At 41.2% G+C, this 69269-nt stretch overlaps 5 protein-coding genes across 5 annotated transcripts; 2 read left to right on the forward strand and 3 right to left on the reverse strand.

Moving 5' to 3' along the window:
• Positions 1–15391: 15391 nt before the first annotated feature.
• Positions 15392–23293, forward strand: LOC127760020 (stress-response A/B barrel domain-containing protein HS1-like). The gene is made up of 2 exons (XM_052284229.1): positions 15392–15651; positions 22857–23293. The coding sequence occupies exons 1-2, from the start codon at positions 15494–15496 to the stop codon at positions 23047–23049; spliced, it is 351 nt and encodes a 116-aa protein (XP_052140189.1). The 5' UTR covers positions 15392–15493; the 3' UTR covers positions 23050–23293.
• Positions 23294–29621: 6328 nt separating this feature from the next.
• Positions 29622–32147, forward strand: LOC127764160 (stress-response A/B barrel domain-containing protein HS1-like). The gene is made up of 2 exons (XM_052288997.1): positions 29622–29944; positions 31813–32147. The coding sequence occupies exons 1-2, from the start codon at positions 29796–29798 to the stop codon at positions 32003–32005; spliced, it is 342 nt and encodes a 113-aa protein (XP_052144957.1). The 5' UTR covers positions 29622–29795; the 3' UTR covers positions 32006–32147.
• A 2975-nt stretch (positions 32148–35122) lies between these two features.
• LOC127762914 (uncharacterized) lies at positions 35123–41320 on the reverse strand. Its single transcript, XM_052287451.1, has 4 exons — positions 40272–41320; positions 38370–38478; positions 37169–37304; positions 35123–36280 (listed from the first exon to the last, which is right to left on the reverse strand). Exons 1-4 carry the CDS (start codon positions 41318–41320, stop codon positions 36162–36164), a joined length of 1413 nt encoding a protein of 470 aa, XP_052143411.1. The 3' UTR covers positions 35123–36161.
• A 2722-nt stretch (positions 41321–44042) lies between these two features.
• On the reverse strand, positions 44043–56905 carry LOC127775150 (ABC transporter G family member 37-like). Its single transcript, XM_052301501.1, has 23 exons — positions 56775–56905; positions 56566–56689; positions 56249–56340; positions 55374–55458; positions 54738–54897; positions 54193–54269; positions 51964–52014; positions 51282–51372; positions 50489–50790; positions 50140–50412; positions 49402–49715; positions 48568–48728; positions 48375–48478; positions 48145–48290; positions 47839–48028; positions 47412–47744; positions 46492–46782; positions 46334–46417; positions 46095–46228; positions 45018–45245; positions 44736–44907; positions 44389–44643; positions 44043–44300 (listed from the first exon to the last, which is right to left on the reverse strand). The coding sequence occupies exons 1-23, from the start codon at positions 56903–56905 to the stop codon at positions 44043–44045; spliced, it is 4056 nt and encodes a 1351-aa protein (XP_052157461.1).
• Positions 56906–57479: 574 nt separating this feature from the next.
• LOC127760204 (uncharacterized) lies at positions 57480–60718 on the reverse strand. Its single transcript, XM_052284424.1, has 3 exons — positions 60658–60718; positions 60230–60557; positions 57480–58937 (listed from the first exon to the last, which is right to left on the reverse strand). The coding sequence occupies exons 1-3, from the start codon at positions 60659–60661 to the stop codon at positions 58868–58870; spliced, it is 402 nt and encodes a 133-aa protein (XP_052140384.1). The 5' UTR covers positions 60662–60718; the 3' UTR covers positions 57480–58867.
• Positions 60719–69269: the final 8551 nt, after the last annotated feature.

The raw sequence follows: 69269 nt of genomic DNA on the forward strand, positions 1-69269 counted from the left end.
ACCCATGCCCTCCGTGGTTGGGCTTTTGCCTCGCGGCCTTTGACCATGTGTCTGTCCGGAAGGGTCCACCTTTGTCGAAGCTCGTAACCAACGTGCCACGGCTTTCGCCCTATGGCTTTCGCCCGCGTTGTCTCTTCGGCTTTCATCGTTTGTCTCCGGCCCACTCCTTTGCTCAAGTCTTCGGATTCGGTAGGCCAGGCCAGAGGTCCTCGTGGTATACCTCCAACACACACACACACACACACACACATATATATATATATATATAATATAATATAATATATAATATATATGTGTGTGTGTGTGTGTGTATATAGTAAAAGTAAATTTGTTTGATGCTCCATTCTACACCCCCCTTCCCAACCGAGATTGCTAAGGGGCGATCGATCGCCCCTAGCGATCAGCCCGTCCCCCTCCCCTCCCTCTAACTAGTTTCCTTTTTTTGGCACCACATTACTTTCCTATTTTAGTAAATTTATGCACCTAAAGTCTATACACCTCAAGTTTACACATCTAAAGTTTAGAGACCCAAAGTTTATAAGTCAAAAGTTTATATATCCAATTCAAATTTGAATTTGAATTCAAATATTTTTTATATATAGTTTTTCTATACATCTAAAGTTTATACACCTAAAGTTTATATACCCAAAGTTTATAAGTCAAAAGTTTACATACCCGTTTCAAATTCGAATTTGAATTCAAATATTAGTATATAGACCCAAAGTTTATAAGTCAAAAGTTTACATACCCGTTTCAAATTTGAATTTGAATTCAAATATTAGTTTATAGACCCAAAGTTTATAAGTCAAAATTTTACATACCCGTTCAAATCTGAATTTGAATTCAAACATTAGTTTATAGACTCAAAGTTTATAAGTCAAAAGTTTACATACCCGTTCAAATTAGAATTTGAATTCAAATATTAGTTTAGAGACCCAAAGTTTATAAGTCAAAAGTTTACGTACCCTTTCAAATTTGAATTTGAATTCAAATATTTTTTATATATAGTATTTCTATACATAATTTTTTCCAACTTTGTTTTTTTATTTTTTAAATTTTAAGGTGTGCTGTAGTAGGAAGAGAAGAAGGGAGGAGGAAGGCGGAGAGAAGGGAGCGAAGGGGGAGGGGCGGGCGGGTGCCCATTAGCCTTTCCCCCTCCCTCCCTGCGCTCCCTCCCGCCGACCCCACCCCTCCCAACGTGCGCGCGCCTCCCTCCTCCCCACGCGCCTCCGCCCTTCCTCCCTCACTGCGCTCCCTCCCGCTGACCCCACCCCTCCCCACGCGCGCGCCTCCCTCCTCCCCACGCGCCTCCGCCCTTCCTCGTGATCTCTCCCACGAGCGCGCCTCCCCCCTTCCTCTCGATCTCCCCATCCTCCGGTTCTCCTTCACTATTTTTTTTCTTCTCTCGATTTCTTCCCCTTCCACCCCCCTTCCTTCCCTAATCCGGTTTTTTTTCCTCCCTTCTCTTACTTTTCCTCCTTAAAAAAATTAAATTTTTTCCCTCCATACTCTTACTTTTCCTCCTTTTTAGAAAAATTAAAAAATAAATTAGTGAATTCATGACTTGAACTCATGATCTCATGATTCATGGCAATGTCACACCCTAAAAATCCGAAATGTATAAATTGTTGTTTAATGGGAATTATTAGAAATGATTTTAAAAGTCTAGAAGAGATCTAATTTTAAATAATAAATTCCAATATAAAAGTGGGCTAGATAAAACTTTATTAAATACTTCATTTGATTCTCTGGTTCCTAGATTTTTCTGGGATTTATTTGAGCCAAGGAAGTATTTTTAATAAATAGAATTGCATTTCGTGAATAATTTAAAAAGAAAAAGGTTTTAAAATCTACCTTTAGGCTTTGGGCCGAAAGTCGGCCCAAAACCTCTCTCTCTCTCCTTGGCCTGCTAGAGCACCCCGGCCCAGTCAGCCCGCCAGCCAAGCCGCCCGCTCGCGCTCTCTCTCCCGCTGACAGGTGGGGCCCACTTGTCGGGGTCGTCGTCCTCCTCGCGCCAGCCGTGCCCTAGCCGCGCCGTGCGCAAGCCGCCGCCGCCCTTCCAAGATTCGGCCGCCCCTTTCCGTCTCCGGTCGAATCAATAGAGGGGAAATGATCCCCGGGATCCCCTCTATCTTTTCTCTTTTGGAATCATCGTCTAATTTCCTTTGGAAATCGCCGGATTCGATCTCGAATCGGATTCGTTTTTCTTCCGGAACCCTAAACTTCTCTTCTCGCCGCCGGCCGCCGTGGGCCTCCATCGCCGCCCTCTAGCCCCTATTTAAGGACCCCCGGAACCTCCTCTCTCCGCCGCCACCCTCGCCTCAGCTCGCCGCCGCCTGTAGCGCCGCCTCCGCGTTCGCCTTTGCGCCGCCGTCGCCGCCACGAGTTCAGCCGAGCACCGCCGCCGCTTCGGTCATCGTCGTCGCTCGGGAAGGCCGCCGTCGGGATCGCCAAGTCATCGCCGTCCTCGTCCCGTCCTCCGTTTCCGCCGAAGATCGCTGGAGCACCGCCGTCGTCGTCAACCCGATCGTCACCTCCGCTTCGACCTAGCACCGTCGCCGTCCATTGACCGTCCGCCGTCGTCTGTGTCATCGATGAGTTCGCCGCGTCGCCCGCTAGACGTAGATGCCCTCCGTTTGCGCCGCCGCGCCGTCATTCGCCGGTGAGCACGCGTGGCCGAGCCGCCGCCGGTGGTGACATCATCGCCGACGTCATCGTCGACGTCAGCTGTGGACCGGCGGTAGATCGATTTGATCTCGGCCGTCCGTTCCGTAGACCGTCGCCGTGCACCCGGTCCACCGTGAGCCCGAGCCCGCTGACGCAATAATTCATTTTTCCTTTTCAAAAATAATTCTATATTGCGTCATAATTCAATTAAAATCTATATAAATGATTTAATCCGATTTAATCTTTAAAAATTCATAACTAATTCATCTTAGCTCGGATTTAGTTGGTTCAAGTCTCTAAATTTTTCTAAAATTGAGATCTACATGTTAAAAATATCCACATGTACTGTTCATGATTGTTTATGTGCTGTTTTGGTGATTTTGCCCTTTTATGCTTAGATTCCGACGTTCCCGGAGAGTCCGATTTCGCAGGAGAAGAATTTGAAGAGTTCCAAGGCCAGCAAGGCAAGTCACACAGATCCCAAACAACCCTTTGAGCATGTCGATCCCGTTTAAAGCTATTGTTTCTATTCAACTACTGCATTTATTTTTGAATGTCATTGGGTGGGAATAACCAATTGCCTTTGTTATAGCCCTTTGATGTTGATTATCTATTCCTTGTCACTTGGTTAATAATTGGATTAGCTAGAACATTATATGGTTTTAGCTAAAGTGAATTGGATGCTTAGCCATGCTTAGAGACACTAGCTCATATAATTGGGATAACTTATGATTCACTATTATTTAATGATGACTTAATGATAGCTCATGATGATTAATATTGTTTAATTAATACCTTACTTTTTTATTAAATTCTGAAATATTTATTAAATGCTATTTATGCAAATGAGACTATATTATGCCATCCTTTGCTATCCCTTGCACTTGCATATTTGCTCCGTGGCTTGCTGAGTATGTCATATACTCACCTTGCAATCATTCATCAGAGGAGGAGTTCTACAGTGATGCCGAAGGTGTGGATGATTAGGCGTAGCCCTAGTCGAGCTGCTTGTGGAATGGAGTCGTCTGCACCGTTTATCTTATTTTCCGTTGCTTAGATCTTTATGTTTGAGAGGAACTATCTACCTCTGTAATGACATTATGTTCGCTTATTAATTAGAGTAATAATTATACTCTATTATCAATTTGTTATTGTGTGCCTCGGCTGATTCCTGGACGAGGGTTTACACATATGTAAGCGTTTGGAATTTTGGATAGAAATTCCGGGCGTGACAAGTTGGTATCAGAGCCTGCTTGACCCTAGGTTATACCAAATGGTTACCCATAGAAGCCCTCTAAATATTGAAAAAATAGAACTGTTCTCTTTTCTTTCTCTTTTAATTAAACCAAGCTAATGGCACATGCAGTTTATAGTCCCTTTAATTGTTCTCATTCAAAATTTATTTATTATTCCTGTGTTGTTAGTACTGTACATCTATTACTGTACTAATGGCCCATTTACCAGCAAAAGTTTTTAACATTACTTTATTCAATCATGTTGCAACATAACTTAGCATGTTGACTTTATAACTCTCTTTTATTTTATTTCTTTTGAAACCTGTTATTCAAAAGTGCAAAATTTGTGATCCCGTTTCTAACTATTTCAACTTATCTTGCAAGATTGGTTTACTTTATTTATTTACCTTTTACTTTGATTTTCTAACTTTATCCAAATTAACCTGAAAACTTGTGCTATTAATTGGACAAATGTCTTAACTCCCTCCTTTCACTTGTCTTTAGATGCCGCGCTTCAAGCCTGAGTACTTGTTCGGTACTGAGGGATTTGTCCAGGAGTTGTGTACGATGTCCTTCGCCATAGGATTTGGGACTGCTCCTTTGTATGCCCAGATTCCTCATGATCGTGATGAAGAGAAGTGCCATGTCAAACTCACCTTGAACAGTAATCGTGAAGATATCCCATCGGTGATGTTCGAGGCTAGAGGGGGAAGCTACATTCATGCTTGTCAGGAGGTGGCAAGGATCGCCATAGGAGAGCTCCGCGAAAGCTACAATGATAAGTTGGCCGACACTGAGTATCGCTACCATCCTCGTCAACACCAGGGAAGTGACCATGGCAGCTACCTTGAACCAGTAGGGATTAAGAATGATGCTACCACCAGGCATTTGGTTGAGATGCTGTGGGCCATGGATGAGACCCGCGCTGAGATTGTGTTAGCAGCTCAAGATCGCGAAGACCAGAATCGTGGTAAGATTTGCAAGCTGGAGGACAAGGTGGATAGTTTGGAGAAAGAACTAGCCGCGTTGAAGGGAGAAGCACCACCACAGAAAGCCAGGGTTTGTCTTACCGCAAGGAAGAGAGCTCTATTTGTTCCTCGCTACCAGTTGGCGCCAAAGGTTCGTGTGGTGGAAAAAGAAGCTGCCCCAGCCCCAGCGGATCCTCCGGTCGTCAACGTAAGTGATGATGAAGGAGAAGAATCGAAGCGCACCCATTCAAAGGTCGAGTGGGGAGCTACTCAAGATGATGGGGACGAGCCAAACGAGCCTTCAATCATCTCTGATGCACGGAAGACCTAGAACGCCTTGTTAAGTCGTTGCCTTAGATCCTTGTGTTAGTTTGCTTGTTTAAGTTTGGCTGTGTGTGTGTGTCTTGCATGTGGTTTACATCATTGGTGGGATGTAAATGCATGCGTTTGTTTGCTTTCGAGTGTTAGGAGGTTGGTGAGTTAAGTGGTGTGAGTCTTCAGATATATGTAATAATGAAACTCAGTTAAGATCAATAAAAGTCAAGTTAGTGAAAATTAAATTCTCTGTCCTAAGTAGTTTTTCCCCTGTTTCTCTTCTTGTGCTCCTATCTATGCCAGATGGTGCTTACTCGCAGCAATGGGAATGGCCCCAACAACACCAACAACAACAACAATGGAGAGAATCCCACATTTGCCCAAGTCCTGGCTCAACAGGCACAGCTTATGAACATGATGATGCAGCAACTCCAGAACCAGCAGAACCAGGGAAACAACCATGCATCTCCCCAGAACAAGCTAGCAGAATTTCTCCGTGTGAGACCGCCCACTTTTTCTAGTACTACCAATCCAGTCGAGGCTGGTGATTGACTGCACGCCATAGAAAAGAAGTTGGACCTGCTTCAGTGCACTGATCAAGAGAAAGTCTCCTTTGCTTCACATCAGCTGCATGGCCCTGCCTCTGAGTGGTGGGATCATTTCCGACTCAACAGGACTACTGCCGACCCAATCACTTGGCTTGAGTTCACTGCTGCTTTTCGGAAGACGCACATACCCTCGGGAGTGGTGTCTCTCAAGAAGAAGGAATTCAGGGCGCTCACTCAGGGATCTCGCTCTGTCACTGAATACTTGCATGAATTCAATCGTCTGGCTCGCTATGCTCCGGAAGATGTACGTACAGATGAAGAGCGTCAAGAGAAGTTCTTGGAAGGACTGAATGATGAGCTTTCTTACCCATTAATGATTGGGGATTATCATGATTTCCAGAAGTTGGTGGATAAGGCTATTCGCTAGGAGGACAAGTACAACCGTATGGAGCAGAAGAAACGCAGGATTGCTCACTTGAAAGCTCAGCAGGGGAATAGTCAAAGGCCGCGTCATGCTATGGGACCTCAGGCAGTGTCACAGGGAGGATCTTCGTCTGTTGTTCGTCCGCAACGTCAATTCTTCAACAACAATGCTAGCAACAACAACCGCAACCAAGCTCCACGTCCTGTTGCAACTCCAACTCAGCATCAGTCTACCAAGAGGGAGCAAGGAAACAAGCCAGGAGTGTGTTTCAACTATGGGGAACCAGGTCATTATTCTGACAAGTGTCCGAAGCCCCGCCGCGTGAAGGTTGTTCCTGCCCAGAACAACTCCTCCGCACTAGCGTCAAAGGCTCGTGTCAATCATGTTGCTGCTGCAGAGGCCCAAGGTGCTCCAGATGTGATTTTGGGTACGTTCCCTGTTAACTCAGTTCCTACAACAGTGCTTTTCGATTCTGGTGCTTCACATTCCTTTTTATCTATGAGTTTTGCGGGAAATCATGGGATGGAGGTAGAAGATCTTAGACGTCCTTTGATGGTTAGTACCCCGAGTAACCAAACACTCTCATCACAACGTAGCCCTTCTGTCAGAATAGAGATTCAAGGTGTACCATTTCTAGCCAACCTTATTCTGTTAGAATCCAAAGACCTTGATGTCATCCTAGGGATGGACTGGTTAGCCAGATATAAAGGTGTGATAGACTGTGCCAATAGAAAAGTAACTCTCACCAGTAATGATGGTCAAGTTGTAATTGTTCATGCATTGCCTTCTGAACCTTTAAGATCAAGTCTGAACCAAATAACTTTGGAAGAGATTCCCATAGTATGGGAGTACCCGGATGTGTTCCCGGATGATTTACCTGGCAAGCCGCCTAAAAGAGATATAGAATTCAGAATAAATCTGGTATCAGGAACAACTCCGATCCATAAGAGACCTTATAGAATAGCAGCCAATGAATTAGCAGAGGTCATTAGACCAAGTTCGTCTCCATGGGGAGCTCCAGTTATCTTTGTGGAAAAGAGAGACCATACTCAGAGGATGTGTGTGGACTATCCTGCACTAAATGATGTGACTATCAAGAATAAGTACCCTCTGCCTAGAATTGATGACTTGTTTGACCAGCTTAAAGGTGCCACCGTTTTCTCCAAGATCGATCTTCGATCAGGGTATCACCAGTTGAGGATCAAAGAGAAAGATATACCTAAGACGGCTTTTACCACTCGGTATGGGTTGTTTGAATGTACTGTTATGTCTTTCGGACTTACCAATGCCCCCGCTTTCTTCATGAACTTGATGAATAAGGTGTTTATGGAATACCTGGACAAGTTCGTGGTGGTCCTTATTGGTGACATTCTTATCTACTCCCGAACCAAAGAAGAGCATGAAGAACATCTTCGCCTTGCACTAGAGAAGCTACGAGAACATCAACTGTATACCAAGTTTAGTAAATCTGAATTTTGGTTGTCTGAAGTAAAGTTCCTTGGTCACGTCATCTCAGTCGGAGGATTTGCCGTTAATCCTAGTAATGTGGAATCCGTAACCAACTGGAAACAACCGAAGATAGTTTCAGAGATTCGTAGTTTCCTGGGTCTTGCAGGCTATTATCGGAGGTTTATAGAGAATTTTTCCAAGATTGCTAAGCCCATGACACGACTGCTTCAAAAAGACGTGAAGTACAAGTGGTCAGAAGAATGTGAGCAGAGTTTTCAAGAGTTGAAAAATCGCTTAATATCAGCACCCATTTTGATTTTGCCTGATCCAAAGAAGGGTTTCCAAGTGTATTGCGATGCATCTAAGCTTAGGTTAGGTTGTGTTCTGATGCAAGATGGGAAGGTGGTTGCCTATGCATCTCGTCAGTTACGTCCGCATGAGAAGAACTACCCTACTCATGATCTTGAGTTAGCCTCAGTGGTTCATGCGTTGAAGATTTGGCGTCACTATCTCTTTAGTACTCGTACAGAGGTGTATACGGATCACAAGAGTTTGAAGTATATCTTCACCCAGCCGGATCTGAACATGAGACAACGGAGATGGTTGGAATTAATTAAGGATTATGACATGGGAATTCATTATCACCCCAGAAAGGCTAATGTTGTAGCAGACGCTCTCAGCAGGAAAGGCTATTGCAATGCTACAGAAGGACGACAGTTGCCATGGGAATTATGCAAGGAATTTGAAAGATTGAATTTGGGAATTGTCAGTAGAGGTTTCATTGCAGCGTTAGAAGCAAAGCCCACTCTCATTGATCAGGTTAGAGAAGCTCAAGTCAATGATCTTGATATTCAAGAGATCTAGAAGAACATGAAAAGAGGAAAGGCTATCGGGTATTTGGAAGATGAGCAAGGAACCGTATGGTTGGGCGAGAGAATGTGTGTCTCAGAGAACAAAGATTTGAAAGATGCAATTCTGAAGGAAGCTCATGACACTTTATACTCCATTCACCCTGGTAGTACCAAGATGTACCAAGATCTCAAGGAAAAATTTTGGTGGGCAAGTATGAAGCGTGAGATAGCAGAGTATGTAGCTGTGTGTGATGTTTGTCAGCGAGTCAAAGCAGAACATCAGAAACTCGCAGGTTTGCTGCAGCCTTTGAAGATACCAGAATGGAAGTGGGAGGAAATCGGTATGGATTTCATCACTGGTCTACCCAGAACGTCATCGGGCCATGACTCTATTTGGGTGATAGTCGACAGACTTACCAAAGTGGCTCATTTCATCCCGGTGAGGACGACATATTCCGGAAGTCGCTTGGCAGAATTGTATATGGCAAGGATTGTGTGTTTGCATGGTGTTCCTAAGAAAATAGTATCCGATCGAGGTAGCCAGTTTACTTCAAAGTTTTGGAAGAAACTTCAGGAAGAGATGGGTTCCAAGCTGAACTTCAGTATCACTTATCATCCGCAGACCGACGGACAAACTGAAAGGGTAAATCAGATTTTAGAAGACATGTTGAGAGCTTGTGCTTTAGACTTCGGTGGAAGTTGGGATAAGAATCTGCCTTACGCGGAATTCTCGTACAACAACAGTTATCAAGCTAGTCTTCAAATGGCTCCTTATGAAGCGCTGTATGGTCGGAAGTGCCGCACTCCGCTTTTGTGGGATCAAACGGGAGAACGTCAGGTTTTCGGGACTGATATTCTGAGGGAAGCAGAAGAGAAGGTAAAGATCATTCAAGAAAGATTGCGTATAGCTCAGTCTCGTCATAAGAGTTATGCCGACAATCGCCGCAGGGATTTAAGTTTTGAGGAAGGAGATCATGTGTATCTTCGTGTCACGCCTCTTCGAGGGGTTCATCGTTTTCACACTAAAGGAAAATTGGCACCGCGCTTTGTGGGATCTTATAAGATTGTCAGTAGAAGGGGTGAGGTTGCTTATCAGTTGGAGTTACCTCAATCCTTGGCAGGTGTTCATAATGTGTTCCATGTGTCACAATTGAAAAAGTATTTAAGGGTACCCACTGAAGAAGCTAATCTGGAGCAGATTGAAATCCAAGAGGATCTGACATATGTTGAGAAACCAATCCGTATCTTGGAGACAGATGAGAGAAGAACCAGGAATGGAGTTATCCGTTTCTGTAAGGTCCAATGGAGTAATGACTTGGAAGAAGAATCTACCTGGGAACGAGAATATGAATTAAAGTCAGCTCATCCGCATCTTTTCGCCAGTTCTTCCGAATCTCGAGGACAAGATAATGTTTAAGGGGAGTAGGTTTGTCACACCCTAAAAATCCCAAATGTATAAATTGTTGTTTAATTGGAATTATTAGAAATGATTTTAAAACTCTGGCAGAGAAGATCTAATTTTAAATAATAAATTCCAATATAAAAGTGGGCTAGATAAAATTTTATTAAATACTTCACTTGATTCTCTAGTTCCTAGATTTTTCTCGGATTTATTTGAGCCAAGGAAGTATTTTTAATAAATGGAATTGCATTTCATGAATAATTTAAAAAGAAAAAGGTTTTAAAATCTTCCTTTAGGCTTTGGGCCGAAAGTACCTCTCTCTCTCTCTCCTCGGCCTGCTAGAGCACCCCGACCCAGTCAGCCCGCCAGCCGAGCCGCCCGCTCGCGCTCTCTCTCCCGCTGACAGGTGGGACCCACCTGTCGGGGTCGTCGTCCTCCTCGCGTCAGCCGTGCCCTAGCCGCGCCGCGCGCAAGCCGCCGCCGCCCTTCCAAGATTCAGCCGCCCCTTTCCGTCTCTGGTCGAATCAATAGAGGGGAAATGATCCCCGGGATCCCCTCTATCTTTTCTCTTTTGGAATCGTCGTCTAATTTCCTTTGGAAATCGCCGGATTCGATCTCGAATCGGATTCGTTTTTCTTCCCGAACCCTAAACTTCTCTTCTCACCGCCGGCCGCCGTGGGCCTCCATCGCCGCCCTGTAGCCCCTATTTAAGGACCCCCGGGACCTCCTCACTGTGCCGCCGCCTCCACGTTCGCCTTTGCGCCGCCGTCGCCGCCGTGAGTTCAGCCGAGCACCGCCGCCGCTTTGGTCGTCGTCGTCGCTCGGGAAGGCCGCCGTCGGGATCGCCAAGTCGTCGCCGTCCTCATCCCGTCCTCGGTTTCCACCGAAGATCGCCGGAGCACCGCCGTCGTCGTCAACCCGATCGTCACCGCCGCTTCGACCTCGCCGCCGTCGCCATCCGTTGACCGTCCGCCGTCATCTGTGTCATCGGTGAGTTCGGCGCGTCGCCCGCGACGCGTAGATGCCCTCCGTTTGCGCCGCGGCGCCGTCGTTCGCCGGTGAGCATGCGTGGCGAGCCGCCGCCGGTGGTGACGTCATCGCCGACGTCATCGTCGACGTCAGCTGTGGACCGGCGGTAGATCGATTTGATCTCGGCCGTCCGTTCCGTAGACCGTCGACGTGCACTCGGTCCACCGTGAGCCCGAGCCCGCTGACGCAATAATTCCTTTTTCCTTTTCAAAAATAATTCTATATTGCGTCATAATTCAATTAAAATCTATATAAATGATTTAATCCGATTTAATCTTTAAAAATTCATAACTAATTCATCTTAGCTCGGATTTAGTTGGTTCAAGTCTCTAAATTTTTCTAAAATTGAGATCTACATGTTAAAAATATCCACATGTACTGTTCATGATTGTTTATGTGCTGTTTTGGTGATTTTGCTCTTTTATGCTTAGATTCCGACGTTCCCGGAGAGTCCGATTTCGCAGGAGAAGAATTTGAAGAGTTCCAAGGCCAGCAAGGCAAGTCACACAGATCCCAAACAACCCTTTGAGCATGTTGATCCCGTTTAAAGCTATTGTTTCTATTCAACTACTGCATTTATTTTTGAATGTCATTTGGTGGGAATAACCAATTGCCGTTGTTATAGCCCTTTGATGTTGATTATCTATTCCTTGTCACTTGGTTAATAATTGGATTAGCTAGAACATTATATGGTTTTAGCTAAAGTGAATAGGATGCTTAGCCATGCTTAGAGACATTAGCTCATATAATTGGGATAACTTATGATTCACTATTATTTAATGATGACTTACTGATAGCTCATGATGATTAATCGTGGTTGGTTAATTAATTAATTTTCCAATTAAAACTTGATAATGGTGGGTTGTGAGCACATGGTTTTGATGGTCGTGCTCATGACAATTAAGGACCGGTTCACGATTTTCAGTTATGAAACATTAACCGTGCCAACCACAAGCCAGCGTGGGCAACGGTTTTACTTTTTGTATAGTATGGTTCATTGTAGAGCACCAGACTGTGAAGTGGCGGAGATAAGCCCACGGGGGTCGCTGAGTAGTTCATGCCTTGTTTACAAGGGGTAATTATGTTCCGGGAACGGTGCATTGCTTTGAATTGTGTTATACAGAGGGTATTGTCACAATCTCTATTCGGGTACTTGTTAAGTATCGCGACGCATGGTTGACATGATGTTGAGGTTGTGTCTTGTGGGTACAGTGGTACACATCTGGCCAGAGTAAAACTATTCGAATAGCCGTGCCCGCGGTTATGGGCGGGTCTAACAATGTCTTTCGTGATTAGTTTCACACCTCTCACCATAATAAATGATGTTGTAATTGGTAATAATTTGTTTAGCTCCTGGTTTGGAATGGTATATTCCTGGTTTGGAGATAGAACTGTGCAGCCGGGAATGGTTGTTCAGAATGGTTGGGCCTATGCAACGGGTATGTTGTATGGCGTTGGATTAATATTGTTTAATTAATACCTTACTGTTTTATTAAATTCTGAAATATTTATTAAATGCTATTTATGCAAATGAGACTATATTATGCCATCCTTTGCTATCCCTTGCACTTGCATATTTGCTGCGTGGCTTGCTGAGTCTGTCATATACTCACCTTGCAATCATTCATCAGAGGAGGAGTTCTACAGTGATGCCGAAGGTGTGGATGATTAGGCGTAGCCCTGGTCGAGCTGCTTGTGGGATGGAGTCGTCTGCGCCGTTTATCTTATTTTCAGCTACTTAGATCTTTATTGTTTGAGAGGAACTATCTACCTCTGTAATGACATTATATTCGCTTATTAATTAGAGTAATAATTGTACACTATTATCAATTTGTTATTGTGTGCCTCGGCTGATTCCTAGACGAGGGTTTACACACATGTAAGCGTTTGGAATTTTGGATAGAAATTCCGGGCGTGACAGGCAAGCTCTCCTAACCAATTCACCATATGATATTATATGAATAGAGAACATTATTTGTATGCTTTGTATGACTGCTCAAATTGTGTGAAACAAAATCAGTTATGTTACTGTTGGAATCATACCTTGTTACTATATTTCGGTAGTAACATTATCGCAGAAGTGCAGTAACACGATACGTTGCTGCGAAATTTATAGGTTGTTATTGCATTTTTTTGCAGTAACATCATGGTGAAATTCTAATAACAGAGAACAAATGGTAGTAACGATACTACTACAGTACCACTACTTGTGCATTGCTAAATTTTTAAATCTCAATCTTGCTAAATATATATATATAGCAAATCTATTCTACACTCCTCCCCCTCCCATGGGCCAATTCCACCTTCCCCACCCTTCCTAGGGCCCAAATCCCCCCTCCCACCTCAGTTAAAGGCTGGTCAAAGCCACCTCCCGCCGGTTGTTGGTATTTCTTAACGACATTACTAGAAATATAATTCCCAGCAATAGCGTAGAAATACTCCTGGTATATTATGGTTACAGAGTTCATCCGCAAGCGCACGGATATACCATTGTAGCATTTCACCCGAGAGTATTCCAAGGGTATCGTATTTATTTAATCCCGTGAAAAGATCATAATAGAGAGAACCTGACTAATAATTTATATGTTACTTGTAATAATCATAGTCCAAGCAGGGGTTAAGATAAATCAAAGGGTAGAGTGACACACAAGCAAGGGAATACTCATTCTCATATGAAAGTATCTAAGCTAAGTGGATAGAAAATAGAAAGAGAATCTATATACATGGTATACATACATCCTAGTTATATGACATACTAGCTAATACCCTCTATCCGATGCCTTCTTGGCCCAAACTCGGTAGGTGGCCTCCTCTGTTGCTCCTTTGTGCAGACTTGTGAATTTTGGCCCAATTCATCGTGTCAATTTTGAGTTCTTTGCCCATTCATGCATAAGTCTGATTCTCGACATCGTCCGATTGATTTATCGTCTAATTTGATGTCGATTCTCCTCCACTTTATGGTTATTCTTAGTGAACCAAATACTAGTGGAATATTATTATTCTAACATGGATACGTATTGCAAGCATAACTAGTTCTCCTCTATTTTGGTAATATTGACGGTCGAAACTGATCACTAACGAACGTCAACACTGGTCAAACCCGCCCATTGACAACCTCCCCTACCCACCACTATGTTGTTCACGTCTCACAGGAATTCCGCAGTAACCTAACGGTCATCGTGTAGTAACAAGATAACTTTCTCACAGTAACAACATCGAAAAATAGTCATGATGGATCTAGTTTTGTTAAGCACTTTTTTACGAACATCATGGTGCAGACGGATTAAAAAAAATACTATATAACGTGAGAGATATTACTCTCTAAAGATTGAGATTTACTTTTTTTTTAGTTCTTGTCTTGCTGGAACAGCGTAGTAACGCGACGGTCAATGTACAGTAACACGACTACTTTCCACAGTAACAACGTTATAAAATAATCATGATGGATCTAATCATTATGGTGAAAACGGTTCTAAAAATAATATGCGATGTGAGAGATATTATTGTTTAAAGATTAGAATTCTAAAAGTTTACTTGTACTAAGCTTGCTACTATGTATCTTTGAATAGACAAAGAGAAGTACTTTTTTGCACTTGTATTTTGCACAAGATTGAGATTTAAAAATTTAGCTATGCACAAGCAGTGGTACTGTAGTAGTACCGTTACTACCATATGTTCTCTGTTACTGCAATTTTATGATGATGTTACTGTAAAGAGTGCAATAACAACCTATAAATTTCGCAGCAACGACCTATACATTTCATAGTAACGTATCGTGTTACTGCACTTCTGCGATAATGTTACTACCAAATCATAGTAACAAGATATGATTCCTACATTAACATAACGAGTTTGTGTTTACAAAATTTGAATAGCTATATAGAGAAAGCAAATAATGAACTCAAATCAAATAGCGTCATAGAGGTGAATTGGTTAGGAGAGTTTGTTCTGAACCATGAGATCATGGATTGTAGCCTTGAATTCATCGATATATTTTTAATTTTTCTATAAAATAGAAGGAAAAATGGCAGATGAGAGAGAAAAAAACGAATAAAAGAAAAAAAAGTAGAGGAGCGCGCCAGGAAGAGAAAAAGCAAAAAAAAAAAAGGAGGAAGGAGGAGGCACATGCAAATAACAAAAACAAAAAAAATATCTTTAGTCCCAGATTCGTAGCTCCGATTTGCTACCCGGGACTAAAGGGGTTGTAAACTAGGGCTACAAAGGGTTTGTGCAGCAGTGGACTAAAGGAGTTGTAAACCGGGGCTACAAAGGGTTTGTGTAACAGTGTTCCACGAATAAGCGAAACGATGGAGCCGTATATTAGCTATAGATAATATGATAATTTTGTATCAGTGACTAGACCATAAACTTGCTCTTACCAAGGTGCCCATTTTGTGGGGATACACAATACTACTACACACCAACCCCAACGGCCCAACCACTTTCTAGGTTGTAGCCACCCACTTTCTAGGTTGTAGCCACCCACTGCTTCTACTTCTAAGTTCTAAACCATGGCAAGCAGAAGATCGAGTCGAGTCGAGAACAGAGGGAAGAGGGAGAGCGCGCAGAGAAGCTAGAGAGACTGCAGCAAGAAGCCACAGGGCGATGGCAGCGGAGACCCCGGCGGCAGGGAGGAGTGGCGTGCTGAAGCACATTGTGCTGGCGCGGTTCAAGGAGGAGGTGACGCCGGAGCGACTGGACCACCTCATCCGTGGCTTCGGCGGCCTCGTAAACCTCGTCCCTTCCATGAAGGCCTTCAACTGGTTCGTATCCTTGCCTTCCAATTCCCACCCGCGTCCGCGTGCTTCTCCTCGTTCACCTGCTTGCCGCTTCAGCGGTTGCGCCCCCTTCGTTCGGTGGCTCTGCGGGTGTCCCGTGTCTGTCGCCTCTGTGACGCGCGGCAGGTGCGCTCGACGAATTGCATGCCTGCTTCGGGTTCAGTTAGCTCGCTAATAATCTCATACAGGGCCGCTGGTTCAGGAGCACGGCGAGTTGTAAAATACTGAACGTATATCATATATCGTATTGCGCCATCCATAGTCTTTTCAGCTAGTAAGTGCACCGCTGTTTATTGCACAGTGCAGGTGGTCAGCTATCCACTATATATTTAGAGACTTGTGAGACACTACTTAAAAAAACATTTTTGTATGCGGCCAAAAATAATTTTTCCAGGCGGAGGGGGGGACCACCTGTAGACCAACGACTTTCGCAGACGGTGCAATGGCCCGCCTGCGAAAATCCTATGGACGAACAAAAAATAAAACGTGCCCCGCCGGCCACGCACCTCGCCGCCGCCGCCGTCCCCCGGCCTCCCTCTGGCCGGATCTGGGAGGGGAGGGGAGCCGCGCCAGGAGCCGTCGTCGTCGCCGCCCCGCGTCGTGGCCGGCCACACGCCTCGCCGCCGCCGCCCTCCCCCGGCCTCCCTCCGGCCGGATCTAGGAGGGGAGGGGAGGGAAACCGCGCCGGGAGCCGCCGCCTCCGTCCCGCGCCCCGCCAGCCATGCGCCTCGCCGCCGCCGCCCTCCCTCGGCCTCCCTCTGGTCAGATATGGGAGGGGAGGGGAGGAGAGCTGTGTCGGGAGCCGCCGCCGCCCGCCATCCCGCGGCCACGCGCCTCGCCATCGCCGCCCTCCCCTGGCCTCCCTCCAGCCGGACTGGGAGGGGAGGGGAGGGGATGGGAGCCGCGCCGGGAGCCGCCGCCGCAGCCCCGCGCGTCGTCGTCACCGTCCCACACCCCGCCGGCCACGTGCCTCGCCATCGGAGCCCTCCCCCGGCCTCCCTCCGGCCGGATCTGGGGGGGGGGCCGTGTCGGGAGAAGCCGACGTTGCCGCCATGCCGCCGTTGTCGCCACGTCCACGCCGCCGCAGTCGCCGTCCGTGCTGCCGCGGTCGCTCCCCCTCCGGCGGGGAGGGAGGGAGGGGAGGGGAGCGGAGGGGGATGGCCCAGTGGGAGAAGTGTTGAGGGAGCGAGAGAGAGTTGAGAGGGAAATGAGTAGTGGGGAGGGGTAGAGGAGAAGATAAGTACTTAATATTTTTTTTGGTATGTACGATTTTTGCAGGCGGACCACATAAGGTTCGTCTGCAAAAATAGATTTTCGCAGGCGCCGCTTAAGTAGTCCGCCTGCGAAAATGCGCCACTTAAGTGGTCAGCGAACTTCACCCCAATTTATATTTTCGTAGACAGTCATTTGGTTCTAAGAATCATGTCCGCCTGCGAAAAAAAGACCTCCACATATTTTCGTAGACGGTCATTTGATTCCAAGGATCATGTCCGCCTGCGAAAAAAGGACCTCCACGTCGGGAAAAATGATTTTTCTAATAGTGAGATCTTGTTAATGTAGTGTAACAAAACAGCATGGCATCATGGATATGAGTTATGTCGCCACTAGGACAATTGGCTTCCTGTGGATCTTTAATATGTTCATGACCCATGAGATTGTTTTTGCACTGTGTAAAAGAAATGGAAAATATCCTATGATCAGGGGCCTCCTGTTTCCCAATGGAAACCATATTTTGTTACACAAACAGGTTTGTAGAATAAGAAAGAGAAGAAACCTTCCTTCCTAGGCCAGGGGAGTCCAGAGTTGCTATGAGAACATTATGATAGTTATAAGTGCATCTACAGGTCCCAAGAAACAATATTGGTGCACACACATTCACACCGTCCAGGTTTCACATTGTGGAGCATAGTCTCTTTAATGTATTTACTTTTTACAATGTTTTGCCTCAATCCTTTCCCAATTCAGTAGCTTCCATCATTTGCATATGAGACTTAGACTTAGGCCTTGTTTAGTTCGCAAAAAGAAAATTTTTGAGTATCACATCGGACGTTTGACTGGATGTCGAAAGAGGTTTTCGGACACTAATGAAAAATCTAATTTGATAACTCACCTGAAAACCGCGAAATGAATTTATTAAGCCTAATTAATCCGTGTTAAGTACATGTGGGTTACTGTAGCACTTATGGCTAATCCTGGACTAATTAGGCTCAAAAGTTTCGTCTCGCGATTTCCATGCAAACTGTGCAATTAGTTTTTCATTTTATCTATATTTAATGCTTTATGCATGTGTCCAAAGATTCGATGTGACGTTCTTGGGAAAAATAATTTTGGGAACTAAATAAGGCCTTAGCTTATCAATCTTAGAGATTTTAAAACATAATCCCCCCTTCTACTTCAGAGTGCACGCTTGACCTGGGGACACGTAGTAAATACTAACAAGGAGGGTGCTCGTCCCTGCGTGGGCAGCTCAGGGGCAAAACCCTAGCCACCATTGCCAGCCCGCCCTTCCCCCTCCCTCTGTCTTGCTGCCGAGCAACCATGCGACCAGGATTGTGGTGGCGGGGCCTAATCCCGACAACACATCGACTCTAACGTGGAGGAGGAGGCGCAACGCGTAGCAAGGTGACAACGCACCCCGACAAGGTGGCAGCGCGTCATGGTGAGGGAAGCCGCAGATCCTATGCTACCATGACCGGATGTAGCGCCCACACGGCCAGATATGGCGCCTCCATGTCAGGCCTGGCCTGGGGTCGAGCGGACGCAGGAGGCCAACATGGCTGGAGATGGCCAGGGCAACAACAACGGGGTGGCACGGTCACCGGAGACGGGAGAGACAGACATGGCTGATGGCACGACATCGGGAAAGTCCAGCGTGGCCAACGACATGTCAGTAGGAGAGGCAAGCGGCGGAGGTTGGTGGGCATGGTAGTTGGCGATGTCCAACTACATCGACGACGAACACTGATGGCGGGCAACGGTGATGGCTGGGATGTTGAGCACGACGTCATTGCTAGCCAACGTCACCCCTATTTCCTCTCCATGGAGCTCCTCCCTGCTATGGCCAATCCTTCCGGTCATGGGGAGCTTTGTTGGTGAGACAATGGTGGCGGTGGCTGTGGAAGAGAATGCTCTAGCTTCGCAGGAGATGGCGTTGGCCTGTGCTGCAGACCCGACGAAGGTGGGTCCGAGCTTCCTAGAGGTGAGCTCAGTGGTAGAGCCAGGATAAAATTACAGTAGGGGCTAAACTAAAGTGACCAATAAAAATTAAAACATGTCTCATATAAATTGGCTATATTTCTAATACAAAGTATAAATATATGAATTAGAATTTTAGGGGTATAATAAGGGCTCTAATGATCCATTAGGGGGTAGGGGGTCTAAAGACCCCCCATCCCCCACGCTATCTCCGCCACTGGGTGAGCCGTAGGCTAGGAGAGGGATGAGTGGATCTTCGTCCTCAACTCCTCTTTGTGAGGATGACAGGGAGCTCGCGTCAACGATCTTACGTGGAGTTAGTTTTGGGAGGGCATTGCCACCACCTTGTAGGTCTTGCGACGATCGGTCACTTAGCAGCAGCTGGCTCAGTGCCCGTTCCTTTACCTGGGTTGTGTGAGGAGCTGCTAGTAGGTGGTGATGTTGGTGTTTGTTTTTTTTTTCTGGCTAGGGTTGTAACCTTTTAATTTTTCCCGCTATATAAATATGAAACTTCACACTATCTCGTTTTGAAAGAAAAAAGAGTGCATACTTGACCCGTTTGACCAAATGATTTTTTTTCAATCACCTTACCACAGAAAAGCTCATCTGGATTTATCCATTTTTCTTTAACCCTTTTTATGGTAAATGGGAGTGCATACAGGTGTAAGCATTAACACTAACTAGGGAGGAAGCCCGCGCAGATGCACGGTCAATTTATTTATTCTTTACTAAAAGAATGTTAAAAAGATGTTATCTTACCATATTTTATTTAAAAACCATAGATTATCTTATCTCTACCCTCAAATTGACCGTAGACTTTGATACATTAAATTGTAAGAATGTCTCTCATATTAAAAAAAATTGTTGTGTCCTGGTTATATATAAACTTTTTATCACAAATACTTATTATTTCTCTTGAAAGAGCTGGGTGCCTTTTTAATAGATAGAATTGAAAAAACAAACGTAATATATCATTAATACAATAACAAATCATCTCAATTTCATACCGAAGTGCACATATCTCACTTGTGTCTAATGCATAAATATTTTTTAAGTACCACTTCTAACAATTAATAATTAATAAGAGAAAACCATTAAAATTATATATAAATACCCATCTAATGTGTTAAGTTGGCCATAGCTACTAAGGCTTTATTCTCTAATGCCTTGAAATATGGGTCCCGCATCGACGTAGCCATGCCCCTCAAGACTAGCATCGATCACAATTTTAACACCTAGCTTATTGTCTACACACTTATAAAAAAATGTATTAGTAAGTAGGCTAGTTGAGTTCTACTATCAAGAGTGAAATGAATCATAGAGGGCTCGATGGACTCCTCATTTGGGTAGGTATAAACATAATAAACACACTTATAAAAAAATATATTAGTAAGTAGGCTAGTTGAGTTCTACTATCAAGAGTGAAATGAATCATAGAGGGCTCGATGGACTCATCATTTGGGTAGGTACAAACATAATAAAGTTATAGTTTTAAATTTGAGGATTAGGACGGAAAGATTAATACTTCCTCCGTTTCATATTATAAGACTTTCTAGCATTGCCCACATTCACATATATGTTAATAAATTTAGACATATATGTGTGCGTAAATTCATTAACATCTATATATATATGAATGTGGACAATGTTAGAAAGTCTTATAACCTAAAACAGATGTAGTATTTTTTAATCATACGTGCGTACGTATGTTTTTCCAGGTGTTTTTTTTGGATGAATAGTACTTATTTTTCTGTGGTACGTACACGGGGAATTAATATGGAGGAATTATTTTAACACATCTAATCTAATGTTTAAAAATAATGGGTCACGTGACGGCTTAGGAGCGTTTCTACGATGTTCAATGGCCTTTTAGTATATAATAATATTCTTACCTTAATGATTGGTGGATAGCAGTGCATACATATAATTTTAAGTGTAACATAGAATTGACACATAAAGCAAGACATATATGAGTCGAGTACACTGGACCTTATACACCATATATACTCAGATTAACCTAAGCTTAAACTCCAAAGATTGAAGAGGAAAAGATCAACATATGCACCTCCTATTCCTCTTAGTTAAGACATATTGGTCTGGTTCATTTAATCATTTTTTTATAGTCATTTAAATACTAAAGATATAATTATATCAAAATATTTATCTGGACATATCTAGATTTACATTATTGTGATAATTCATATTTTAAAATGGAGATAATATTTTTTAGTGATAATCACAATTAGAGTATTCTAGTTTGGGATATTGTAGACTGCTTAAAATATTAAAGTTATGATGACGTCAATTTTTCATGAAATATTTTAGTAACATTACTTTATTTTGTGAAAATAATATTATTTTAACACATCAATATTTTAGAACGGTGGTTTTTTTAGTGCTAATCAGAACTAATTATTATATTTTATTGTGTGATATTATAGAGCTAATCTAATTATGCATGATTGTGAAGTGATATATGTTGATATGATCTACATTATCTATGTTCTACACAATATTTCTTTTATTATTGGGATGGCATGCGAAAGGTTCGGATATGATTTAAAATAATAGAGGAAATTATTTTGGAATGTTACTCATGATTTAAGTGTTTTTATTTTTGTCATATCTATCATATTTAATTTCTTATGAGTTAAAAAATTTAGTAGCTTTTATTGGTATTTGAATGGTTAATCAAGCACCATGAATACGATAATGAAGAATGATAAAATAGACTTATGTGCAATATAAAGGTTTTGATTATTTCTCTATACGGAAATTATTTAAAAACATTATTTTTAATTGTAAAAAACTTTAAAGAAAGAAAGAGATGAGGAGATTGGATAGGAGGGGGAGGTATAAGTATGTACGTACATACCATAGGAAGAGGGTGGGTTGTTGGGGAGAGGGGAGGGAGGAGGATTATGGTTTTTTTTCTCTAAAAATAAATCTCATAGATGAAAATAGTGGGTCTTCGAAAAGGAAATCTAATAGATGAAAATAGTGGGCCTACCGATTTATTAGAGAGCCACATGGCAGCTTAGGAACATTTGTAGGAGTCCCACATGGCGGCTTGAGAGCGTTTGTAGAAAGTTTAATGGACTTTTAGGAGGGAGGAGGATTATGTTTTTTTTCTAAAAATAAATCTCATAGATGAAAATAGTGGGTCTTCTAAAAGGAAATCTAATAGATGAAAATAGTGGGCCTACCGATTTATTAGAGTGCCACATGGCAGCTTAGAAGCGTTTGTAGGAGTCTCACGTGGTGGCTTGAGAGCGTTTGTAAGAAGTTTAATGGACTTTTAGTATATAATAAATAGATAATAGATAAATTTCCCTTGTTGGATAAAGAACTAAGAGAGAATCTACTCCATGTTTTCGAGTTTGCACTAGTTCAATAATTTACCATAGACTTTCTCCCTTCCCATGATATACCGCTTTACTACAGAATTCATCAATTTCTTCTACAATATGCCATTAGACCATTTATTTGTCAAAAATGCCCAAACATACGTTCCCGTACATATAGTGAACAATTGATTGACCAGCTATGGTTTCCTTGCACGACATATTAGCAGATGATTTATTTACATTAAAAACAACAACACAAAAAATATTATGTGTAGCATGTAACATATAAAATATTTTATAAAAAAAATAGCAATGCAAAAATTTTAAAACTTCTATGTTGTGAAACGAGGCTATACATAATATTTTGTAATTACTTATTTTTAATGTGATAAATCAATTGTCATATGTGCATTTTGGGCATTTTTTTAAAAAGAAACATTGATAAACTCAGTGATTTATAAAATGAAAATGTCAATGGTAAATTGTTGAACCAATGCAATCTCGGTGGCATAGAGTAGATTTTCTCCTAAAGTTCTGATATCCCAAATGTGTGACATTTGTGAATTCATTTTCCCTGGTGCAAATTTAGCTACATTGATGATCTATTTCTCAAACCATCAGTTTCTAAATGTGCGGTTTAATTTGCAGGGGAACTGACGTGAGCATAGAGAACATGCACCATGGATTCACACACGTATTCGAGTGCACTTTTGAAAGCACAGAAGGAGTCAAGGAGTACATTGAACACCCAGCACATCTTGAATTTGCAAAGGAAATCTTGCTTGCAATGGAGAAGACACTCATAATCGACTACATGCCAACTGCTGTAAATAACAGCTGAGCATAACAGTTTGGGTGCTTAAGCTTCTTTTGTCGTTGGTTGCACTTCAGAATATCTGCGGCAAAATTTTATTTTAAGACATGCGAATTGAACTTTTATGCTGAATAAATTTGTCATGTATGTTTTCACTTATCGATTACAATGGTTCAATTTGGTGCTACGTATGTCAAACAGTTTGCTTTTTTTTGTTTTTCCAAACAAGTTTGCTCCAAATATCCGTATTAAGTAATGATGGAGAAGAAGATGGCACGCACGCACGGCACCGGTGTATTTATCTATGTTATCTTTTGGATGAGCTTAAGATTTTCAGACGGTTGATGAGTAGTCAGTTGAAAAGAATTTGGAAAATCTGGATCTTCATTTCTGGCTACCGGCTTCCGGTTCGTTTTTTAGATTATATCTTTACCTATTAAAAAATTAAAAATGATTCCGTACTCATCGTATTTTTGTCCGTCGTCTCTTCGTTCCAGCAAACCTTGTCATATATGTGCTTAGCGTTTTGAAGATATTTCCTTTTTTTTTCTCCACCTCCAATACGTTTTCTACACATATAGACCTAAAAGTGTAAAAGGGCCCAACGTCTATCACAAGCTGTCTCTCTATTTTGGGCTGTCTCAGTGTAAAATATAGCCTATCTTCTGAATTATTTCAGATTTATTTGTGTTTATTTCATTAATTTTGTAACATGCAAATGCAAAACATACTGAATTTTGTATGGGCAGCTTGGATGCATGTTCATTTATTTTGTGAAGGATTCATCTACATATAATTCTTTTTAACATCATTTTTTAACATATGATTTTGTTGGGCTATTTAGGATTAGGTGATTTATATATTACTAAAAACTGAAGTTGTTTCCGCCGATGGTTTTGGGACATCATCCGGATTTGAGTTAATTTTTAAATTCATTCGCTTTTAAAAGTACAAGGGTTTGGAATTGGATATCATCTCAAAATAAAATTCCCATATACTTTTTTTTAAAAAAATATCAAATAATAATACGATTAAAACAGTCTTCACCCGTTACAACGCACGGAATTCTTTCTAGTTACTACATAAATTAAAGCCTACTAGATGAGAAGATGCTAATATAAATTGAAAATGCTGAAGTTTTTCAATTCGGATCCTCTCTGTTGTGGAGGAAAAAATTCAAAGGTTTGCTACAGTACCCGGCATTTGGAGTGCTGTGGATCATCCTGTCGACGTTTGATGTTGCGATTCCGGTATTTGCATAGTATGGGGATCATTGGTACTAGGGAATACACGAGACTGAGGTAAAAGAGACGGAGACAAGGATTTTTATACAGGTTCAGGCCCCTGAGTTGTCAGGTAATAACCCTACATCCTGTTGGCCGAAGCCGGTATTGCTCTTATTCACCATAATTACACCAGTACAATATTTGGGGTAGCCTATCTAACTATTGTCAACATGGCGGTCTGTAGTTCTGACTCGTAGTCGACAACAGGGTAGTCTTCCTCCTCGAATCCGTGCCCGGCGAGATCAGAGATAACGCTTTCGTCTCTCCTGACAGTATCCGGAGACACTGTAGGGGACTAGCCGTGCTTATCCCTGAAGTCGATATCCGGCATCTTGTCTTGGTGTATGTTGGTTTGTATGTTGATCTTCTGTCTTCTATGGTGGGTGTTGATTGAGGTGGTCGTGTCCGTCTATGTTCATTGTCCCCCCTCTCCTCCTAAGGGGCCTTGTATTTATACCCATAGGTATCCCCTTGTCCAAGTAGAACTAGGAAAACCAATATGGATACAATCCGAGTAGTCCTTGTCGTTTCCATGTAGAACTCTGGTTGTCTTTCCTTATCCGGAACTCCTCCTATATCCGCAGGTTGTTTCCGTATAGGACATGGTATGTGGTGGGTCCTGCCGAGATTTAGTCGACTACTATTAGCTATGTGGTATCCATAACCCTGACAGTAGCCCCCGACTTCAATGCAAATGAACGAACTCATATTCTCAACCGCAGACCCTGGAGTAACTGTTATCGAGCTCACGTGAACGTTCTCGGTGAGTTCAGAGATAACGTTAGACTTCCTTTATCAGCCTCGTGCGGGCACCTAAAGGGTCTGTCTGAGTCCATCTCCGACGTAATCCAAGAAAGTACAGAGCATACGACTAAGTCTCCCGTCTTGCTGTAATCGAGAATTTGGATTGAAGTCAAGAAATTTTATCTCGGCGGGTACACCATTTCTTCATTCCGTATTCCTTGTCGAGATCCACCAACCGTTCTTGAGTGATCGAGAAAGCGCAGAATCTGCGACGGAGCCTTGTCAACATTTGTCGTACTCGCCTTAGTCGATCTTGGTGTAGAACCATAGAGACATGCGGTCTTCGATAATGTCGAATAGAATTTTCCTGAAATCAATACTCAGAAAAGAATATTAGATAGAAATAGCCCCTGATCGAAAGCTCAAAAGGTGACATGTTATAATATGTATGGAAAACTGAAGATGAATTAAACTTACAGACCAATGTTTTGTATATGAGCGTGTACTCTTTTACCGACTTCGATCAGTCAGTTTGTTAAGTTATACACTCTCCCTAGCCCCCAGCCTTGTCGTCGGAGAATCGTTCTCGGATGATAAGGCTCTTGGACCTTTGACCTGCCTCGGTTGAACAACCACTGATCCTAGCCCCCAGCCGTGAGGTTGGAAAATCAATTTCCGATTACACGGCTTGGTTAATACGCACAGCAAGAACTCTTACACGACCAGATCTTACATGGTCTTTCGTCTCTGAAGGATCCGACAAAGCCTTATCCGCTCTAGGCGTCCCCAGCCGAAGTTCCCTTAGGTTCCTCAGAGGCTTTGTAAAGACGGCGTAAAGGGACATTAGGATAGGTTTCAACGCTAGGTGTCTTTTGTGGTAAGGGATCTCTAGGTAAAACACTTGTTGAAGTAGAGGTAATGGGAGAATCGCTACACCTCTGGTCAAGAACCGGGTAGTAGTCATAACTCAACCACTAGAAGTAAATGTACGAGAGATCGCTATGATTGACTGGTTGAGAACCAGTGAGTAGGTGTCTCTCGATCATTTGAAGTCGTGGTGCGAGGACCGCTGCATTATTGTTGTAGTCGTACCTCGACCATCTAAGGTTGCGGTGCGAGAGATTACTACGCACTGGTTCGAGGACCAGCGAACGTGTAGAATTATCTCTCGGACACCAATGGAGGTTGCGGTACGAGAGATTGCTACGCACTGGTTCGAGGACCAGCGAGCGAGTAGAATCATCTCTCGAACACCAATGAAGGTTGCGGTGCGGGAGATTGCTACGTACTGGTTTGAGAACCAGCGAGCGAGTAGAATCATCTCTCGAACACCAATGGAGGTTGCGGTGCGGGAGATTGCTACGTACTGGTTCGAGAACCACATTGCTATGTACTGGTTCGAGAACCAGCGAGCGAGTAGAATCATCTCTCGAACACCAATGGAGGTTGTGGTGCGGGAGATTGCTACGTACTGGTTCAAGAACCAGCGAGCGAGTAGAATCATCTCTCGAACACGAATAGAAGTGCTAGAGTTGGTTTATTACATGTGTATCTCATGTGGCCAGCATGACTCACATACCCAACTTATAGCATATCCGGATATCCGTTCGCAATCATGTCGGGTGATCAAGCAGACGACATTCGCGAGGAACTATCTGTTAACAACCTTTTATCGAGTAGTCCAGCCATGGCCGGTGCTATGAGATAGGTCGTTAGTCTTCATTGGTAGGTTGGGCGCGACGACTCTGCATTTGTCGAGATCGTTCTCGATAATGCGGTGTACTTGACCACAACCCACTCGAGTGCTCAATTGTTCCTAAAAAATATTTTCTAGAAGGCAAGACATATAGCAGAGAATATCGAGTATGTATTCAAAAAACTGCATGGATCTTCTAGTATTATCAGGATATAACGAGCAGATGTAAATATCAGGTATTATGTAGACCGTAAATAGGCATGATTTATATATAGGAAAATAAAACGAGCCCCCAATATTAAACCGTAGTCAGCTAATGTCGGAAACACTCGTATAATAGATATTGTATAAAAAACATGCTCTAGGTAGACATAATAAATTATTGATTCAAGAATGTTGTATGATCTGAATAGATACGATAAATTACATATAAAATATTGTGTACCTGTGTAGATATATGCCGAATATATCTACGGAATTAGTAGATTAATTTAAAAATTAATCTTACTAATTACCTTGGGAAACATGGAGTATGTGTCATGAAAACACATATAAGAGCTCTGTACGGCCAATATACATGCACTTGCGCACATGGGTGTTGGCTCAATACAGGGACATGCAGAGTAACGTCAGGCTGTCGACCAGTAGATCGTGGCTAGAAATCTTGTCCTAGTTAGAACACGGTAGTACTAATCCAGCGGTAGATTTTTGGCTCCTCGACGTGCTTGATTGGTTGGTAGGGATCGGTGTCGGGTTTGACTTGGACTCAGCCGACTGATACCTCGCACCAGTTGATCTCCCACACGTCGAGGGATTAATGTTGGATCATGCCAACACCATGGTCCTCCGCCGCAGCAACACGTCGAAGCTTGGTTGATCTCGAGAGATCAAATAATTGGCGACGATGGTTCCAATCTCGTCGGGAGACATATTCCGGTCAGGTCAGATCTCCCCATAGCCGAAGTCGTCGACTAGCTTGTTGTTGGAGAATCCATCTTTTGAACCCATCTCGTCGAAATCCTGAAGCACCAAAATTCCCCTACCTGACGCGCCACTGTCAACGTTTGATGTCGCGATTCCGGTATTTGCATAGTATGGGGATCGTTAGTACTAGGATATACGTGAGACTGAGGTAAAAGAGACGGAGACGAGGATTTTTATATAGGTTCGGGCCCCTAAGTTGTCAGGTAATAACCCTACATCCTGTTGGCCGAAGCCGGTATTGCTCTTATTCACCATAATCACACCAGTACAATATTTGGGGTAGCCTATCTAACTGTTGTCGACATGGCGGTCTGTAGTTCTGACTCGTAGTTGACAACAGGGTAGTCTTCCTCCTCGAATCCGTGCCCAGCGAGATCAGAGATAACGCTTTCGTCTCTCCTGACAGTATCCGGAGACACTGTAGGGGACTAGCCGTGCTTATCCCTGAAGTCGATATCCGGCGTCTTGTCCTGGCGTATGTTGGCTTGTATATTGATCTTCTGTCTTCTATGGTGGATGTTGATTGAGGTGGTCGTGTCCGTCTATGTTCATTGCCCCCCTCTCCTCCTAGGGGGCCTTGTATTTATACCCATAGGTGTCCCCTTATCCAAGTAGAACTAGGGAAACCAATATGGATACAATCGGAGTAGTCCTTGTCATTTCCATGTAGAACTCTGGTTGTCTTTTCTTATCCAGAACTCCTCCTATATCAGCAGGTTGTTTCTGTATTGGACATGGTATGTGGTGGGTCCTGCCGATATTTAGTCGACTACTATTAGGTATGTGGTATCCATAACCCTGACACATCCCTTCGAGGGCGGACGGATCCGATCGTCACTACAGTAAAGCTGGCAAAGTTGTGTACTCCTTCTGTACTCATAAAGGAAGTCGTTTTGGCATCGACACAGTCTCCAAAACACAACTTTAACTTCTTGTTTTTATAAAAATATTTATTGAAAAGTGATATATGTATACTTTTATGAAAGTATTTTTCAAGACAAATCTATTCATATAATTTTTATATTTTTAAACTCAATAGCTTGATAGTTATTCATGATTTATATTATGAAGGTTTGACTTAAACATTGTCCTAAACGATTTCCTTTACGAGCACGGAGATAGTACAATACTTCCATCCTGTATCTACAGTAAATAATCACTGTAGCGTTACTGTTTTGTGTACTTCTTCCGTCCTAAAATATAGCAACTTTTAGCTATGAATCTGATCATATAGTTGTCTAGATTCATAGCTAAAAATGCTTATATTTTGGTACGGGTGTAGTATCTCTGTAGTGATGCATTGGATCCAGATCCGAATCCAAAGTTTTTGAGTTGTAAAAAAGAAGGCAAAATTGATTTTCCCCAAAATTGATTTATTGCGCCATATTTTTCACCAAAAAATAGTCCGTATGTATTTACATTGTAAGTCTCTAAATTACATATGTAATTTTAGTGTATTTAGAATGTAAGTTCCAAAATTACATATGTAAATCTTAAAATTATGTATGTAAATCCTAAAATTACATATGTAAGTGGTGTGTAAATGGGATGTAAGCTATTGTGTAAATTTGTATAGGAGTATCTAATCATCATGCAACATAAATCGTTGAATAAAACAGTCAGATTCGGTAATCTTTGAATAAAACGATTAGAAAAAACAGCAAAGCGTGTGTGCTGATGCCCTGCGAGCACGAATCCACACACGATGCCCTGCGAGCACGAATCTTCATGCCAATCTTAAGGCTGAAAATTCGACTGTGTTTATGATAAAAATCTATCGCCATAATTATAGACAATAAAAAAAGAAAGACCTTAAAATGGCTCGTCACTATCCGCACGACGTCCCCACCATTGGGATGGGTGCCTATTTCTTGGAGACCGTTGACTCCTCTCTCTCTATTTCCAACCGCTTCTACTACTCCACTATTTGCCAAGCCAATCGGGAGATCGAGCAGAGCTGCAGAGAGCAGAGGGAGATCGGAGATCGAGAGCGCGCGGGGGGAGCTAGAGCTAGGTAGCGAGGGAGGCTGCTGCAGCAGCGAGAAGCCCAAGCCCCTAGGGCGATGGCGGCGGAGGCCGGGAGCGGCGGCGTGGTGAAGCACATCCTGCTGGCGCGGTTCAAGGAGGACGTGGCGCCGGAGCGGCTGGACCAGCTCATCCGCGGCTATGCCGGCCTCGTCGACCTCGTCCCTTCCATGAAGGCCTTCCACTGGTTGGTGTTCTTGTCTTCCCACCCGCCTGCTTTCGATCTCCTCGTCTCGTACAGATGCACCGTTTATCCCCATTTGTTCGGTGCCTGTCTGGTGCTCGACGAATTGTTCGGCCGCTGGTTTGGGAGCACTGCGAATTGTCGAGTACTAGAACGTATCACAGTTGTAAATAGTGAACGGGTTTTGGTAGCTTTCATGGATCTAGTGAGTCGGTGATATTTCTACGCACTAGGCAAACTTTTTATGTTTGAAAGGAAGGTAAAAGATATGCTCATATGCCTGGTGTATATTGATAATAAAACATAATGATTTAGAGAACAAAACCAATTATACAGGACTACGGGTTAGAGAAGTTATACGGTTACTTTCCCGATTGTACTAGATCTTTCAGTTTTCTTTGGCTGCTAAATTCGGCAATTTGATACTCATAAACACAAAATGATGACCGAATTACCGACGCGTGACGCTTCCGACTAAAGAACGTCAAGGCATGGCGCGCCCCCCTCAGACTCAGAGGACCAACGCTGTAGTCAAAATAACATGGAAGTTAGGTTAATCAAACAAATGGTCCTCCAGGTGAAAACCATTATACTCAAATAACTAGTACTCTCTCCGTCCCAAAATATAAAAAGTTTTAGAGTTAGACATAGTTATTAAGAAAGTACTCCCTCAGTTTCACAATGTAAGTCATTCTAGCATTTACCACATTCATATTGATGTTAATAAATCTAGACATATATATCTATCTAGATTCATTAACATCAATATGAATATGGGAAATGCTAGAATGACTTACATCGTGAAACGGAGAAAGTAGGTAGAAGTGAATAGTAGAGGGTTGTGATTAGATGAGTAGTGGAGGTAGGTAGGAAAAATGAATGGTGGAGGGTTGTGATTGGTTGGGAAAAGAATGTTGGTGAAGTTGTTATATTTTGGGACAAATTCTAATGGCTAAAAGTTGTTATATTTTGGGACAAAGGGAGTAGTAAAATTTTCCTCTACCTTAAAGTTCTATGTTTGCTGTGAATGTGCCATGTGCAAGGAATTAACACATGTTGGTCCTATAGCATTTCGTATATTTAGGGACTTAAATGGTCTTGTTCACGACTTCAAGTAATGTAAGAAGAAAGCATGGCATCATGGATGCCAGTTATATTGTGCCACTAGGACAATTTACTTTTGTGTGTTTCATAATATACGTGTCCTTTTCTCTTCCAATATAAAGTGTAGATAAAAGTATCTGTGCATTATGCAAAAGAAATGGAAAATATCCTGTGTTTTTTTGTCGCACCCGTGTTTTCCAATGAAACTATAATTGGTTACTTGAACAGGTTTCTGGAATAATAATGAAGAAATGAGATAAACTTGCTTTCCAGTCTTCTACTAGTGTGACTGACCTCCCTCCTAGGTCAGGAGACCAAGTTGCCATCAGAACATTGTGTCAGTTATTTCACTGGCCAATATGAACCCTTCTAAATTATAATGCATTTACAGTTTGTTGCCACAATCCTTTCCCATGGTCAATAGCTTCCTCCATTTGCATAGGAGGCAGTTTACTAACCTTGGAAATTTAAAACTCGATCCTCCATTCTACTTTGGGACCAAGCGAAACTCTTTTTGGTCCACCACCTTGCCACAGGAAAGCCCTTCTGGATTTATCCATTTTATCCCTTAACCATTTCTGGTAGCAAAAACACGGACACGATAAATGTGGGTGCATGTTTTTAGCAGTAGTCGTTTAACACATTTCCCCTGTTGGATAAAGAACCAAGATCACATTTGGGACATCTGTCAAATCATTTTTCTTGGTGCAAACTTGCTACATTGATGATCCATGTATCAAACCATAAATGTGCTGTTTAATTTGCAGGGGAACTGACGTGAGCATAGAGAACATGCACCAAGGATTCACACACGTATTTGAGTCCACTTTTGAAAGCACAGAAGGAGTCAAGGAGTACATTGAACACCCAGCACATGTTGAATTTGCAAACGAGTTCCTGCCTGTGTTGGAGAAGACCCTCATAATCGACTACAAGCCAACTATCGTAAATAACAGCTGAGCTAATAACAGTTTGGATGCTTCTTTCATCGTTAATTGCACTTCAGAATGTCTGGGAGAATTTTATTTTTAGTTACCCAAATTTGAACTTTCATGCTGAATAAATTTGCCCGATATATTACCTTTCGAGAGCAGTTGTTCAATTTGTTGTACGAAATCCAAATAGTTTGCTTGTTATGTTTTAAAAAGCTAGCCTCCAATATACTCCTCCTTTTCATAATATAAGATGTTTCAATTTTTTTTAAGTCAAACTTCTACAATTTTGACCAACGTTTATATAGAAAAACATAGCAACTCTTATAACACCAAAATAGTTATATTAAATCTAACATTGAATATATTCTGATAGTATATTTGTTTGGGGTTGAAAATATTGTTATGTTTTTTCTATAAATTTGGTCAAACTTAAGTTTTTGAAGTAGAAACTTTTTTGAAGTAGAAAATAGTCAAAGTGTCTTATAATATATACCATACCTGAGTTTTCCTTTAAGCACTTGCAGTTTTTATTATACTTCAAATAAGTTTTTTGATGTCAAATACGTTAACCTCTGTATTATCCAAGATTTTGTGCAGTAAAAACTGTGTGATACTGAGTCTGAGAGCGGAATTGTATAACCAAGAATAATAGAAGAGTATACTTCATGGTTCTACAAATCAATAGGAGTCCTTTGTGTTGAACTTCAAGTTTACTGTCCTCTATCCAAAACAGGCTTGTTTAGAGTCCACTGAGTTTTCCACTTGACAAAACTCGATTAATCATGCATAGATAACATTTGCAGAGCTCCTCAATAGAAACAGATTTAATTCATCCATTCTTGAACTCAGAAAATAGATGCTGCTTTACAATGTGCAGTCAAACCTAAACTGTATTCACTAGTACAAGTAATATGATTTGTCACATGAACATGGGAATAGCAGATTTTATTTTCAAAAGTTTTTGATTTAAGAAGGTAATAGTCAAAGATATATGTAATGAGGATCGTGTTGATATTTTGTTTGGAGGAGCCTAAGATTCTAAAAGTCTTGTTGATTGGTAGTTAGCTTATGAGAAGCTAGGTTTTCTAGTTTTTGACTTTTAGGGCATATTTGGCACAGCTCCAGCTCCAGCTCCACCTTTTCTAAAGCTGGAGCTCAGCCAAACAGTTTCGGCTCACCTAAAATAGGAGCGGAGCTAGATGGAGCGCTCTCATAAAATAAACTAGGGATGTGGAGCTGGGTTTTGGCTGCTCCATAAATCTACTCCAGACCCAACTCCTGGAGCTAAAATTTGAAGTTGAAATTCTACCAAACAGGGTCTTAGTTCATCTTTTGAATTCTACAGCTACAGATTCTCAGAATCTAGATAACAATGGCAGGAAGATAGGGAGCCTTTGGGTCAGGCTCTAGGGACCTACCCCGAGTAGCTCACGCGATCACTCCTTTGTGCCCTCGCTCCTAGACATTGACCTCCCCACACACCTTAAAAGCGAAGTCATCCTCCTTCTATCCACACTCCGACATTAGAGCGTATTAATTAAGTAACCACCAAATCTAAAGTTTAATTCTCGATCACCTCGTAGCACATCTCTAAGAGCATCTCCAACATACTCTCTAAATCTGACTCTCCAAATATCTATTTGGCCAGCTTGCCAAAAAAAAAAAAAGGAGAGCCAAATTTATATTTCACTCCAACATCCTGTCTATTACATTCTCTATTCTAACCATAGGTCCCACATGTCATTTTCTCACTCACATTATTCCCCTCTCTATCTCGATTGCAACGGGATGGAGGACCAAGTGAGGATGGTGGTAGTTGAAAGGCATAAGTGGCGGCGAGGACGCGGCCAAGGGAGAGGAAAACGGCAACGACGCGATAGCGAGAACTCGCCACCTACTGGGCGCGGCTCAGGGGAGGGGGGCTGCTTCTCCACTGTCAATAGGGCCCCATCGCTTGCACACTTTCGGGACCCCTCTCGGGATGTGGAGATTGTCGCCACTGCCGACACACGATAGCCCCAAGCTTGCCTCACTAAAGTCTAGCCCGTGTTGCTAATGCTACTCGCACCGGTAGGGGAGGTGATGGCGGCGGAGGCCAATTCAGCGCAGAGGATGGCAAGGAAGGCAGAGACGGACGACAGAGGATGAGGAGGCGTCGGCGTTGGAGGGCATGTGCTAGAGAGAGAGGCGGCTTGGAGGGACGAGCGCGACAGGAGGCGCACGAGGAGGATAGTAGCCGCCTACCTTGTGGACGCCGACTCTAGAGGCAGGGAGAGGGGGGGGAGTGTTTCCAACCAGGGCGCCAAAGGGAGAGGTAGTTCGCAGCAGCGCTATTGCTCCTCCTCGCACGTTGGAGGAGGCGAGGGGGGGAGGGGGGAGTATTTGGCCAGCCATATGGCTTATGGCTTGGCCATTTGGATAGAAAGGTCGTTGAAGGGCTTTTTTTTTTTCTTCACGAGCTAAAATTTGGTTTGGAGAACCACCTAGGCATTCTCTCGGAGATGCTCTGTAGGCTTGTCGATTGTAGACTAGGGGCATATTACTAGTCGTTAAAAAAATTGAGTTTGTCTTCTTCTCCCATCTGTCTTTTCATCTACATATCTCCAATCTTGTGTGGAGTGCCGCTCCAATAGACGACAGATGAAACAATGATTCTAGACTAGAGAAAGAAAAGATCTCAAATCCAAAGTTCAATTTCTCTTTTATAATTCTATTCAGGTTTTCTCCTATACGTAATCTTTAGTTTCTCTCATCTAACTAGGGTATAGGTGGCAGATATGGCAGGTTCGGCAGAGGCATCTACCTCAACTAGGCATAGGTGGCAGATACGGCAGTGTCGGCAGAGGCCAGCAATGGAGGCTAGATAACTCCTGGTTGTAGTACCCTCTGTGATCTCTTTCTCTCTCTCTCTCTCGTGTCCCATGAACTACTCCCTCCGTCCCATAATATAAGGGATTTTGAGTTTTTGCTTGCACTGTTTAACCATTCGTCTTATTCAAAAAATTTTAGAATTATTATTTATTTTCTTTGTGACTTACTTTATTATCTAAAGTACTTTAAGCACAATTTTTCGTTTTTATATTTGCATAAAAATTTTTTTGAATATAACGATTGGTCAAACATTATAAGTAAAAACTCAAAATCCCTTATTATGGAACGGAGGGAGTACTGTTTTTCTGAAGTTTCTCAAGGTCAGTTGTTGAAGTATTGCTACTGCTAGGTACGTGCAAGAATAAGAATTTTGATAAGCATTGATACTTTTAGGTGGTGTTACTAATTAAGAACGAGCGGTACGAAAGAACAAGAATGAAGAAACTTGTTGACAAGAACTACTAATTTGAGCCATTCTGAATTTTGAGAAGAAACTAATTTCGTTTATGCCAGCATCTAGTTCTACCACCGTAACAAACAATAACCAATCTATCCATCTCCGTTATAACAAAATAAAATTAAGCATTATCGATATAAAAAATCGACCATCATATATTACTTACAAAAACTTATCCATCTACAACATACATTACCACCATGATTTAAACATGACCCTGAATCAAACAAATTATCAAAATTTAACATAAACTTACAATGCCTACCAAATCATCCTATAAATAATTCAATATAATTTGCACATATGCAAACAATTCTCATCCACACAAAATTCCAACCTCTAAATTAGCAACACACTTATCTCAGTCATACTTCGGGCCCAAAAGAACTCCTGATCTCCTAATCTCCAAATCATCTCGTAAAACTGACAAAAAGAAAGCGAGACGGAGGAAGATAACCTTTCCTTGTCAAATTGCTCACGAAATCCACTATAAAACGGATCTATATCAACCAGATTTGAAGAGATTTTGAGAGAGGAGCACAGCTTTCTTAGTTGGCTGCGAAGTGGAAGAAAGGCGCTGCGCAGCCCTCTTGAAGCTACACAGGAAATTTAGCCATCTTGCATACCTTGCTTGCAGAAATATTTGTGCAAAGCTACATCATGATATAGGTGGCACATAAGTGAACACTACCTGGAGGTATCATTTCCCCATCATTTTTATTTTTCTCAGATTGTCTTGTAGCCATTTGTGTGAAAGATGAGAGCTAGAGACCTTCAGTATAGGCCTCAAAATTGAGATGTGATTCTGTTGCACAGTAACTAAGCATTTGATGTTGTAATGTGTAAACAAGTTTTATGTTGTGCAGGATGAGCCAACCAGCGAACAGATGTGACGAATAATATCAGTTGAAGCATTAGGACGAGCTGCACTTAATGCCTTCTGAGACATGTCCGACATCAATTTCTCATCACCTGAAAAATGAAAATTGCTCAGTACACATCACTGTGACCAAAGAACAAGATTACCACGAAACAGAAAAGAGTTAAATGATCAATCAGATGCTATGGACATTGGTATGAAATTCTAAATGATCAATTTGGGTATAGGATCTATTCCAGACTTTTGAGCAACTTAGGGGGATCAGGTCATTGCCCAGTCATAGCCGTGCAGAAAAATATAAATTATTACCCATATTCTTGTCTATTCTGTTGGGTCAGCTGTGTTCAGCCACATGATTAAGACTGAATTTTACAGGTTCTTTGACCTGTATCCAATAGGAAAACCAAATTTTGATATGCAAATGTCATAAGTGTAATGTATATACTAGTGTACAGTGCTTTATGTATTTTGGCCTTTCACAAATATTTTACTTAGATCTGTAATTTGAACTGTCAAAACCTAAAAGTAATGTATGATGAATATTGGATATATGTCAAGATTATACCAAATTTGAGGTAGTGCAAAATTGGGACGAGAAATTTTACTTACAAGTAATTACTACTCTTGAACTACCCAAAAATGGTGTTAGATTTCATTCACACTACCAAACTTTGGCATCAAACCAAATGGTAGCCTTTAGCAAATTCCTTTTGCGTACTCACTTGTGGAGCCATTAGCCATTTGCTATGGCCAATTGGCCATAGCAATAAAAACTAACCAGAAGCCAGAAGTAACAAAAACCAGCAGAAAGACCATTGGAATATTGGATATATGTCAAGATTTATCTGTCCTAGTTTAGTCAGTTCTGATCTTGCAGATATGGCACGCCACAATTCAATAAATTAAGTCATGAACTCCGAATTTACTGTGTTTAAGATTAGCATGTATAAGTCATGAAATTAAATACAGATGCCACGTACCGAAAACTTCATCAATTATAGATCTGAGACTACTAGAATCAAGTTCATCTTCTGTTATGACCTTTGCTCCCATGACATCAGCCATAATATATGCATTTTTGGTTTGATGGTCATCCACCATTGTTGGTAAGGGTATCTGAAGAAAGAGGGAATAACTCAAATTTGTGCAAAAACAAGTGATAAAAAAAGATGTTTACTAAAATGTTTATCACTGCATCTCAAACTTTGCCATAACATGTTTACAGCAAACCACCAAACAGTATGGACCATACTGTTACTTATCTAGTCTCCAACAAACAAATCAGTGCTGCATGTACCAACCATGATGATAGACTAGGTACTGAATCTATGTGTTATGCTAGACTATTGTAGAGTTAAACATGTATCCAGTAATAAATACTCTGTAACTCTGTGTACATATCTTGTATAACTATGAAAAGCATGGCCTCTGAAAACATATTATTATTTTATTTCAGTTGCCTTAAACATTGACTTCATCACATAGCTTGTAAAAAAATCTGAGCTACATATATCAATAATCGAAGGATAGAACAAGTTATTAATGAAAGGTTAATGCATGACACTGAGATTGATGAAGCATAAGTCTTCTGCTCTTCATTTCATCTGATTAATATGTTTCAATGAGCTGTTAAGATACTGCTAAAAATATACAAAAGGGCAAGGAACATAACCCTTATACTAGAAGCATAGAAGTAAAAAGACTTGCTATTCAGAATTTTGCAACGCCATCTCCAACTGCTTGTAACTTTGTTTAACAGTTACATATTTATGTGCCGCATGACATGGCCAGCAATGACTAAAACTCAGGGACCAAACATGGGCATTCTTAGATGCACCAAGAAGGATCACAAGGTAAAACGCATTGATTAGGCAACTAAAAGCCTAGAACTACATGCCCTTGTTTCATAGAATCCATTGTGTACAGTACCCATTAATGACCAGCAAGCAATTAGCCTTTCATATTGTTTGCAAATTGAAAGGTCTACGCATATATTATCGGTGCTCCAGACATGCTACCATATGGTAATTTCTTAAGCTGTTACAAGATTAATATTCATTGCAGAACAAGTGGTTTTGTACTGAACACATATATGTTTATCGGATGATATTTTTATAAAAGATAGAACACATAAAGTACATATGTTGAAAAGAAATGGAGTTCCATGACAGTATATGATACCAAAATTGATGGTTTCCCAGTGACCAGTACTTCAGTGCAACTCATAGAACCAGCTCGAGAAACTACAACATCAGCAGCAGCATATGCTTTGTCCAATTCATGCAAGAACCTTCAAAGAGGAAACAACATATATCATCAGCACACAGAACTGACTGTGAACTTAAAAATATGATAATTGTTCAACCTATACTTTACCAATCATCCTACTGCACAGAGCATTAAAAGCATTCCCAAAGAACATGCCCTTGACAGGCTGCAAATTTCTAGAATAAGGTAAAGGTAGTGGTGATGGTGAATCTCCTATCGGACCCCACCCAGTGTCACCACTACACACCACAGTATTTTATGAATTGTTCCTGAATTCCTTAATATTACAAAATAAATCTTCCGCATGCATTTCTCCTCTTACTTGCCCTTTCTATTCATGATTTTACACAGAAAGTTCCAAGATGACCGAATTGCCATGTGTCAGTTCATTTTACAATTAGCATGACCAAACATTGTCAAATGTTCCTTATAACAGATGTTTGATGAAAGATCCTTCTATTTGTTTTGAAAAATCTTAGGATCAACATGATTCATTTTTTATCCATGGCATATATTTACCTAGTACTCCCTTTGGTAAAAAGTATTTAACTTTCAGGACAAGATTCGGTCAAACTTTTAAAATTCTGACCATCAACAATTTCTTAAATGCTTAGTTTAAGAAACAAGAAATGGAATATGTAGATTTGCCTAAAAAAATACTATCATAATATAATAAGCTTCTTATATTTTTAAAACTTATTGCAATGTTAAATTGATTGTTAGAATTTTAGAAGTGTGGCCGAATGTTGTCCTAAACATCAAATAATATTTACCGGAGGGAGTATATCACAATCTTGGAAAACCTGCAAGCTGGATTCTGCATATGATAATTAGAGAAGTAGAGAACCAAACGGTATCTTTGGAAGTTTGGATTGTACAACTTTCAATGGGAATTTTGGATGATTCTAATCTTTCAAAGCTTTTCTTACATGTGTTGTCTAGAACATATAATTATTTTCTTATGCTCCCAAACAGGAAAATAACCATGAGTTCAGATAACCTGATATTTATTTTCCTTTTTAGAAGTTCAGGACATTTTCTCTCTACATACTTTTCTAGAAATGGTCCCTTCAAAATACATGACATCGTAGGAATCACCGAGCACATGACCTTCAGTATCTTGTTTATGAAGCAATGTCATGCTTCATAATACATGGCATTCCGATACTACAATTCTACGGTTCATGTGATTCTTTTTTTTTTCCCTTCCAAGAGGCCCTAAATAAGTTTTGCTGAAGCCATGTAATGACTGAATGATTCGGGAATGGGTTTGAGTTTACTGAATAAACCAAAGCTAGAATGTATGGTCACTTTAATAGTTTCTACTACCTTCTTTCATATTCAAGATAATGTCAAAAGATGATGCTCTTACTACCATTATATACTGGACTGAAAGAATAAGGAAGAAAAGAGAGTATTTCCCTGAGAAAGCAGAGTATTTCCCTAAGAGAACAAAAAAAGAGCCTAAACAAATATGATCAGTTCCATCGAATAAGGATAATTTGGCTATATAACACCAGCATTCCGAACTGAATTCCTCCCTTGAACTTCCATTGCTCAGTACTAACTTGCTAGTTGTGTGCATCCATTACTTCCATTACCATAGAAATACTAACTAGCCGTCATACATGTGTAAAATATAAATTTAAGGATGATTGGCCATCTTAATTTCTACCAAATTTTGACTAGTTCTATTGAAACAATCAGAAATGTAGTAGATGCTAATTATGAGAAGCACACAAAAGTAACAGCTGGATGCTCAGATCAATCTAGTGGCTAAACAGCACCGGAGAAATCCAAAGGAAAGGAACTCACGGGGTAAGAAGTAGCCGGCGGTGGCTCCTGACGAGGCTCTCCATCTCGCAGAACCCCTCCGGCCCTGTCTGCCATATGATGTACCTATTCCTCCTCTCTCTCAGCATCTCGTAGTACATGTTCAGCAACGCGACATTGATCTCCGGCGACCCCTCCGTACCACCAAGCACGAGCAGAACCTCCACCCCTTCCTCGCCCACAGTCCCAATCCTCGGGAAGAAGCTCGCCATGGCGTCGGCCTTGGAGATCCGGCACTTGCGGATGGACATGCGGACGGGGTTCCCGTAGACGGCGCACTTGCGCTTGGGGAGGAGGCGGACGGGGGCGTTGAAGCCCAGGAAGATGCGGCGGGCGAGGGGCGCCAGGAGGCGGGTGGCGGGGGCCGGGCCGGCGTCCTGGTCCTGGATCACGAAGGGGACGCCGAAGAGGAGCGCGGCGAGGCAGGCCGGGAGTGCCGGTGCGCCGCCGGTGGCGACGAGCACGTGGGGGCGGAAGCGGCGGAGGTGCAGCGCCGCGTCGAGGATCGCGTGCGGGAGGCAGCGCGGGATGGGAGCGAACGGGTAGGGCGCGGAGGCGGCCGCGTCGGACTCGAGGGAGGGGGGCGGGGCGCCGAGGAAGAGGGAGGCGGAGGACGGGAGCGAGGCGTGGAGCTCGTCGGCGAGCGCGATCGCCGCGTAGACGTGGCCCCCCGCGCCGCCGCACGCGAACGCGACGCGGAGTGGGTCGGGGTCGGAGGCGGAGTCGGAGAGGCGGCAGCGGAGGTGGAGGGAGCGGGCGCGGCGGCGCGCGGGAGAGGGGGAGAGGGTGAGGCGTCTGGCGCCGCGGAGGCCGCGAGGTGGATCGTCCGGGCTGTTGTATTGGGTGAAGCGAGGTAGAAGCGGAGACCGCGGCAGCGGCAGCGGCAGCGGCCGCGGCGCGGGGCGGGCGGTGGCTGCCATTCCTTCCGGCGACGGCGGAATGGGGGAGCACGAGAGCGAGGGAGGGTGGCGCGGGCGCTTGTGAACGGGTGGGGTGGTACAGGACAGGAGCACGTGGCCCCCGTGCTCCATTGTTTCCTTTCTTTTCTTTTTGAAGACTGTGTTCCATAGTTCAACCCACCTTCGGACAAAAGAGAAAAATCGAACATGCTTCATGCGAACACGCTTCATATAAGTCTGTGCTTTCAAGTGTGCATGGGGGTGTGGGACCTATGGAAGGGTCAATCAGAATGAGAGAGACGTATCGGGGTTTGTCTTCAAACTTCAAATAATTTTTTCTCCTAAACTATTTATCTGATCTAAAATCCGATTACACCATTGTATTTGTTGGAATTAAATCGTTATAACAAGATATCACATGATTATATTCCGATTAAAGAAAAATATAAGTTTCAAACTATTAATACTTCATGTTTCATACGTTATATCTATATGTTTCAGCGCCTGTTTTTACTGCCACTACCGTCCATCAATGCTTGCATGTAGGGGTGAAAACGGTACGGAAACGGACGGAAACATCTTTATCGTTTTTGTTTTCATATATCGGAATCGGAATCGGAAACCCCAGATATGAAAACGGAATCGAATATTATCGAAACCGAAAACGGAGCGAAAACGAACTGGCGCAAATACGGTACCGAAAATTTATCGGAATAAAAAATCGCTCAAACTGATAAATCCAATTCTCAAGTCTCAACGGTCAACGATTCATCATAAAACACAATCATATAAGTCCAATTATTAAGTATTAACAGTACATCACAAAACACAATCTATAGAATAAATTATCTATGTTTAAGAGAGTAATGATGTTGGTAAATCCCAATGAAGGAAAAAAAATATTCTTATGTAATTTTAGATTTGCATAACAAATAATTTCAAGAAAATAACAACAAACACCATGGTATTCACTATTAAGTGATTAAAAAAAGAACCCAGGGTATTTCAATTACAAAATTTCTGGAAATTCCGAAAAAAATTCTGGAAATTCCGAGAAGATTTCCAGAAAGTTTCCGACCGATTCCGAGTTCTGACGGAAACTGCCCTCATCATTTTCGATTCCATTTCCGAGAAAATATTTCCGAATTTGTTTCTGTTTCCGAAAAATTCTGAAAAAATTCCGACCGACAGATTCCATTTTCAAAAATAGGTCCGGAATCCGAAAAGTTTCCGTACCGTTTTCAGCCCTATTTGCATGCATGCATTTTAGCGGTCTTTAAAATGATTTTTTTTAAACTACTTATCCAATCTATGATTCGATCACACCGTTGTATTCGTTATAATTAAATCTTTACAACAAGATATCACAAGATTATATTTTGATGAAAGAAAAATATATGTTTCAATTTATTAACTCTCGTTGTTTCATAAGTGACACCAATATGTTTCAACGTGTATCTTCACTGTGTTTCATAAAATTTTTAAATGTTTCAGTTGCTGTTTTTTTTTTTGCACTATATATAAATTAATGTTTCACTTGTTGGTCAGCTACAACATTTTGACCAACCGATGTTTTTTGAGATATCGGACGTCCGATTGGTAATATTCTCCCGAAAGCACGACCGACCCATTGACCCAATGTGAAGCTTTTTAACGGTTATACTCCGACCGTTTTATATTATAGTAAATCATTTAACTTTTTTTATCATACTTCTTTAAGTTTCATCGAATTTATAAAAAATATAATAGTATTTTCAACACAAAATAAATATATTATAATAACATATTTAATGCTAGATTTAATACGATTAATTTGATATTAATTCAGATGCTATTAATTTTTTTATAAACTTGTCAAACTTAATATCTAGAAAAAAAAAGTCAAACAAATTATAATGTAAAACAAGTAGTATATATTCTACTGAGAAAACGGTCGCAAGAAATATGACAAAATAGCCACTCATGACACAATAATCCGTTTCCTCCTTGGAGGTGTTGCTCTCTTGTCTCTCTCCTTTTGGGTGAAAACCCAGCCCAGTTTTGGGCAAGAGTTGGCATCGGCTCTGTCGTTGCTTCCTTTCTTGGAGGCCTCGCCTTGTTGAACTCGCTCCTCCCTCGGTCACCATCGTGTCTCTTAGTTGTTTCACCACAGGTTTTTGTTTAGTCTTCTATGCAGGGTTTCACCGGCTTCCCCGTAGTAAGCCGTGCAGTTATATGGTTTTTGGTTCTGGTTTTCCTTATAAACAGGGCCAACTATCTTCTTCTTAATATATCGGTAGATCTCATACTGCTGTTTAGTTTAAAAAAAAAGTGGCCAATAATTATCCCATAAATGGTATACGGAGAAACTAAGAACAAGCACATCCAAAACAGCGTGACCTAGCCAACCATATAAACACGTTTCATTTATTGATGACGAGTGCAAAGCAATTACTGTCACTTAGTTATACATCACCCGCTGGATGACAATTAGAACATCATTTCACTTACTTTCCTATTTTCGGCTTTGCCTGATGAGAAAAGAAAGGGAAGAATGTTGGAAAAAAGCACACCTCAGATCAAAGAACAAAAGGAATACACGGTTACAAATTTATTAGACCCAGTTATCATCTGCTGATGGATCTATTATAGTATACTCCCTATATATTTGCAACATAAACTGTTCAGAAACCCTTTTCCTCTGGTAGACAAGGGGTTTATGTATACTCTGCTTGTACGTTTCGGCTCCCACATCCAAATTGCTGTTATCCTGACTGATCCTTATCAAGACAATCTGACACTAAAAATCAGGCTTTCAGAGAACATTTTGCAACTTGCGAGGGCAGTCTCAATTATGCAACTTGCAAGGGCAGTTTCATCTCTTCTGAAAGTTGATATTCTTCAGAGAAATGCCAAATAAAAATGCGAAAGCTACGGGACATGCCATGGTCACTATCGCGACCATTTCCAAGAATTCATGCTTAAAACCATAGCAACTCCTCATAAACTTTGCTACAGTCTCACCAGTGTCAAGTTTCTCCTCAACATCCCCAAACTGTGAGGCACCCAGACCGTACAATGTCCATGCAACTGGGCATATCCAATAGTACCATCTCCACCAGATAGGAATTTTCTGCATTAGAACATCAATGCAAAACCAGTTACTTTCAGCTAGTAGCGAGAATTCATTTGGATAATGGACAGAGTGCGGAGAAACTCACATATACAGGGATGAGAAACCCAGAGAAAAGATTCCAAAAGCCATAAAAGGCAGTGGATAATACCGCTGCTATAACACCGTTGGGCGCAATACCCACGGTCATCATTCCAAAGAATGTGAAGTACAGAAGCGTGAAGTACATGAAGAATAAGTACCAGAAGAATTTAGCTATAGTCCACTCGAATCCTATCATTGTGTATACCAAAACTCCGTATATCAAAGTCTGAACAAACACGTACGGCAGTTCAATAGCAACCTGCAATCATACACAACTTCTTGTCAAGTTACAGGAAAAATATGCCAAAATAGAAGCATTATTCAGTGTGAACCAGTGAGATAAATAGTTACTTGTGCAAATGCGTAAGGAAGGGCAGAGTACATTCCAGATGCTCTTTCTCTGTAGAAAACTATCCTTTCCATTGCGATCACTGGCTGTATACCAGACGCATTCTGAATGCCGAGCACTAGAACGGCAGAGTACATTGAGCCCATGGAATTAAACAAATCTTGTGGTTTCGTTCTGTAAGGTGTAGAGACATGTGATGCACTTCAAGGACCAAAATAATGAAAAAAAAGACATTATCTTCTTGACTAGAAAAAAAAAGTTCTTATGATAAATGGAAGACCCACCTTTTCATGCCAAGGTTCCAAAATACTGTGCCAAAAAGCAGTGCAATGACAGTAGTAACAAAAAATCTACGTCCAGTGTAATGAATATTCCTCCAATACAACAAATTTTGCTTCCACAAGCATATTAGGCATTGCTTGAAGAAAGTCTGTGAATATTTATTGGGGAAAAGGAGATCACCAGAGTTAGCAGGAGCCCTGCTTATTTCTTCTATCAAGGCCTTGTTTCTCCTAAAACCATAAATACAGCTTATATCATATTAGTATTGCACATCTTAAAAATACAATGCAAAATAAAATTAATTTGCATTGGAAAAATATAGTTCAAGGAGAATAAATATAATAGAGGACAATAAAGTTTTTTTCTCCAAAAAGCAGGACAACAAAGTAAAGCACTAGGATATGCTTTTTATCTCATAACAAAAAGGAATTAACAAGCATACACTAAATTTTTTTTAACAGATATATTCATCAGATGTAAGAGATATGGCAGTGATTCATTATCCATCTCAGTTTAGCAACAGATGACCATAAAAATGTAAATAATGGATAATTTAGTTTTATTATGGTTGTTTACTTACACAAGGACCAATATGCTCGCTAAAAAATATAGTGTCCAATCCCTGGCAAAATACCTACTTCGCAGCTATTTCTCCAAATATTTTTTTAGGAAATACACAAAAGACTTGCGCACCTCTGTATTAAGATTAGAGAACAGATACAAAAGCCGACTTAGTGGGGTCGACCCTCCCAAATGCTAGTACAATCTAAGTGCCGTGACAACATAGAGCAACCGAGAAAAACAATTACACAGCGATATGAGGCAGGTTTGCCCCAGCCGTGGACCAAAGACTGGCTTCTTCAGAAATCGCAGCCAGCACCTGTGCCCACGAGCAGCTTTCCTGGTTAAAGACACGGCCATTTCACTCCTTCTAGAGCACGCAGTCAACTAGAAATTTCCCAAAAAAATTGGCTGCCGAAAATTACAACTTCACGGAAGATAGTTTTTGTACTATAATATCATTCAAATTCTTGATTGTTTTCAAAGAGTTTAAGAGTAAATGGATAAACCTCACTTACTGATATAGTTCTGATTTTTTGTATATTTCAGAAAAATCAATCCCTGACATCTGCTCCTGAACAGTTGAGGTCACCTCCAACATCCATGTTGCAGGGTTATACCCATCTTTTATCCTATTGACACATTCTATTCCCTGAAAAGTACCAATTGCAAAGATTATTTTGCTTCAAGGTATTATATGAAAGAATGAACATAGTAGTAAAAAACATTTTTCTTTTCACACTTTCAATTAGCTAACCTCAAAGTATTTGATAAGCTCAGAAGAATGGCTTCCTAATGGACCAACATATATTTCCTCCCCTCCTTGGTTCAGTAGAAAAAGCTATAGTTCATTTAGGGTACATTACACGGATCAATAGATTACATGTTCTCATCTAGAAGTACAAGCTTCCTTACCTCATCCAAGGATTCAAATATGTCAATACTTGGCTGGTGGATAGTGCAAACAATGGTTTTACCGGTGTCGACAAGGTTCCTGACAGTCCTCATCACAATTGCTGCACCCCGAGCATCAAGCCCTGAGGTTGGTTCATCCATGAAAATGATAGAAGGATTAGCAACAAGCTCCACTGCGATGGTTAGTCTCCTCCTTTGCTCACTTGAAAGGCCATTCTCCTCAGCAAGTCCAACATGTGCATCTTGAAGTGATGTAAGCTCCAAAAGCTCCATCACATTCTCAACAAACATCTACATCAAAAGTTGCCATTAAAGCAATTACTCCATTCGTCCCAAAATATAGCAACTTAGAACACATCTTAGTACTACGAATCAAAATATAGTAACCTAGGACTGGATTAGTGGTACTAGGATGTGCCTAATTCGGTCCTAGGTTGCTATATTTTGGGATAGAGAAAGTAGATAGCGCTCTACACATTTACTGAATGTACATTCAGTTAGGACTGAAGCTACGAGATAATGCATAAATTTAAACAAATTATTCATTCAGCCTCCTCTCAATTTTTCTCACAGAAATCATAACTTGATATCAACCTAATACTCCCTCCATCTACTTTTGATAGTCATATTTTATCTTGACACACAGACCAAGGATAATTAATTCTACTTATCATCCATTTAAACAGGCTACTAGTCATTCCTCGTAAACAAGCGATTCATTAATATTTACATTTCACGATGCTCAAGTAGCCAATCTTGTGTGAAAGAATGGAGAGTTATGCATTAAATCCGAGACAGTCATTAAGATGATAGGTTGTTGAATTGAAATATGCCTATCAAAAATAAAATTTTCAGATTTGGAAATATGACTATCAAAAGTAGATGGAGGGAGCAGTATTTCTTGTCTTTCTGGTACTGACCTTTCTTGTCATTGAGTCGATCTCTGAGGGTAATCGAAGCCATGCAGAAAACAGAAGTGACTCAAGCACAGTCAAGTGTGGAGAGTGGATGTTTGACTGTTCACAGTATCCAAACACACGGGAAAATGTTTCTTGCTTCTTTGGGTAACCAGAGATATTTATTGTCCCTTCAGTGTAGCCTCCAGTTTTCCTTCCAGCTAAAACATCCATCAGCGTGGTCTTGCCAGCACCACTGAAGCCCATCAATGCAGTCAACACACCTGGCCTGAAGGCACCACTCACACCCTTCAGTATCTCCAATCGATCTTCTGTCCCAGCACACACTTTTTTTTCCTAATAAATTTGCATGTTTAAGAAATAACTGATCAAATCAATTTCTTTTTACTGTTTAAAAGTTTTGGTTAGATAATATGAGGAGCGTTTTTACCTTTGGCATGTCAACTGAATATCTTATGTCGTTAAAGGTAAGTGAGAGTGGCATAAATGGAAGTGTTGCCCTTCTGCTTACAGAACTCTGCAACTCATTTGTAACTCTTTTTTGCTGAGATTTTACTGGAGTATTTCTGCTCAGTTCCTCAAGTTTTTTGTTTAGAACCTTTGGACCTCCTAACAAAAAGGTTCTACCAGGTGCTGCAAGTAAGACATGATTATCCACTTAGCCTTGGTTTAACTGCAAACAGTTCTAAACAATAGCGACTTGAGTCACACAAAACATAGCATACATTTGAAGCATGCCAAAGCCACAGTGTAGAGGCAGTTGAAGAGAAATGTGTATCCAACCAGAGCACCTAAGCCAACCCAATACCACTTTGTTTCTAAAAATAGCCCACGAGATTTTAAGACACTAGCTCCTAATGATTCTGACGATCCAGGAAGTACCTGTAAAGAAAAATGCATACTATGTCAACTGTGCTCTTTTTTTCTTTAAAAAAAAAAGAGAAAATATAAAGGTAACGTATATACTTTACTCCAGCTGTGAGCAGTAAATTCATTTGTTGAAATGGCATTCTGTGCATACATCAATGGTGAGATCCAGTAGCCAAGCATCCAAAACTTATTTAGATTTTCTGAACGACAGGACAAAAACAATAAGAATATGAAAATAAGAAAAATATCAAATATAAATCAGGGAAATGGTTTCTAGATGCATATTTACTGCTTGAAACTACAAATCCGCTTAAGAGCAGAAGAAGAAGCATTGTGAAAGTTCCAAATATTTTTGCTGCAAACATGTTTCTTGTGACTCCAGCAACCAAACGGAAGAGGGAAGATGACATCTGACCGAGTGCTAGCAGCAAGAAGTAGTGCTTGGCAAGCCTGAAAGAAGAATGTCTTCATTTAGATACAGAAAGAAAATGCAAATTACCACTATACACGGACTCCTGCTAACTAAAATCTTATATCTGAGATGGCAGTCAGAAGTGCACAAAGTCACACACATATCGCCTCTTGATTTTTATTTTTGCTCAGCAGAAGACAATAATTGTCATAAATCTTATGTCTGCTTGATTATTCAAATCTTTCTTTTTTTTTCTGAAACCAAATTTACATTTCCTACAGCCAGTATCTGATAAAACCAATGCAAGATCACAACACAACAGAAGATAAAAAGAACCACAGCTACATATATGACAAATGTTACTTAAATTTTCGAGAAAAGACAAATGTTACTTAAATGTAGTAACCAAAGGAAATAAGCATTACAGTAACCCAACTGCACACAGAACTTTTGTTATTAAGTGTACAACACTGTTTCAGTCAATGCAATGACATACTAAATTTGCAAAATGTAATGTCCCTTTACTACAGTAATAAAGAGAAGGAAAGAACTTTGAGTCTAGGATGAGGTATCTTACCTCTGACAAGAATAAATATGCTAACTTATAATTTTAACTTAGCATAGAAACCAAGCATTGCAACATCAAAACAAAATTATGCTAGGTAAATTACATATAAGAGAACCACATTACCATTCATTTCTAATGCTCACCTCCCAATATTTCGGTCAAATCCAATTGGGTAGTATGTCATAGTAACCCAGATTGTGACTTGGATAAGTGTAATAGGAATCTTAAGAATCCATGTAGGAAAAGTATAAGCCCACGCTGGATAGAAAACATCTCTTTGCTTGAAGAAAAGTGGCAATTTCATGATTGTTCCACCAAGATCACACATATTACTGAACATGGTTTCGGCCACAAAGAAGAATAAAACCCCCAAATATATCCCACCATCATCCACTGAGTCATGGCGCATATTATTGTGCCAGAATACGGTCATTGCGACGAATGATAACACCGTGAGCTGTCAAAACAGAATGTTAATTTTAATGGACCATTGTTTAGTAATGAGAAATACAGGTTATAAGTGTGGTAAGTTATAATTGTCAAGTTGGCACGGTATCCAGGGAAGACAGGCTCACAGCACAAAGTTGTGCAACTTGCTAGTAAAATGAGTAGAAAACTTAACTTTAGGAATCATAATGTGTGGCAAAATTGGCTACAAAACCAATTGTTTCCAACTGTTTAGTGTCTCCACGTGAGTGTGAATAGGATGGTAGACAAGCTCACTGTGTTTCTTTGGACATTCTGAGCTCATCAAACACTATTCCTAGAACATTACTGAGGCTTTACACTAGTGCGCTAGATATAAAATTTCTACTATTTCCTCCGTTTCATAATGTAAGTCATTCTAGCATTTACTCATAGAGTAGTATGTATAAACTCACATTCACACAATTTACTATGTAGACGGATGGATTCCTCCTCAAAAGACGTAATTCTCTAGAAAATATGGCTTTGACCAACTTCCTTTTTCTCACACCATACTTTGAAGTTTCTAGAGCAGATAAAGAGCTCAGATTCCTCTCTAGTGGTACTTCAAGAACCTTTGTAATGGTCTGGCCAGTATGAAAGGCCTCGGAAAACCGTTCCACTGTGAAGTACCGATAAGGTTCATCTTCCCTTGACCAGTATTGCTGCTGATCTTTTCTTGAGGTCACCTTTCAAGCAAAAAGGTCAACAGCATGAGGAAAACACCATAGTTAATGTAAAAATTTGATGCAAGAGTTAACCTACTTCTAATAAAAAGTCAGCAATAGCTTTTCTGTGAGGACATATGAAGCCCAGTGACTCAAAGAAATCAACAGCTTTCTCCTTGGGGCCTTGATACACAATATGTCCTTCTGAGAGGAAGATGATATCATCAAAAAGGTCATACATTTCTTGTGATGGTTGAAGTAGAGAGATTACAGCTGTTTCCCCAAGGATGTGAACCATTTGCCGTAGAAAATTCACTATCTGGAATGCAGTTGAGCTGTCAAGCCCAGTCGAGATATCATCCATGAATAGGGCTCTTGCCGGACCAATGAGCATTTCCCCTGCAACCATTCTACTATGTTATTTCTGTACAACAGTGCTTATTTATCTGTTACTGTCATATATAGCCGAGGTATGATCATGGTTTTGTAGACCTCATTACCTCATACTCTTTGTTTTTTAATAGATGACATCGTTGACTTTTAGACACATGTTTAACCATTTGTCTTATTAAAAAAATTTGTGCAAATGCATTAGATATAAATCATGCTTAAAGTATTTTTAGTGATAAAACAATTCGCAACAAAATAAATGATAATTATGTAATTTTTTTAAATAAGACGAATGGTCAAAAGTGTGTCTAAAAGTCAACGGCGTTATTTAGTAAAAAAAATAGAGGTAGTATTACTTTTTTATGCTTTATTAATAAGCTTGACTTGTGCAATGTCAAGAACATACAAGTAGACAAGTAGTTAAGTCATAATAGCCCGTACTTTAGTAACCAGCGTTATAGAAAATTGAATATGATATGACCCTAATGTACAAAGTATACCTATAGTGACACGTTTCCTTTGCCCACCAGATATGCCTCTAGCCATATCATTTCCAACCAACGTATCTGCACAGATATGTAGTCCTAAGATCTGCAGTGATAAAAAGATGTTAGCGGTCAAAGGAACTCTAATATTAATACAAGGAAAAAGTCCAAATACCCCCCTAAACTTTAGATAGAAGTCTATCTAGCACCCTGAATTTTAAAACCAGATATCCAACCCCCTATGGTGGTTTTGTATAGTGGTTTTTATCTAATTCGTATATAAATTGGATGAGTTTGATCACGTGACATACACATCGGACATATATATTAAAATCTCCACTTAAATCTTTCTTTTTACCACTTGTTAGCTCTCCCTTACAAATAAGTACCAACATAATAATAGTACGGTATCACTGTATAAGTATAAATTGATGACTTACAACTGATGATATGCAAATATGTTGTATTAGTTATTTAAAGTTGTTCGTTTGAGCTTTTAAAATATGTAAAACCACCGTCCAAAACCACCTTAAAGGGTAATATGAACGGTTTTCCAAAGTTTAGGGGGTTGCATGTCCGGTTTTAAAGTTTAGGGTGCTAGATGGACTTCCATCCAAAGTTTAGAAACTGTGGGTATCATATTTTCATGAAGGGAAAAACTGTACATAAAGTACAAACTAAAAGTCTAGAGACAAACCTGCATTATATAGTTTATTACTATTTTGCTCTCGCCTCCATTTGCAGATTCCTGCAAGATTGGTACTATGAATTAAATTAAATAAATAAAAAAACAGTGGCATTTTTGTACATAATACTGAAATACATGGAAGTTCAATTTATTAGATCCAACACTAGAACTCAGCCAGAAGGACATATTTTAGGATCGAACTGTTGGAGCTAAGACACAACACGGGGTTCAACTACCTATTGTACTTGTAATTGGACTCTAGTGACTACAACTGAAATTATGGTTGTATTTCTTACTCAACTGTAGCTGGTACCTATATATGAAAAAACAAATTATAAGATTTGGTCAAGCAAAATAAGTGGAGTAGATCTTCCCTTACTCAATAACCAAGATGTTTTTCTTTCTAAGATTTTGTTTGTTGATGGATTGTTGTGGAAATGTCTAGCCAAATCAAGCTGAAGAGGGACAGTCACAGGGAAGAATGGCAGCAAAATCGAAGCTCAAGACGGTGGTGCTAGGAAGGAAAAAGTCCCGCAAGGAGCCTGACAAGAGTTGGAGTTGTTACCATGATAAAGAGACGTATCGGGAGAAGAAAAAGCATTGGACTATCTGATAAGAAATTGATGCAGTAGTACTGCATTAACGAAAACAGCGAGAGAGCAGCAGACTTGGATTGACAAGACAGAAGCAAAATCTCAACTCCGCAATCTTAATAAGAATTTTGATGGCCTCCTCCTTTGGCCATCCCGGCTTTAAAAAAAAAAAAACAACTCTCAACTGCAGATCAAGTACCACCAACAGTGAAAGAAGGCACAGACCAATCGCATTAAGATGATGTGCAATATCTTTTCTTATCAGTTTAATCAAGTACCGTAATCCATTATCTGAAAAAAAAATCAAGTACCCTAATCTGACTCCGAAATCTATGAGTCCATAATATACTTAGTCTTCAACAATTGTGTAGATTTCTTTTCAAACTGAACAACAACTGTGTAGATTGATTGAATGTGTAACTGGTAGCCAAAAAAAAAAAAAAAAAGATACACATCACTCATCGAAAAAAGAAGAGAACACACCACTCAATCAACCCTACCGAGAAACATCTGTAGAAATAGCATAAACAGACCCTTTTTTTCCCTCAACATTCAACAATCATGCGATGATCGGTCGAATAGAAGAACGGCGGATTGAGTATCATCAAGCTAGACTCAATTCCGGTAGCCTGGGCTTGGCAACTAAACAGACGCAGGCCCCCAGGCCTGTGGGGCAATCTAGGCCAGGCATATGGTACCCAGGGCAGCAAAGCAAACATGCCCTTTGAATTTTGAATAGTATATTTCAAAATTTTCACTACCTTCCTGAGCTAGATAATCAGCAAGCCAAATATTTACCTTTATCTATACTAATTGGAGGTTATGTTAGAAGCCACCCACATGTTAATGATTGAAAATAAAAATACTGTAAATTCACTTGCTAATACAAAAATAAAGCTAGAAAGTCACATGCTAATACAAAATAAAAAAAAAATCTTAATCATCGAATTTATTTGGTAGATGCAATCAACGGCTGAGATTTTTATTATGTTTTTCAAATGTTGAAAATTGTAATCATCAATATGCACATCCCGTGAATTAGGACATGCAGATAAGATCAAGCTGTGGTAACTGCTGGTTTTCTGAACCGTGACTGCTACACCCTACTCCGCTTCCCAGCGAGCTGTGGGGCTCTTGCGGCCAACAAGTTGCCGGCCTGTTTTACCTTTTTGCTCGACATGGTAGCCCACATTATTACCTTCACCCGGTGGCAGCATATGAGACCTTGCTTCACCTTCTCACGTGGTCCCAAAGGATGGTGACTCGATAAGCTGCATAGGGACTCTGAAGCCACGGTGGTGTGGGATGGCAGAAGGGCAAGGAACTCTAGGGGAAAAGATCTATTCTCCACAGATGTCTCATCCTTTACAATTTTAGGACTAATAAAACTGCAGTATCTAAAATCTGGGATTTCAAATTATTCTGTTAACTGTAAAAGTTCAACTACAAAGCTTGTTCATTGAAATGAAAGCATAGTTACAAAAATGACAGCTTTAATAAATCACGTGTAATAGTACTATTCTTACAATTAAGAAACTATGAATGATATTTATGGAAGTACAATTAATTAATATATATATTCTATCACCATAGAGAAATAAAACCAAGCTTGGTCTCTCCAAATAGAAGAAAAGAGTTACATCACCTTCATGAACATGTCTATGTCATGTTCTGGTGTGACATTTGCTTCCTTCTCTCTCCTCGTCAGCTCATTCAGCAAATCTGAGAGCAGAGATCAAACATCAATTAATTAACTGACTAATCACAGAACATCAAAACATGTGCAATCAACAGTCTCCTTGAAAATGACATCAGAACATGTGGAATCAACAGCCTCCATGAAAATGTCAAGTGGAGCCAAAGGTTGAAAACTTTGTCTGCTGGGAGGGGCCCATGGTGTTAAGTTGTCTGAAATTTACTTAAACTACAGTAATTACAGTAGTATTTCTCAGACCATGGAAGGGGCCAAACCTCTGATCTTCTGCCTCCTACGCCCCTAGGTTTTTCCAACTGTTGAACGTGCAAATCATGTCGTTGACATACTAACTAAAGTCAGTCTTACTAATTAGTAGTTTCAATGAGAAGTCATTGTTTCTCCTGATTAAATTATAATCAGGTAGCTCTCCTGCCACTGCATTCAAAAAAATATTTATGGTTCACTTGTAAACGTGATTAATGATATATAATTACCTTGGCGGTCACCAGTGCCTAGACACCTCGCCGAGAAAGCCAGAGTCTCCCTCACGGTCATCTCCCCGGCGTGAAGGTCTTCCTGACTAATGTATGCTGCTGTCCTCTCCGGAACAAACTGTTCCATCCCATGGCCATTGTAGGTGACTCTCCCTGACACCTGTAGTGCTTTATGAGTACACGTTAATTTTGATGCTGGAACAGATGATTGAGTATTTGAGTGTCTAGTTGCCTGCAATAGTTTAAATGCTTAACAAGTGATTGGTCGCAATCATCAATGAGCATATTTTCCTTTGTTATCTTCATGGAGGTTGATGATATTTTTTTTTAGCATAGTCCATCCAAGAGTTCATTGACCAACATGATTTACCCTGGAAACTAGTTAAAGTATGAAGGTGACTTCTGGTTATATTTAAATGAATGACAGAATTGCTTATTCAAGGTGACTAGTCATTAGATATTTCAAGTTAGAATTTATTAATCAAAGTCACTTTCTAAGAATAAGACAAATATGGTATTTACTGACTAACAGAAGCTTCAGCTTGACGAGCGAATTTAGCAGAGCAAGAAAAAAAATGCCTTCCAGGACAGATTGACATGGTAATCTTCAGAAAAACATAAAACATATTAATTGACCTGCAGCCTTCGATCTAACTTTCCAGACAAGGCTTTCAGCAATGTGCTTTTTCCTGATCCCGCAGAACCTAAAAGTAAAGTCATCCTTGAAAGAAAGGCAGGAAAAAAAAAAAGATCAAAGTTAACTGCAAGAGAATCATCATAGAAATCAACAATAATATATTATTGAATTCATGGACATATATAACTAAGCAGGGTGACGTAGAAATTTTCTGGACAGGGCCATGCATATAGTAGTGTTCAATATTTATAAACACTGATGCTGCCAAACATGAAATTTTTGAAGTTTACACGAAAAAAAACACTATTCAAGACAGGGACAATGCCTACCATCTATGCCACCACAGTGAGGCTAGTTTTCGGAAGAATTTACAGTAGTTTTCAATATTTATAAATCTTTCAGTTGCATTGATCAATTAGTTAATATCAACTAGATAGGGCTTGTTTGACACAGCTCCAGCTCCAACTTCACCCCTCTTGGAGCTGGAGCTCAGCCAAACAGTTTCAGCTCCACCAAAACTGGGAGTGGAGTTAGGTGGAGCTCTCTCACAAAATGTACTAGAGTTGTGGAGTTGGGTTTAGGCAGCTCCACAACTCCACTTCAGACTCAACTCCTGGAGTTATATTTAGGAGTTGGAGCTATACCAAACAGACCCTTATGATCCTTTTTTCTTCTAAAAAACTAGCAGTTGTACCAGCTGCTATTGTTTAGGACCAAGTGAGCACAAATGTGTTTCACAATCCACATTCATCAGTAACTTGATGTAATATGTATTGCCTAGACACACAATATAAAGTCATCAAGATTAACTATCATGATATATAGGCTAAATAAGCATAAATATTAGAACAATAATCCCTGCTGTACTCGGTACCTGCATGGCTTGATGATGGCATTAGTCTCATGCAGGATGGTATACTTGGTCTTCCAGGTAATTGGTAACACATGCATAGCGTTTGCAAGGGCCTACAGAACAGACCACAGAACAGTTCATATCACACTTCCTAGTGACCTACAGATGAGAACCCACTAGTGCAATGCAATAATCCATGTAGGCAAAAAATTAATATTTGCCAAAACAATTATATGAAGTGACAAAAATTATTATTTTTGTATGCTGGGAGATTATATGAGATCAAGAAATGTTTTGATGCATTTTTTTTACTTTCCACATCATTGCACAACATATACCAGAAGTGTGTTGCCCATGGAGGTGAAGACTGTGGGTGCTGCCGGTGATCTCCAAGTGTACGCCTCTGCCTCCACCGCAAGCCCCTCGGCACGCACCTCTATCGTTGGAAGCTCCAAGCCAACACTGCAAGAAATCATTAATATGTTTCAAATATAATTATGGTGAAAGAAAATTGAGGCCACATATGCAGAGGGGTTAGTGCATTCACCGGTCAAAACGGTTCTTGATCCTGAGCAGGAAACGCTCATGATCATCACCAGTGACGCCGACAAGCTGCTCGACGAGGTGCTTCGCCTCCATCTCCGATGCTGCCACCTGATGCTCATTCGTAGAAACCATTGGAGAAGTAGCCTAAACGAAGGAACAAAGTGATGCTACCTATGCATCCCTAGCCTGGCCACATGCTCTTGGTTCGTGCAGTGCATACATATATAGTCAACATGTTGGTGCCATTCGTTTCCTTATATGCCCTTTGGTTGCTGAATCAATGGGTTGGTAATTAATTCAAAATAATGTCCAGTGGAAACAAAGAGATGCAAATGGAGGTCTCCACAGTCCCTAAAAAAATGCATGTGAGAAGACTGAGGGTGCAACCCTGTAAGTCGGCGCAGACACTTCTCTTGCAGAACGGAAAACGTATCCAAATGTTCAAATAAACGCAGTTGACCTACAGGTCTTAATTTTAAGAAGAATCTCATCAATATTAATTAACATGGGTAAAAGGACAAGGAGAGCATCTACCAGACAGCATCTACATGGTGTGAAATCCATGCAATAATTATTTTTTTCGCTGGGCCGGCGAAAGCCGGCCGGGGTATATATTAAGAAAGAGAGAGTTTAAGCAAACTGTACATGCAAGAAAACAAACAGAGCCAAAGCTCACATACAGAACCAGGAGACTGGTTCACCACATACACACGCGCTAGCTAGCTAGCCGATCCCAGCAACCGGAGGGCCACTCGCACTGGTCGCGCATAGAAGCCCCGCCGCCTTCCAAGACTCCCATTCCTCCGCGATGGATGCGCAAACCTGCTCCGCCGATGCAGCTTTTCCGTCGAAGATTCTAGCATTGCGTTCTTTCCAAACAAGCCACGTCACAAGGATCACCCCGGCGTCGAAGGTTTTTCGGTCCTGCTTGTGCACAGTTTTGCGAGCCGTGTACCACCAATTGATTAAACCCTCCGATGGTGTGGAACAGGGGAGGTCCAGCCGGCTACGAATCCGCGTCCAAACTTGCTGCGTGAAGGGGCAGTCATGGAAGATGTGTGAGCAGGATTCACCGTCAGCCAAGCATAAATGACAAATCGAAGCCATTTGCCAACCCCGTCGCTGGAGATTGTCAGTGGTCAAGCAAGCTCCTCGCATCGCCAAAAACATGAAGAACTTGCATCTAGTCGGCGCCCTAGACTTCCAAATGATTTTCCTGATTGCCGACCTCGTCTTGCCGGCACAGAGAAGAGAGTAGGCTGATTTTACTGAGAAAACACCATTGGCCTCTGCCAACCAAACGATCGCGTCCAATCTCGATGTGTCCAGGAAAACACCCTGTACCAAGTCCCAGATGGCGAGATATTCAGCGATGGCCTGAATTGAGAGACCTCCCCTGATGTCAGTAACCCAAGCATTGCCCTGGAGAGCTGCAGCCACAGAACGGCTCCTATTTTTGATAAAAGAGCATAGGATCGGTGCCATCGACAGGATTGAGCCTCCCTCCGGTAACCAATTGTATGTCCAAAATGCTGCTCTATTCCCATCACCAAGCAACACTCTGCATCCCGCCGCCAGGCATTGTTCTGCCTTTTTGTCCACTAATAACGGCAGGGTAACCCAGGGACGATCTGGATGCAATAATTATTTCTCTTTTTCTTTCTCTAAATGGCATGGCAAGAGAACTCATGTCACTGCATTAGGACAGAGCTATAGTAACACGTCTGTATGCTCCTGTACTCGAAGAGGAATTAGTGAGGCTTATAGGAACTCCATTTTTGTATAGCACCATTTATTAAGAAATTATTGCCAACTTATAAATATGAAAAGGTTCTCAAAAAAATCTTTTATAACCATCACATGCCCTTGTTCTGCGTATGAAGTCTAATGCTTTTGACATCAATCCATATACATGACGACTTGATTAGAGAACACAAGTCTCAATGAAAAGTACTTTATTTTTCCAACGCAAGAATCAAATATATAATCGCTTGTGCTGTCTGCACACTTGCATCGCATGTTGTATAAAAGTCACAAGTGTGTACTATAATATATATTATATACAGTTACCTGCCATGTAGATTAACATGCCTTTTACTCTTCAAGAAATGCAGTTGGAGGCAATGGTAAGATTTTACACCAACTGCCACTTTGTCTTCCATAACTGCAAATATATAAAGGAATTAATGGCCCTGTTTGGATCCGGAGGGCTATTAAATAGCCCTCCGGAATTTCGTTATTTAAGAGTATTAAACGTAAATTACTGACAAAACCCATTCCATAACCCCTAGGCTATTTTGCGAGACAAATCTAACGAGGTATATTAATCCATGATTTGCTACAGTAATGCTACAGTAATCAGCTGCTAATCATGGATTAATATACATCATTAGATTCGTCTCGCAAAATAGCCTAGGGGTTATGAAATCAGTTTTGTCGGTAATCTACGTTTAATAATCCTAAATAGCAAGATTCTAAAGGGCTATTTAATAGCCCGGAGGATCCAAACAAGGCCAATGTGCCGTTTGTAAGATTTTTACAGAAAGTTTAATATTTGCATATGAGTATACATACGTGGTCAATTTGTTTCAGACAATCATTCATATACATTTTGGGCCTGTTCACTTTGATGCTAAAAAAAACCTTACCAAATTTTAGCATTACCAAAATTTTCGCAAGTTGCCAAAATTTTGGCAACTATACCAAAATTTTAGTAGGATTTCTTATATAGTTACCAAAATTTGGTAGCAAACTAAATGTAGCCACTTTTTTAACAACTTTACCAAAATTTGGTAAGGTTGAAAATGACATCAAAGTGAACAGTCCCTTTAGCTTATCGGATGATCATTTATTTTTATTTATTTTATTTTGAACTTTGTACTTACTTGGTAGCTCTTATAATGCATGGAGTGGATACTAATATCCTTGAAGATGAAAAGACTGTTTTTTTGTCATGGCGGTAGAGTTTGAACTATGCAAAATGGCACACCTTCTGTTGTATATGCAAGCAGCAAGCACAATAAACGCAATATAAACAGGTGTTTTTAAAAAATGCAACATAAACTGGTCCATGGAAAATTAAACCATCAGATGTAACCCTTTTCTATTGGTGGCTAAGCCAGAAAATAGTGCCTTTTTATTTTTCTCCTTTAAATGGGTAGTACCTGTTCATTTCTTTTCTCCAATAAATATCAGTATTTCCATAAAGCTATTTTGAGAATTTATTAATAAGTATTTCTGTTTAAATAATCCTAGTAACTTAGAAGGTAGAGTCTCCAATGCCAGACAACTAGAGAAAATTGTAAACACTCAAGCTCTAAAGTTCGTCAAGCGCTGACGAAAGGCACGTTGGCCAGCAGCAGCTCCAACTCTCTGCAACTTGATGCAGCGAAGTCTCCACCTCACCGCCGTGGAGAGTTGCTTTTTACATGGGCTTGATAGGCTGAAAGATTGTACCTGAAGAAACTGAGCTCGAACTCCATCAGAGGTGAGCGCTCGCGCAAGAGGCGGAGATGACTGACGAACTTGTTGAACGCCGCCGCACCGCCACAGCTCCCTGTGACGCGTAGGACGGGCACCGACTTCCAGACGTCGCACCAGCAGCGGGGGCAACACGAGAACCGGAGCACGCACGTCTCATTGCAAGACGGAAGGAGAACACGTACCGGAGGACCGCGTTCGGGAATCGGGAGGGATCCAATCCGCTCCTCGCCGCTCGACGCTGCTGTTCGGCTGCGCTTCTCGCTCGGAGGCATTCCGTCGAACAGGCGGCGGGCGCCGATGCCTGCGTGATCGGAATTCGGAAAGACTTGAGACAACGGCAACAAGTACCACCACGCGCGGAAATAGGTCATACAATACAGGGGAAGCTCGCTTCAACTCACACATCGGAATATCTGACGCCGGCGGGAACGCAAGACGACCGGAGGAGAAGCCGCCTGAGCACCACCCTCGTCGGCAACTGGAAGGAAGAGCGATCGGTTGGTTTGCGGCAGGACTAAGTTCACTTTAGGTCTCTCACTTTGTCACCGAGTCTAAAATTCATCCCTCAATAAAAAATACCAGGTGTTTCCCATCTTATCGTACCGCGTCACTTTTGGTCACTATGCGGCGCAGTATTGACTGATTTTGACTAACGTGTTGAGTAGGGCTCACGTGAGCCCCACATGTTAGCGGCCAACTCTTCTTCATCCTATCTCTCTCTTCCCCATCTCTCTAGGGCAACGCACAGTGGCCAGCAGGGGAGGTGCTGATGGTGTGCCTCGGGTACTACCATCGGGCGCTAAGGACATGAGTGTTGATGCGAAAAACACACACTGGCCTGGAAGATCTGCTTAACTCCTGTGCAAGTCCAAAATCTTGCTTTTAGGTTCGTGAGCGTGCCATTTGATTTGATCCTGCAATCAACAAGAATAAAGACAAGAAAACCGCGGTTAAATCCAGCAACTAGTCGATCGGCTAGTTGCCGATGACATATCATTTATCTTCGAGCCGATGTCATGTTGGAATCGATCGACAATAATGAATGAATAAGATAAAACTAAATCTACTCGATCGGCTGTAGATATTAACAACATATAATCTTTACTTTGGTACATATTTAGACTAAGTGATTGGGATAGATCGGTCGCCATGCCGAGACAATATAAATCACTTAAGTCGAAAATATATACTAAAGTACCGATTATATAGGCGTTTATAGCATAGCCGATCAGATAGATCTAGCATGTATCGGCTAATACTCCGATACCACTCTATATTAAGATATCGAAACAAGTAAGATATATCAAACAAGAAACTTAAATATACTTTTAATGCAACAAGATCTTAATATAAAGGACAGACTTAGCATAACAAACAAGCATATGAGATAAAAATAGCTAAATAAGGTAAGATCGGCTGAAACTCCGACACTATCTCTATTGATGATCATGAAACAAGCTAGATATTACAATTATAGATAGAACTTAATAGATCGAACTCAACCGATGCAGTATTAAGCATAAAGATAACTATAAGATCTAAACAAGATGATGAAAACCTCTAAGAGATGGCAGATATACGATGTAATCTAGATTAATAACGAGATTTAACTCTATCGGCTACTCCCAACAAAAGAAACCAGCCGATGGCAAGTTATATAGCGCAACTAACAGAGATTATAAAGTATATATGATAACTCGACGAATTACATAAACAAGATTAGAGTGTCATAAAGATGGAACCACTAATCCCGAGAACGCAAACTGCCATGACAACTTTACCTCTAGTTGAAGATCGAATTGATACAGCTCAACCCGAAAGCAAGAACTCGTCAAAATAGAACGAAAGTAAAAAAAGGTGGCGATGCGCCGAAATTGTTATTGAACTGTGTGTTATTGATTACATTGGGTTCGGGTCATATTTATACTCGAGATACATGATATCTCCTTACCGGACACGACTCTTATCTCTAACAAACTCTAAGATACACATAAGTCTTTACGACAGACTTTTGCCCAAACACATCTCTAAGGAAATTACATAAAATATCCTAATTAATAGATACAATTGCCCATCTGAGAGCTTATCTCCGTCGTGGCAATCCTTGTTAAGCACATCGATCGATTCTAGAAGCAGTTTCACAACCGTCTTTATCAGAATCGGCTGTATCAGCTATATCGGCTATATCAGCTATATCGGCTATTCTCTGTCCAATCCATCTCAGCCGATGCAGACTCCAGCCGATGCCTTCGCAGCCGATGCATACTCTGTTCTTCGAATCTAACTCTTTGTCGAATCCGCTTCGATTCCAATGTCGAACCTGGTTCATATCTTACTAAATTTGGTCGTTAACAATGTGCAAGGACTACGTGTACACAGCAGCGCCATCCTCGGGGAAGGCGCCGCTGTTGTAGATGACATAGAGCGAGCTCAGCGTTGCCTTTGTTGCTCAATGCTTACTCCCAGCGACCGGGAGCAGCATCAATGCAACCTCCCATCCTCCTCCCACTTCTCCTCCTCTTCCTCTTCATCGTCTCACTTGAACCAGTTCTCTCCTATCACCACACATCGCCGCCGCTTGCCACCGAGATTCTCAACATCGCTGCATCGTTGCCCCCGAGCATGGGCCGCAGTGTCCACGGAGGTCGTGTCACTCCACCAGTCCACCACCGTGTCCACCGAGGTTGTGGGGGAGCATGAGGAGGGGCTGGCTCTGTGGCTCCACTCTTGGGGCTTTTTGCCAAAGGAGCAGGGATGGCACCAGAGCTATAGGTCTCTTGTGCTAGCCCTACCCCGTCGCGACTTGGCGTGTATTGCGGCAGTATCTGCACCTGCGGCACGGCAGAATCCATCGTCGCCATCGGCTACGGCCACGACAATGAGTGGCTCTTCATCGGCACCATTGGTGTGCTTGCCCTTGTGTTGATGCAAAAAAAACACACACTAGCCTGCAAGATCTGCTTAGCTCCAGTGTAGGTCCAAGATGTTGATGAGATGCGAGCGTGCCAGTCAGTTTGATCCTGTAACTGATAAGATATGTAAACAACAGATAAAACAGCCGATTGCCCAATCGGCTGACAAGCCGATGGAGTAATTCCAGCCGATAGCTGATATTAGCCGATGCCAATTCCAGCCGATGTCGATAGGGTTTTGAGCAATCGACTATATGTCTAATGTAGATAATCCAATGGAAACCAATCGACTAATAATAGTATGATAGGATAAGTACTGATTCGATGGTTAAAGCATGCATCGGCTAAAAGTCTGATATCATAAAATCCAATTGATTTAGATAAATAGTGAAACATTTGTTGCAATCGGCTAAATCCAACTTGTATGTAATCTTTATAAGCCGATACAACGTCCAGATAACTTATCGGCTAGCACCCCAATAAAACACTAGCATGAACCTATCGGCTTAACGAGAATTATATTATCAACAACAATCTAGTAGGTCGGACCTAACCGATGCAACACGAGATTATATATTATAATCTAATACTCGATGAGCCGATAGATCTGTCTAATGTGATGGATATAACAAATCTATTTATAACAGCATTGTGATTGAAGAGATATATCGGATAAGACAGAAGATCAGATCTAACCAAGCCAGTCCCAACTAAACCGATGCGTCTCTAAACACAATGTAATTAGAGATAGAATTGAGATATCAGGTAGGCAAATATATCAACCAAACCAGACCAATCCAAGAGATCGAAGCGATGCAGCCTTGAACAACACCAATGTAGCCGATAGATTCACTAGTGTTGACGGAACGTAGGACTTACTCCTTCGCCGGAGATAGAACTGAACTGATCCAGCCCCGCGTCAGGTGCCAAATTCCGCCGGTTGATAAGTAAAACCTCAGAAAAGAGGGTGGTGATGCACCAAGAGTAGTATTGATCGAGAGATAAATTACAATGACACCAGGTGTACATATTTATACCTATTGGTAGGTACTAGTACTTGTAGGACAAGAAAGAAACTTTCCTACACATAAAAGGAAAACATAAAGTCCTTATCGGACACTAAACACACTTTTTTAAAGATAAAAGAAAACTAAACCCTGGCTAATTAATAGATAAACTAGCATGTCAAATCCTCCTTGAACTCAGACTCTTCTAGATAAGCTTCCTTTAATTGATCTTTATACGAATCCATCAAGAATACAACTGGTGGTGATTGATAGTTTCCATTGGTCGATTCTAGAACTTAGAAGCCGATACTGACTCTAAACCGATGATTACTCCGGGCTTACCAAATTTTATCGTTAACACCTTGGTGGCGGGCCACTCTCCTTCCCTTCCTAGATCTCCACCACCTCCTTCTCCTACTGCCTTGTCGACAGCGACTCCTGGTCACCCACACTCCAGTTCGACGACTTTGCCGAAGACGAGGTGAGACAACATACGTGGAGCTGTGCGACGTGTTCGTCCGGGGCACCCAGTCCTTGTCGGCACCTTCGGCGTGTCACTATTCGATATGCGCTACGACCTATCAAACCGGACTAGCGTGGAAGTTCCTACAGTGTTGCTGCGGTTCACGGGTGGCAGTGAGCTGTGGCTCCTAGCGAATACGATATATGATATGTCCCTTAACTTTCAAAACTAGTGTAAATAAGGTTTCAAGACGGTTTGGATAGCAATTTCGGCTGACGTAACGTTAGGTATTTAAAGTAAAAAAAAATGGTGAGCCCACATGTCACGTGCACCGTGTAGGCTTCCGCCACCGGTTTGGGAAGGAGAAGCGGCTCCGCGACGGCCTCGCGGTTGACGGCATCGGGCAAGACGGGCACAAGAAGCGGCTCCGTACCTTCTTGATCTGGTCCCACATGTCCTCCGCCGTGACATCGCCGTAGTTTGACGGGCCCATCGTGAAGCGCGGGCAGCCGGTGACGCGCGGACACTGTCGATCTCCTGCGATGCGATCACGAACGTCACCGGAGGCTGCCCGTCCACCGTCCTGCATTCGGCCATCCACCGACGTATCATCGTCTCATTCCCAGAGTATCAAATACGACAACATGAAGATGAACGCACCTGTGATGGAGGAAGACATCATGGACGTTGTTGCGAACTCTGCGTAAGAAACAACGGCACAGTTGCAAGAAGCAACGAGTCCATTAATTAACTGATTAAAATTGGCGACAAACGTAATGCCAATATCATTAATTACATCATTCTAGAGCTCATGTGATTTCCAGTCGGTTGTGATTTCCCTCCAACTGAATTCTTCATGATGAACAGAGCCAAAGGTGAGATTTTTTTACATGAAAATGCTGTCTTTTTCTAAAGAACTAGGTGTTGGTTTGCACTTACTGCCCATGTGCTATGTCAACGCCATGTAGGCACCACGTCAGCCGAAACCGTCATCTAAACTGCCTTGGGTTCTTATTTACACTGGTTTTGGGAATTGATGAACACGTCATATCTCGTATTACGGTTTAGGGACGTATTTCAAACTCGGCGATAAATTGAGAGACATAAAGTAAAGAAAAAAATCCATATATACCCCTGAAAATATACTCAATCCCTTCAATACCCCTGAATTTGGCCTCATCCCTTATATACCCCTGAGTTTTCATTTTAATCTCCTCTATACCCATCTCCGTTAGTTGACCATTAGTTGACCGTTAAATATTTTAAAATGGCTATATTACCCATCCTATACATATGTGGTACCTACCCAATAAATTTTCATATGAAAAAATTAACTTATACAAAATACAAGCAATATAATCATTTAGTGCCCAACTTAAAAAATAAAACTTATTATTTTTTATTTTTTAAAAATTATGATTAAATCCATACATTAGTTTCACCAGAAAATTAAGAGCAAAAACTAAATGTTATTTAGGTTTAAATTTTTGGGAAGATATACGAAATTCATCAAATTTGATCTGAAATTTATTTAAATTTTTTAAATTTTTTTTCTAATTTGTGATAAACTAATTACATCCCCTTTGTTTTTTCATAACGAATATTTTTTCACTAAATATTTGTTGAAAAGTAATTTTCAAATTTTATGCAAAACTTTTTTTACAATAAATATTTTTTATTTTAATAAAATAATGTTTTATTTTTAAAAATCATAACAAATATTTAGTAATTTATTCCTTATTGGTTTTCACAACTCAAATAATTTACACATAAAACTTTTTTAGCTTTTAACAATATACCAAGGACAATAAAGTAATTTTTACAATAACTAACGGTCAAACTAATGGTCAACTAACGGAATGGGTATGTAAGGCATCCAAATAAAAACTCAGGGGTATATAAGAGATAAAATAAATTTCAGGGGCATAGAAGGGATTGGGTGAAATTACATGGGCATGTAGAGAATTGGACCTGAAGTAAACTTACTCCTTACTGAAATGGCCTGGTCTGGGCTTTCACTAAAATTAAGCTTGATCAGCTGCTTCTTGGGGCCTGTTTAATAAGGATAAGTCTAGCGGCAAGGCGCTTCTGTCGCTGGCCAGGCCGTCCTCCGGCGCAGGCGCTGTGATTCCTCCAGCATCCTCCAAACCGTTGGCCGTGTTACCGGTTGGCAACAAGGCCCCGAGGAGATGAACTAGCGCCGTGCCGAGAGGTGCCTCAACTACTATACCCAGAGAAATTCTTGTCGGGCCACAAGTGCGTGGAGAAGGCATCTATCTTGCGGTGTACGATGAGGAACACACGCCCATGTTCTAAACTGATTAAGATACAAATTTTACTCGGTTTACATTAGCATGTTTTTCAAATTGCTAAACGATATGTTTCGTGTGAAAACTTTCTACGTAAAGATTGCTATAAAAATCAAATAAATCAATTTTTCAAGTTTTTAATAATTAAAACTTAATTAATTATATGCTAATGACTTCTCATTATGACAGCTCTTTTGCAGGAGTTCAATGACGTGTTCCAACTTTGACCCTTGGGGTCTTCTGCGGCCCGCTCGCTGTCGGGAGCACCACATTCATCTGCTCCTCCTAGGACTCGGCCGGTTCGTCCTCGCCAAGGCTCTAGCACCATATTCATTCAGCAGCACATGGTGGTGGTGCGTCCCTACCGCTATCCGCAGTTGGCCAGTTGCTGAAAATGAAAAACGAAGAAAAGTGAGCGCCCAGCGCTATCCGCAGTGCGACGACATGCTTCGCTATCCGACACAACACGTCAACGTTCTCGACCCCATATAATGTGCTGCTGGTCAAGAAGCACGACTACACGTGGTGTTTCTGCATTGACTATTGCGACCTGAGTGACAAGATAATGCACGACAAATATCCCATTCTGGTCATCGATCGATGAACTCCTTGACGAGCTGAAGGGAGCTTGATCTTTGTAGTGGTTTCCACCAAGGCCCATTTTAGTTACAAAAACTTTTTCCTAAAAACATCACATCGAATTTTTGATATATGTATATAACATTAAATATAGATAAAAATAAAAACTATTTGTACAATTTACATGAAAATCGCAAGACGAATCTTTTAATTCTAATTAGTTCATAATTAACCATAAGTGTTACAGTAACCCACATGTGCTAATGATGGCTTAGTTAGGCTCAAAAGATTCGTCTCGTGGTTTCCAGCGAGCTATGAAATTATTTTTTCATTCGTGTCTAAAAACCCTTTCCGACATCCGGTCAAACGTTCGATATAACAAAAAAAAAAAAAAAATATTCTTTTTTTAACTAAACGGGCCCAAGTACTGATATGCACGGTCCAATGTATAGAACACGGCGTTTCACACCAATTCCTCGTCACGCCGTTCGGGCTGAGGAATGTGCCTGCGACGAACTCTTCCTGGATGCCAAGCTAGCGCGACCTATGAACGGGAGCTCATCAGCTTGGTCAACGCGGCCGGTAGGGCATTGGCGGGCGTATCTTTGTACTGTTTCATCACCATCCGGACGGACCACTTCAGTGTGAAATATCTGCTCGATCAGCGCCTGCACCACCATCCGGCAGCAGCAATATATGCATGAGAAAATTGTTTGGTAAATGTTTTCTTACCTACTGTACCCGACAAGGAATATAGGGCTGTGTTCGCACTCCCTAGCATGCAAAACGAAGCAGCGTTTAGTGTATAATTAATTAAGTATTAGCTAAAATAAAATTGAAAAATGTATTAATGACTTTTTTAAAGTAACTTTCAAATAGAAATTTTTTTTTGCAAAAAACACATTGTTTAGCAGTTTGAAAAGCGTGAACGCGAAAAATGAGGGAGGTGAGTTGGGAAAGTAGAGATAAGAACTCAACCGTGTGCTTCATTGCTTTTGATTGAATGCATCATGTCATATTAGTTATTACGCTTCATAAGCAGTATGCATGATAACAGGGGCGGATCCATATCAATATTAGAGGAGGAACTCATCTCCTTTTTTTCTTCAACCCCCTTCTCTCCCTCCTCTCTTCTCCCCCCTTCTTTCTCCTTCCATCAATGTGATCCACACGGTAGGGAGACTTGAGTACTCCCAGCACCTACGCTTGATCCGTCCTTTCTTGATAAAAACATCACTTCTTCCACTATTTATGTGTAACAAATTTTTTCATGACCCATCTTTCATCTGCGTATCAATTCTCTGAGGACATGGTGTCCCATTATTAATTAGCTATTTTCCATAAAAAACGAATTACATTTTTATCCAGCATGCATGAGCATGATGTTCGAGTACATCAAAATATGTATACAGCAAGATACACATGAAAACAAATTAATCTTAGTCACTCTCGTGACCAAAATTAATCTAACCGCATCTAATACTAGATGATACCCCGCGCGATGCTGCGGAATACTATGTGAAAAAAGTAGTATGATTGAAGGAAAGATATAAAAATAAAGCCAATCTACCAAAGGAATTCTATAGTTTGATTGGTATATAATATGTCTGCCATATAAGCAATCTAACAGGGTCATGTATAAGTTCAAATGACGGTTATGTTGTTCAGAGAGTATATATAATATAGCCGGTAGGAAAGAAAAAATAATTGTATGGTTTGTTTATGAGAGATTAAAGAAAAAAA

The sequence above is a fragment of the Oryza glaberrima genome, chromosome 1 (genome assembly GCF_000147395.1).
Source record: "Oryza glaberrima chromosome 1, OglaRS2, whole genome shotgun sequence".
Classification (NCBI taxonomy): Eukaryota; Viridiplantae; Streptophyta; class Magnoliopsida; order Poales; family Poaceae; genus Oryza; species Oryza glaberrima.

Bases quoted from the DNA above. Each gene is read 5' to 3' on its own strand.
- LOC127760020 (XM_052284229.1), top strand. From the start codon at position 15,494: ATGGCAGCGGAGACCCCGGCGGCAGGGAGGAGTGGCGTGCTGAAGCAC. The intron at 15,652-22,856 runs GTTCGTATCCTT...TTTAATTTGCAG, and splicing joins TCCATGAAGGCCTTCAACTG to GGGAACTGACGTGAGCATAG.
- LOC127764160 (XM_052288997.1), top strand. From the start codon at position 29,796: ATGGCGGCGGAGGCCGGGAGCGGCGGCGTGGTGAAGCACATCCTGCTG. The intron at 29,945-31,812 runs GTTGGTGTTCTT...TTTAATTTGCAG, and splicing joins TCCATGAAGGCCTTCCACTG to GGGAACTGACGTGAGCATAG.
- LOC127762914 (XM_052287451.1), bottom strand. From the start codon at position 41,320: ATGGAGCACGGGGGCCACGTGCTCCTGTCCTGTACCACCCCACCCGTT. The intron at 38,479-40,271 runs GTGAGTTCCTTT...TCCTCTTTGAAG, and splicing joins CGCCGGCTACTTCTTACCCC to GTTCTTGCATGAATTGGACA. The intron at 37,305-38,369 runs GTATCATATACT...CTCTTTCTTCAG, and splicing joins CTGGGAAACCATCAATTTTG to ATACCCTTACCAACAATGGT.
- LOC127775150 (XM_052301501.1), bottom strand. From the start codon at position 56,905: ATGGTTTCTACGAATGAGCATCAGGTGGCAGCATCGGAGATGGAGGCG. The intron at 50,413-50,488 runs GTAGGTTAACTC...TTTGCTTGAAAG, and splicing joins TTGCTGACTTTTTATTAGAA to GTGACCTCAAGAAAAGATCA. The intron at 48,029-48,144 runs ATGCTTCAAATG...ACCTGGTAGAAC, and splicing joins CTCTACACTGTGGCTTTGGC to CTTTTTGTTAGGAGGTCCAA.
- LOC127760204 (XM_052284424.1), bottom strand. The intron at 58,938-60,229 runs GTACAATCTTTC...ATATATTTGCAG, and splicing joins TTCGAGCTCAGTTTCTTCAG to TTATGGAAGACAAAGTGGCA.